The sequence below is a fragment of the Dendropsophus ebraccatus genome, chromosome 7 (genome assembly GCF_027789765.1).
Source record: "Dendropsophus ebraccatus isolate aDenEbr1 chromosome 7, aDenEbr1.pat, whole genome shotgun sequence".
NCBI classification, from domain to species: domain Eukaryota; kingdom Metazoa; phylum Chordata; class Amphibia; order Anura; family Hylidae; genus Dendropsophus; species Dendropsophus ebraccatus.
Window position 1 is genome coordinate 10,419,439 of NC_091460.1, and position 72,089 is coordinate 10,491,527.

Here is a 72,089-nt window from a genome sequence, read left to right on the forward strand (position 1 = left end):
CTGGGTTGCTGGATTACACAGTCACTCGTCTGCTGGTGTCCTCTCCTGTACCAGCACGTAAAGAGTCTTATCACCTGTGCAGGATGTTCCCAACTTCCAGCCCTCCAGCAAAACTACGATTCCCATCATGCCTGGAGAGCTCAAGCTTCCGAAGCTTCAGCTCTAGAGGCTTGATGGGAATTGTAGTTGTGCAGCAGCTGGAGGGCTGGCAGTGACACCTGGGCTCTATAGCTTGGCTGTGAACACTATCGTTAATCCTACAGATGGCGGGGGCTCAGATGGCGGGGGCTCAGATGGCGGGGGCTCAGATGGCGGGGGCTCAGATGGCGGGCTGTCAGGCTTCATGCTCAGGAACACAGGTGTCATATTCCGGCCCCTCCGGCTGCTGCAACACTACAATTCCCATAATTCCCTGGACAAGCGAAGCCAGATCTCGAGCCATCCAGGCATGATGGGAATTGTAGTTTTGCCTGTGAACTGTGACACCAGAAGCATTTACTCCATGTATGACCTAGAATACACAAGAAGCCCCCAGACCATCTATACACTTACAAGGTGCAAATAGAGAACCATATACCAAAAGCAACCGTAAACTCCGTACTCTTATCATGGGCAGAAACCAGAGCCCCGATCATCATGTCCCCCTCCTGGTAATAGTCGTACTCAAACGCCGTCCTCACTCCAGAAAGTTTACATTGTGAGGAGAAATCCTGCACTAGACCACCATAGGATAGAGCGGGGATCAGGAGAGGAAGGAGGAAGGAGGTCAGGTGGTCAGGAGACCCATCCATGGCCCCGGCGGAGGCTCGTCCAGCTGTGCGGGCAGTGACAGCTCCGCAGATCCTCAGCACAGGCGATGGGGGGGGGGGGGGTGACAGGCAGACGCAGCTTATATGTCTTACCTGGAAGTGTCAGGAGAATACAGGAGAAGAAACCATAATAATAACCTTATCTATATTCAGTATCGGAGAAGAAGCCGTAATAATAACCTCATAATAACATCTATATCCAGTAGCGGAGAAGAAGCCGTAATAATAACATCTATATCCAGTACTGGAGAATACGGGAGAAGAAGCCGTAATAATAACATCTATATCCAACTCATACACAGAATTACCTCTCATCTTTATTCCTTCCTGCGGAGACTTTTAAAGGAACGTCTCAGGAGAAGAGACTGACCTGATGCCTGATAAGATGACCTGTTACAGCTCAGCGATCAGCGCCATAGAGGCCATAGCCCAGTCTGTAATATCTATATAATAAGGCCGCCACTGTCTACAACTACAGGGTCTGAGAGCAGGGCCGCCGTCAGCACCCGGCTAACTAGGGCAAATGCCGGGGCCCACAGCTCTAGGGGCCCAGTCCCGTTTGTGACTATATTTATTTGTTAGTAAAAAAGAAAAAAAAGTGTAGTAACAGAGGGGACTGGGCCCCTAGAGGCCGCATGTGACAGTTAGGGGCCCGCCGATACATACTGTGGCCCCCGGGCACCTGTCTTCCTTCACAAATCTTCCCTACATCCCTACAGCCGAGTAGAAAAGGACCGTTCAGTGTGAAGGACCTTTGATGATGTCACGGGTCATGTGATCGGACACATGACCTAATAGAGGGCTGCAGGTAGGCTCTGTAAACTAAGTGTTCTGTATGTGCTGGTTCTTCTAGTTGTTTTGTGTATAGAGGTCCTGCTGTAATATATCTATATCTATTACAGCAGGATATAGATATATATATATATATATATATATATATATATATATATCTATATCCTGCTGTAATAGATATAGATATATTACAGCAGGACCTCTATACACAAAACAACTAGATATCTGTATCTATCTATCTATCTCCTATCTATCTATCTCCTATCTATCTCCTATCTATCTATCTATCTCCTATCTATCTATCTATCTATCTATCTATCTATCTCCTATCTATCTATCTCCTATCTATCTATCTCCTATCTATCTATCTCCTATCTATCTATCTCCTATCTATCTATCTATCTATCTATCTATCTCCTATCTATCTATCTATCTCCTATCTATCTCTTATCTATCTATCCATCTCCTATCTATCTATCTATCTATCTATCTATCTATCTATCTATCTATCTATCTCCTATCTATCTATCTCCTATCTATCTATCTCCTATCTATCTATCTCCTATCTATCTATCTCCTATCTATCTATCTCCTATCTATCTATCTATCTATCTATCTATCTATCTATATATCATATGAACATGGTGAGACCTCTAGTTCTCCTATATACAGGCCCTGCAGTGATATTCAGTGTGTGTGTGTGTGTGTACTGTATATCACTGCAGGGCCTGTATATAGGAGAACTAAAGGTCTCACCATGTTCATATGATATATATATATATATATATATCATGCTGGTGCTGCTAGTTCTCCTGTATACAGCTCCTGCTCTGTGTGTGTGTGTGTATGTATGTATGTGTATATATATATATATATATATATATATATATATATGTATACACACACACACACACACACACACACACAGCAGGAGCTGTATACAGGAGAACTACCATATATAATCCTGTGACTGGGTCTGACTCCTCCAGAGTCCTGACTACCACAGAGATCAGGAGATGCAGGAGGAGAAAGGAAGGGCACGGAGCGGGGGCGCAGACTTAGCGGAGGCCCAGCATGACTAGGTTAGCTGGGAATGTAGTTCAAGGGGTTAAGTGGGGCAGTAGGGGGTTAAGTGGGGCAGTAGGGGGTTAAGTGGGGCAGTAGGGGGTTAAGTGGGGCAGTAAGGGGTTAAGTGTGAGCCAGTTGGGAGGGGGTGAGGGGTTTGAGGAGAAAATGCGGGAGTTGCTAGGTGAGTCACTTACCAACGGACGCGGTGTTATAAGAAGAGGAGGAAGAGGTGGAGCTACAGTTCTTGCCAGACCCGATTCAGCCCGCCCGCCCGCCCTATTACAGGCTCCCCGCTTGTTTGGTGGATTGTGGAGAGAAAGTGGTGCAGTGCCAGGTGACAGATTTGTCAGCCCCTGAGTCGGCGCGGTGCGGCTGGGGGGATAGCCAGGAATACTGGTGCTGCTGCAGGGTGCTCTGCCAGACCTCCCTAGTCATAATGGGTTAACTAATGTTATTGTTATTATTGTTATTTATTTTATGTTTGTTAATTATTGGAAGCACTTTTAACCCCTTAAGGACAGAGCCTGAAATGGCCTTAATGACAGAGACAAATTTTATGAATATGACCAGTGTCACTTTAGTCATTAATAACTTCGGGATGCTTTTACCTATCCGGCTGATTCTGAGATTGTTTTCTCGTGACATATTGTACTTTACATTTCTGGTAAATTGGAGTCGATAATCATAACAAATCTTTATGAAAAAAACCCAAATAATGTGAAAAAATGCATTTTTCCAACTTTGAAACTTCTTTGCGTATACAGAAAGTGGTTATACCACATAAATTATATATTAAATAGCATTAGCAACATGTCTACTTTATGTTGGCGGCATTTATTAAACGATCTTTAATTTTTTTTAGACGATAGGAAGCTTAAAACATTAGCAGCAAATTTCCAAATTTTCAGTAAAATTTCAAAATCAGATATTTTTAGGGACCTGTTCAGATTTAAAGTGTATTTGAGGGGCCTGTATGTTAGAAAGCCCCACAAAGCACCCCATTTCAGAAACTGCACCCCCCAAACTCTGCAAAAGCACATCCAGAAAGTGTTTTAACCCTTTAGGGGAGTCACAGAAATAAAAGCTAAGTGTGTAAGGAATTTGAAAATTTTAATTTTCTGTGCAGAGATTTTATTGTAATCCAATATTTTTCATAATTATAAACCTATTACCAGAGAAATGCACCCCAATAATTATTGCCCCGTTTCTGCAGTTTATAGAAATACCCCATATGTGGCCCTATTGCGCTATTTGACGCAACCACAAGCCTCAGATATAAGGGAGCGCCTAGTGAATTTCAACGCCTCCGTTATATTTGGTCATTTTTGACTGTACCACTTCAGGTTGGCAGAGGCTCTGGGGTGCCAAAACCTAAAAAACACCCCTAAAGGGACACCATTTAGAAAACTACACCCCTCAAGGAATGTAACAAGGGGTGCGGTGAGCATCTGGACCCCACAGGTGCTTCACAGATTTTCCGAACAATATGGCGTGAAAAAAGAAAAATATATTTTTTACACTAAAACGTTGTTCTAGCCTTCAATTTTTCATTTTCTTAAAGGGATAAGAGGCAAAAAAAGACAAAAAATGTGTAGCGCAGTTTCTCCCGAGTACGGAAATACCCCACATGTGGCGATAAAATGCCAAGGGGGCGCAGGACGAGCCTCCAAAGGGAAGGAGCGCCAATTGGCTTTTGGAAGCTGAATTTCACTGAAAAGGATTTCAAGGGCCATGTCGCATTTACAGAGCCCTCGTGCTGCCAAGACACTGGAAACCCCCCACAAGTGATTCCATTCTGGAAACTACACCCCTCAAGGAATCTAACAAGGGGTGCAGTGAGCATATGGACCCCACTGGTGACGGGCACAAATGTGGAACAATGTGACGTGAAAGGGAAAAATTTCATTTTTTCACTTTCATGGCACAAATGTGCCCGTCATCAAGGGGTCCATATCCTCACTGCACCCCTTGTTAGATTCCTTGAGGGGTGCAGTTTCCAGAATGGGGTCACTTGTGGGGGGTTTCCAGTGTTTTGGCAGCACGAGGGCTCTGTAAATGCGACATGGCGCTAATCATCCATTCAAGCCAAATCCAACCTCCAAAATCCAAATGGCGCTCCTTCCCTTCGGAGGCTTGCCCTGCGCCCACATGGCGCTTTATGTCCACATGTGGGGTATTTACGGACTCGGGGGAAATTGCTCTACACATATTGTGTGTTTTTTTCTCTTTTAACCCCTTGTGAAAATGATAAATTCAAGGCTAAACCAACATTATAGTGTAAAAAATGTAATATTTCATTTTCACGCCACATTGTTCCACATTTGTGCCCGTCACCAGTGGGGTCCATATGCTCACTACACCCCTTGTTACATTCCCTGAGGGGTGTAGTTTCCATAATGGGGTCACTTGTGGGGGGTTTCAACTGTCTTGGCAACACAGGGGCCTTTTGAATGCAACATGGCCCCTCGAAATCCATTCCATCCAAATCCAGCCTTCAAAAACGAAATGGTGCTCCTTCCCTTCGGAGGCTTACCCTGCACCCGCATGGTGCTTTATGTCCACATGTGGGGTATTTACGGACTCGGGGGAAATTGCGCTACACATTTTGTTTTTTTTCTCCTCTTTTAACCCCTTGTGAAAATGATATATTCAAGGCTAAACCAACATTATAGTGTAAAAAATGTAATATTTCATTTTCACGCCACATTGTTCCACATTTGTGTCCGTCACCAGTGGGGTCCATATGCTCACTACACCCCTTGTTACATTCCTTGAGGGGTGCAGTTTCCATAATGGGGTCACTTGTGGGGGGTTTCAACTGTCTTGGCAACACAGGGGCCTTTTGAATGCAACATGGCCCCTCGAAATCCATTCCATCCAAATCCAGCCTTCAAAAACCAAATGGCGCTCCTTCCCTTCGGAGGCTTACCCTGCACCCGCATGGCGCTTTATGTCCACATGTGGGGTATTTCCGTACTCAGGGGAAATTGCTCTACACATTTATTGTTTTTTTTTATCTTTTAACCCCTTGTGAAAATGAAAAAACATGACAAGATTAATGATTTAGAGTAAAAATTTTACAAAAATTACACTAAATGTTGGTCTAGCCTTGATTTTTTTCCATTTCCACAAGGGGTTAAAAAAGAAAATGAACACAAAACGTGTAGGGTAGTGTCCCCTGAGTACGAAGATACCCCACATGTTGGCATAATGTGCCATATGGGCACAGGGCAAGTCACCAAAGGGACAGAGCGCCATTTAGAGGCTGGAATGGAGGATGGAGGCCATGTCGCAATTACAAAGCTCCTGTGCTGCCAGGACAGTAGAAACCCCCGACAAGTGACCCAATTCTGGAAACTACACCCCATAAGGAATCTAACAAGGGGTGCAGTGAGCATATGGACCCCACTGGTGATGGGCACTTACGTAGAACATGTGCCAAGAAAATAAAAAATACAATTTTTTTCATTTTCACGTCCCAAATGTGGCCGTCACCAGGGGGCCATATCCCCGCTGCCCCCCTTCTTAGATTCCTTTTGGGGTGTAGTTTCCAGAATGGGGTCACTTGTGGGGGGTTTCTACTGTCCTGGCCGCACAGAGGCTTTGTAATTGCATCATGGCATCCTCTAATGGGAATGGCGGCCATACCTACTTAGCTGGGGAAAAGGGACAATTCTAATTTATTTGGGGGTATTAGGTGAATTATTAGTTTATAAGGTTGGAAATGACAGGTGTCCATCAAATTCAACCTGTGTTGATCCAGAGGAAGGCAAAAAACCCTCGTAAGGCAGACGACAGTAGCCTCATCACAGGGAAAAAATTCCTTCCCGACTCCATAATGGCGATCAGAATAATCCCTGGATCAACGTGACCCCTGAAATAGGAATAAGGGACAGAATTTAGATAATGTAGAACCCCAGTGACGTGTGGTGCGCCTTGGAGCGATCCAGTATGCAGAGGCCGGGGTGATCAGGACAGGTGTCACACGGGAAAATGGTGTCCTTCCTGATCCCCCTGTTACCCCACACTCTGCACTTCTTCTGGGGTCTCCCTTTCTCCAGTGTGGGGGACGTCACCTGGAAAATGTTGCCCTGGTGCGATACGGGGTCCTACATATCCAGAAGCGCTGGGTCCGCTCCATGGCTGCTAAATATTAGGGCGCTATTACTGCTTCTGATATTTACGGATCGTGCCGCAAGCTACAGTAGCTCAGGCAGCGAGGGACCAGAAGAGGGGGTGCTGGTATAAAAGTTATCCCCGTACAGGTGGTGACCTTTATCCAGCAGTGGGAAGATCAGTTCCCAAACGATCTCCCCACTAACTCCGAGGATGGGGGGGGGAATGGGCATCTGGGGGCTGCATTCGGGTGTCCCTTCCTACATACACTCTAAGGGTAGGTGCACACTGCGGAATCGCGACAGATAACCCTTCGTGCATTCCACAGTTGGCACCCTCCGGCGGACTGATGCAGGCGCGCGTCTCCACACGTGTCATAGACTCCATTCTATGCACGGGCGGATTCCGCTCTCCGTCCAACGTATTCATTCTTTGGATGGACGATGGAATCCGCCCGTGCATAGAATGGAGTCTATGACACGGGTGGAGACACGCGCCTCCATCAGTCCGCCGGTGGGTGCCAGCTGCGGAATGCACAAAGGGTTATCCTTCTCCATTCCGCAGTGTGCACGTACCCTAAATCTGTAAGTGTACCCTGAGGTACTCTCACAGAGTGTGTAGAATTTCACACCATACCGTCATCTCTTATTGGGACGGTACTGGCGGAAAAGACGTGTCTGGGGGGCAGCGTACGCTACGCTACCCCCAGACACGTCACTGCATGATGAGGATGAATGGAGGAAAGAAGGATCCCCCCATTCATCCTCACTGGCTGTTTCGGTGTCTGAGGCAATAATAACGTATGCGTCCGATACTGAAAACACCCTGGGGGCCATCTTTATATGGGGATTGGTATATGGGGTATATAGTGGTGTAGTGTCAAACTTTATTCAATGTAGTGTGGTGTAATGTAGTGTTTTTTACGTGTTTTTTTACAGTAAGTATAAAAAAAAAAACCTACGCCAACAAAGGAGTTGCTGATAAATGCCGCACTTATGTTCGGCACTTATTAGCAGACTGTGGCAGTAGAATATAGAAAAAAAACACCCTACGCCAAAAAGGAGGAGTTGCTGATTAGCAGCGCACTTTCGTGCGATGCTGATCAACACTCAGCGGCGATAGGGTGCGGAAAATAGAAAAAAAAATTTTGAAAAAAAAAAAATAAATAAATTTCTACATTCTGAACATCCCTGTAGCTGCTGATAAGTGTATTACACATATCAGCCGCTAGAGGGCAGCAGAGCGCAAAATACGGAAAGAGCCGACGCTGGAGCCGAAAATAGCCGAGAGAAGCCGAACGTGACGTCACGGAAGAAGCCGAAGACCCGAACGAAGATGAGGATGCCGCGAACCCGGAAGACGCCGATCAGGAGCCCGGGACAGGTGAGTAATGTACAAATACCTGCTCTGGACCCCTCGGCTACCTAGCTGAGGGGTCCAGGGCAGGTATTTACTATATTGTGGGACTCTGATCGCCGTGCCACCGGCCCGATCGCCGTGAACGGCCGGCCAGCCGTTCACGGCGATCAGGCCGGTGGCACGGCGATCACCATTACTTTTTACAGTAATGGCGGTCGGTGCCGTCCTCGGACAGCACCGACCGCCATTTTTTTCCGGGTCATCGGGTCGCCGATGACCCGGAAAGGTTCCGATCGCCGCTATTGGCTGATCTGAATTGATCAGCCTATAGCGGCGATCGTAAGCACGGGGGGTGTTAACCACCCCCCGTGCCGTGAAGCTAAGATGGCCTGCTATGATTTATAGCAGGCCATCTTCCCCGACCGCTGTGTGTGAACACGCAGCGATCGGGGAAACATCGGGCGTAAATTTACGCCCTGATGCGCCAAGTACCAGGGCGCGAGGGCGTAAGTTTACGCCCGATGTCGTTAAGGGGTTAATAAAGAGGCTGTTATGGCCAATTTTTTCCAACGTTAAAGGAGGTGTCCTCAGTTTAATGGGTCAAAGGGGGGAGGGGGCGTGTGGAATAAGGGGTTGTAGTGGGGGGGTAGTGGTCGGTAGGGGATAGACGAAGGGACTCAGCAATACCTTAAGTCAAGATATGCAGCAGCCGCATGTTTCTTTTGCTGCAAATCTTTCCTCGCCTCTCTCTCCATAATTTGTTCCTCAAAGGGGCCCGCCGAGGCTCTGTCGCCCAAGGGCCCACAAAAAGCTGGAGCCGGCCCTGTCTGAGAGGGTCCATCCCTAAAGCTCTGGAATCATCTTCTGCAAAACAAGAGAAAGCACTTAAAGGGGAACTCCAAACATTTCCCCTCTTTGACATAGTGCTAAGAGTCCACAAAGCTTAATACCATCCTATTCTCACCTACGGGAGTCCTTCTCTCATGACTTTGGGTGCCTTGCTGAACGTTCCAGATGCTAGTACCAGCAGTAGTACACATAGTGCTCCCAGCTATAATACTGATAGTACCAGCAGTAGTACACATAGTGCCCCCAGCTATAATACTGATAGTACCAGCAGTAGTACACATAGTGCTCCCAGCTATAATACTGATAGTACCAGCAGTAGTACACATAGTGCCCCCCAGCTATAATACTGATAGTACCAGCAGTAGTAGTACACATAGTGCCCCCAGCTATAATACTGATAGTACCAGCAGCAGTACACATAGTGCCCCCAGCTATAATACTGATAGTACCAGCAGTAGTAGTACACATAGTACACCAGCTATAATACTGATAGTACCACCAGTAGTACACATAGTGCCCCCAGCTATAATACTGATAGTACCAGCAGTAGTATACATAGTGCCCCCAGCTATAATACTGATAGTACCAGCAGTAGTAGTACACATAATGCCCCCAGCTATAATACTGATAGTACCAGCAGTAGTACACATAGTGCTCCCCGCTATAATACTGATAGTACCAGCAGTAGTATACATAGTGCCCCCAGCTATAATACTGATAGTACCAGCAGTAGTAGTACACATAGTGCCCCCAGCTATAATACTGATAGTACCAGCAGTAGTAGTACACATAGTACACCAGCTATAATACTGATAGTACCAGCAGTAGTACACATAGTGCCCCAGCTATAATACTGATAGTACCAGCAGTAGTACACATAGTGCTCCCAGCTATAATACTGATAGTACCAGCAGTAGTAGTACACATAGTGCCCCCAGCTATAATACTGATAGTACCAGCAGTAGTAGTACACATAGTGCCCCCAGCTATAATACTGATAGTACCAGCAGTAGTACACATAGTGCCCCCAGCTATAATACTGATAGTACCAGCAGTAGTACACATAGTGCTCCCCGCAATAATACTGATAGTACCAGCAGTAGTATTACACATAGTGCTCCCAGCTATAATACTGATAGTACCAGCAGTAGTACACATAGTGCCCCCAGCTATAATACTGATAGTACCAGTAGTAGTAGTATACATAGTGCCCCCAGCTATAATACTGATAGTACCAGCAGTAGTAGTACACATAGTGCTCCCAGCTATAATACTGATAGTACCAGCAGTAGTATACATAGTGCCCCCAGCTATAATACTGATAGTACCAGCAGTAGTAGTACACATAGTGCTCCCAGCTATAATACTGATAGTACCAGCAGTAGTATACATAGTGCCCCCAGCTATAATACTGATAGTACCAGCAGTAGTACACATAGTGCCCCCAGCTATAATACTGATAGTACCAGCAGTAGTACACATAGTGCCCCCAGCTATAATACTGATAGTACCAGCAGTAGTAGTACACATAGTGCTCCCAGCTATAATACTGATAGTACCAGCAGTAGTATTACACATAGTGCTCCCAGCTATAATACTGATAGTACCAGCAGTAGTATTACACATAGTGCTCCCAGCTATAATACTGATAGTACCAGCAGTAGTATTACACATAGTGCTCCCAGCTATAATACTGATAGTACCAGCAGTAGTAGTATACATAGTGCCCCCAGCTATAATACTGATAGTACCAGCAGTAGTACACATAGTGCTCCCAGCTATAATACTGATAGTACCAGCAGTAGTACACATAGTGCTCCCAGCTATAATACTGATAGTACCAGCAGTAGTATTACACATAGTGCCCCCCCAGCTATAATACTGATAGTACCAGCAGTAGTATACATAGTGCCCCCAGCTATAATACTGATAGTACCAGCAGTAGTAGTATACATAGTGCCCCCAGCTATAATACTGATAGTACCAGCAGTAGTAGTATACATAGTGCCCGCAGCTATAATACTGATAGTACCAGCAGTAGTAGTATACATAGTGCCCCCAGCTATAATACTGATAGTACCAGCAGTAGTACACATAGTGCTCCCAGCTATAATACTGATAGTACCAGCAGTAGTAGTACACATAGTGCTCCCAGCTATAATACTGATAGTACCAGCAGTAGTAGTACACATAGTGCCCCCAGCTATAATACTGATAGTACCAGCAGTAGTAGTACACATAGTGCTCCCAGCTATAATACTGATAGTACCAGCAGTAGTACACATAGTGCTCCCAGCTATAATACTGATAGTACCAGTAGTAGTACACATAGTGCCCCCAGCTATAATACTGATAGTACCAGCAGTAGTAGTACACATAGTGCCCCCAGCTATAATACTGATAGTACCAGCAGTAGTAGTACACATAGTGCCCCCAGCTATAATACTGATAGTACCAGCAGTAGTAGTATACATAGTACCCCCAGCTATAATACTGATAGTATCAGCAGTAGTACACATAGTGCTCCCAGCTATAATACTGATAGTACCAGCAGTAGTACACATAGTGCCCCCAGCTATAATACTGATAGTACCAGCAGTAGTAGTACACATAGTGCTCCCAGCTATAATACTGATAGTACCAGCAGTAGTACACATAGTGCTCCCAGCTATAATACTGATAGTACCAGCAGTAGTACACATAGTGCTCCCAGCTATAATACTGATAGTACCAGCAGTAGTAGTACACATAGTGCTCCCAGCTATAATACTGATAGTACCAGCAGTAGTACACATAGTGCTCCCAGCTATAATACTGATAGTACCAGCAGTAGTACACATAATGCCCCCAGCTCTAATACTGATAGTACCAGCAGTAGTAGTACACATAGTGCTCCCAGCTATAATACTGATAGTACCAGCAGTAGTACACATAGTGCTCCCAGCTATAATACTGATAGTACCAGCAGTAGTACACATAATGCCCCCAGCTCTAATACTGATAGTACCAGCCGCAGGGCCGTCCTTAGGGTAAATGGCGCCCTGTGCGAAACCTTTCTTTCGGCGCCCCCCCCCCCCCCCCCCCCCCCGACACCTTTAAAGTAACATAAAGCTTCCTGCCCTCCAGACAACACCCATCACCCGACCCCCCTGCCATGCACACAACTACCCACGCCGAACACACAACTACCTTACCCCTCAGCCATACACACAACTACTCTGCCCCCCAGCCATAAATGCAACTACCTCTCCGCCATTCACACATCTACCCCCTCCAGCCATATACACAACAACTAACCCCTCCAGCCATACACACAATCACCACCCCCAGCCCCCAAACAACTACCACCCTCAGCTCCCCAAACTACCACCCCAGCCCCCCACCCAGCTACCCACAAATACACACAGACACACACACAGTACATGCAGACACACACATAAGCCTCCACGCCAAGGGTCTATTCATACAAGGGCAGGTACACTAAGGATTTTCTGCAGCAGGTTTGAGTGCAGAAAATCTGCAGTCTATCAGCAAAGTGGAAATGAAACTTAAAGGGAAACAATCAGCCCAATTGGGCTGATATGGTTCCCAGGAGCGCTGTATAAAGCTCCTGCAGCAGCCGCGGCACTTACTGGCCGCGGCTGCTGCAAAAGCTTTATACCAGAGAAAAACACGTTTTATTCTCTTGGTGCGTGACAGGCAGAGGCAGGGGGGTAGTCATCTGGGTGGCTCACCGTCTGTGTCTAGTCACCACTCTCTGCCTGTCAGCACGCTCGGAGGGATGATTGACAGGAAGAGAGGTATGTTACTGGCCTCTATGGCCTCCGCCCAGATGACTACCTTCCCGCTTCTGCCTGTTGTGCGCCTGGGGAATAGAACTCATTTTTCTCCAGTATAAATATATTGCAGCAACTGCGGCCGGTATGTCCTGCGGCTGCTGCAGGAGCTTCATACAGCGCTCCTGGGAACCATATCAGCTCAATGGGCTGATTGGTTCCCTTTAAATGTCTTCTTCTATGTACACACAGACACATGACAGAGAAATGTACACACAGACACACACGCCAGAGCTATGTACACACACACACACACACACACACACACACACAGACACATGACAGAGAAATGTGTACACACAGACACATGACAGAGCTATGTACACACACACACACACGCCAGAGCTATGTACACACACACACACACACACACACACACACACACATGACACAGAAATGTGTACACACAGACACATGACAGAGCTATGTACACACACACACACGCCAGAGCTATGTACACACACACAGACACATGACAGAGCTATGTACACACACACACACACACACACGCCAGAGCTATGTACACACACACAGACACATGACAGAGAAATGTACACACACACACACACACACACGCCAGAGCTATGTACACACACACAGACACATGACAGAGAAATGTACACACACACACACGCCAGAGCTATGTACACACACACACATATGACAGAGCTATGTACACACACACATATGACAGAGCTATGTACACACACACATACACGCCAGAGCTATGTACACACACACATGACAGAGCTATGTATACACACACACACACATGACAGAGCTATGTATACACACACACACACACACACACACACACCAGAGCTATGTACACACACACACACACGCCAGAGCTATGTACACACAGAGACACACACGACAGAGCTATGTATACACACACACACACGACAGAGCTATGTATACACACACACAGACACGCCGGAGCTATGTACACACACACAGACACGACAGAGCTATGTATACACACACACATGACAGAGCTATATACACACAGAGACACACACGACAGAGCTATGTACACACACACACACACACACACACACGACAGAGCTATGTATACAGACACGCCGGAGCTATGTACACACACACAGACACATGACAGAGCTATGTATACACACACACAGACACGCCGGAGCTATGTACACACACAGACACGACAGAGCTATGTATACACACACACACACACACACATGACAGAGCTATGTACACACACACATGACAGAGCTATGTACACACACACATGACAGAGCTATATACACACAGAGACACACATGACAGAGCTATGTACACACACACACAGACACATGACAGAGCTATGTACACACACACACACACACACAGACACATGACAGAGCTATGTACACACACACACACACACAGACACATGACAAAGAAATGTACACACACACACACGCCAGAGCTATGTACACACACACACATATGACAGAGCTATGTACACACACACACACATGACAGAGCTATGTACACACAGAGACACACACGACAGAGCTATGTACACACACACACACGACAGAGCTATGTATACACACACACAGACACGACAGAGCTATGTATACACACACACACACGCCAGAGCTATGTACACACACACAGACACATGACAGAGAAATGTACACACACACATACACGCCAGAGCTATGTACACACACACACATGACAGAGCTATGTATACACACACACACACACGACAGAGCTATGTACACACACACACATGACAGAGCTATGTATACACACACACACACACACACACGCCAGAGCTATGTACACACACACACACACACGCCAGAGCTATGTACACACACACACACATGACAGAGCTATGTACACACAGAGACACACACGACAGAGCTATGTACACACACACACACGACAGAGCTATGTATACACACACACAGACACGCCGGAGCTATGTACACACACACACAGACACGACAGAGCTATGTATACACACACACACACATGACAGAGCTATATACACACAGAGACACACACGACAGAGCTATGTACACACACACACACACACACACGACAGAGCTATGTATACACACACACAGACACGCCGGAGCTATGTACACACACACAGACACGACAGAGCTATGTATACACACACACATGACAGAGCTATATACACACAGAGACACACACGACAGAGCTATGTACACACACACACACACACACACGACAGAGCTATGTATACAGACACGCCGGAGCTATGTACACACACACAGACACATGACAGAGCTATGTATACACACACACAGACACGCCGGAGCTATGTACACACACAGACACGACAGAGCTATGTATACACACACACACACACACATGACAGAGCTATGTACACACACACACATGACAGAGCTATGTACACACACACACAGACACGACAGAGCTATGTATACACACACACACACACACATGACAGAGCTATGTACACACACACATGACAGAGCTATGTACACACACACATGACAGAGCTATGTACACACACACATGACAGAGCTATGTACACACACACATGACAGAGCTATATACACACAGAGACACACACGACAGAGCTATGTACACACACAGACACATGACAGAGCTATGTACACACAGAGACACGACAGAGCTATGTATACACACACACACACACACATGACAGAGCTATGTACACACACACATGACAGAGCTATGTACACACACACATGACAGAGCTATGTACACACACACATGACAGAGCTATATACACACACACATGACAGAGCTATATACACACAGAGACACACACGACAGAGCTATGTACACACACAGACACATGACAGAGCTATGTACACACAGAGACACACACGACAGAGCTATGTACACACACAGACACATGACAGAGCTATATACACACAGAGACACACACGACAGAGCTATGTACACACACACACACACACACAGACACATGACAGAGCTATGTATACACACACACACACACACACACACGCCAGAGCTATGTACACACACACACAGACACACAGACACATGACAGAGCTATGTATACACACACACACACACACACACGCCAGAGCTATGTACACACACACACAGACACATGACATAGCTATGTACACACACACACAGACACATGACAGAGCTATGTACACACACACACACACACAGACACATGACAGAGCTATGTACACACACACACACACACACACAGACACATGACAGAGCTATGTATACACACACACACACACACACAGACACATGACAGAGCTATGTACACACACACACACACACACACAGACACATGACAGAGCTATGTACACACACACACACACACATGACAGAGCTATGTACACACACACACACAGACACATGACAGAGCTATGTACACACACACACACACACACACACAGACACATGACAGAGCTATGTATACACACACACACACACACACACAGACACATGACAGAGCTATGTACACACACACACACACACACACACACAGACACATGACAGAGCTATGTACACACACACACAGACACATGACAGAGCTATGTACACACACACACACAGACACATGACAGAGCTATGTACACACACACAGACAGGCCCATCACACAGACATTCACAGACACTTACTTTTCATGCTGGCCTCGGCTCCAGGCCTGCACTTATCTCCATCTTCCTCTCCTCATGACTCTGCAGGCCTCCCCCTTACCTTCTGCACCGACTGCAGAGCTGTATAAAGGAGGGGGCAGACATCACTGCAGGGGGAGGGGGACCAGGACAGAGAAGAGGGGGCCACAGCTCTTCACTGTATCTTCTGTGGTATGTCCAGCCTGGGAGCTGCTGAGAGGGAGGGGGGGCATCCACGGAGAGTGCAGGAGGGGGAGGGGGGATGGAGCCGGTCTCTTCCCTATGTCTGGCAGCTGCTGGAGCCTCCTCAATCCAGCAGGGGCCCTCAGCAAGCCCACCAGGCATGAAAGAGGGCGGGCGGCCAGCTGGAAGGGCGCTCCAGCAGACAGGCAGCACATCTAACGTCCATAGATGTGCAGTGCAGCTCTCTGTCTGCCAGAGCGCCCCCTAGCTGGCCGGGAGTGAGGCGCCCTGTGCAAGTGCACAGGTCGCACACCCCAAAGGCCGGCCCTGACCAGCCGTAGTATACATAGTGCCCCCAGCTATAATACTGATAGTACCAGCAGTAGTAGTACACATAGTGCTCCCAGCTATAATACTGATAGTACCAGCAGTAGTAGTACACATAGTGCCCCCAGCTATAATACTGATAGTACCAGCAGTAGTATACATAGTGCCCCCAGCTCTAATACTGATAGTACCAGCAGTAGTACACATAGTGCTCCCAGCTATAATACTGATAGTACCAGCAGTAGTATACATAGTGCCCCCAGCTATAATACTGATAGTACCAGCAGTAGTATACATAGTGCCCCCAGCTATAATACTGATAGTACCAGCAGTAGTAGTACACATAGTGCTCCCAGCTATAATACTGATAGTACCAGCAGTAGTAGTACACATAGTGCCCCCAGCTATAATACTGATAGTACCAGCAGTAGTAGTACACATAGTGCTCCCAGCTATAATACTGATAGTACCAGCAGTAGTACACATAGTGCCCCCAGCTATAATACTGATAGTACCAGCAGTAGTAGTACACATAGTATCCCCAGCTATAATACTGATAGTACCAGCAGTAGTAGTACACATAGTGCCCCCAGCTATAATACTGATAGTACCAGCAGTAGTAGTATACATAGTGCCCCCAGCTATAATACTGATAGTACCAGCAGTAGTAGTACACATAGTACCCCCAGCTATAATACTGATAGTACCAGCAGTAGTAGTACACATAGTGCTCCCAGCTATAATACTGATAGTACCTGCAGTAGTAGTACAAATAGTGCCCCCAGCTATAATACTGATAGTACCAGCAGTAGTAGTACACATAGTGCTCCCAGCTATAATACTGATAGTACCAGCAGTAGTAGTACACATAGTACCCCCAGCTATAATACTGATAGTACCAGCAGTTGTATACATAGTGCCCCCAGCTATAATACTGATAGTACCAGCAGTAGTATACATAGTGCCCCCAGCTATAATACTGATAGTACCAGCAGTAGTACACATAGTGCCCCCAGCTATAATACTGATAGTACCAGTAGTAGTAGTACACATAGTGCACCAGCTATAATACTGATAGTACCAGCAGTAGTAGTACACATAGTGCTCCCAGCTATAATACTGATAGTACCAGCAGTAGTAGTACACATAGTGCTCCCAGCTATAATACTGATAGTACCAGCAGTAGTACACATAGTGCTCCCAGCTATAATACTGATAGTACCAGCAGTAGTAGTACACATAGTGCCCCCAGCTATAATACTGATAGTACCAGCAGTAGTAGTACACATAGTGCTCCCAGCTATAATACTGATAGTACCAGCAGTAGTATACATAGTGCCCCCAGCTATAATACTGATAGTACCAGCAGTAGTACACATAGTGCCCCCAGCTATAATACTGATAGTACCAGCAGTAGTAGTACACATAGTGCCCCCAGCTATAATACTGATAGTACCAGCAGTAGTAGTACACATAGTGCTCCCAGCTATAATACTGATAGTACCAGCAGTAGTACACATAGTGCCCCCAGCTATAATACTGATAGTACCAGCAGTAGTACACATAGTGCCCCCCCAGCTATAATACTGATAGTACCAGCAGTAGTAGTATACATAGTACCCCCCAGCTATAATACTGATAGTACCAGCAGCAGTAGTACACATAGTGCTCCCAGCTATAATACTGATAGTACCAGCAGTAGTATACATAGTGCCCCCAGCTATAATACTGATAGTACCAGCAGTAGTATACATAGTGCTCCCAGCTATAATACTGATAGTACCGGCAGTAGTAGTATACATAGTGCCCCAGCTATAATACTGATAGTACCAGCAGTAGTAGTACACATAGTGCCCCCAGCTATAATACTGATAGTACCAGCAGTAGTCGTACACATAGTGCTCCCAGCTATAATACTGATAGTACCAGCAGTAGTACACATAGTGCTCCCAGCTATAATACTGATAGTACCAGCAGTAGTATACATAGTGCCCCCAGCTATAATACTGATAGTACCAGCAGTAGTATACATAGTGCTCCCAGCTATAATACTGATAGTACCAGCAGTAGTATACATAGTGCCCCCAGCTATAATACTGATAGTACCAGCAGTAGTATACATAGTGCTCCCAGCTATAATACTGATAGTACCAGCAGTAGTACACATAGTGCCCCCAGCTATAATACTGATAGTACCAGCAGTAGTAGTACACATAGTGCCCCAGCTATAATACTGATAGTACCAGCAGTAGTAGTACACATAGTGCCCCCAGCTATAATACTGATAGTACCAGTAGTAGTACACATAGTGCCCCCAGCTATAATACTGATAGTACCAGCAGTAGTATACATAGTGCCCCCAGCTATAATACTGATAGTACCAGCAGTAGTACACATAGTGCCCCCAGCTATAATACTGATAGTACCAGTAGTAGTACACATAGTGCCCCCAGCTATAATACTGATAGTACCAGCAGTAGTAGTACACATAGTGCCCCCAGCTATAATACTGATAGTACCAGCAGTAGTAGTACACATAGTGCCCCAGCTATAATACTGATAGTACCAGCAGTAGTAGTATACATAGTGCTCCCAGCTATAATACTGATAGTACCAGCAGTAGTATTACACATAGTGCTCCCAGCTATAATACTGATAGTACCAGCAGTATTACACATAGTGCCCCCAGCTATAATACTGATAGTACCAGCAGTAGTAGTACACATAGTGCTCCCCGCTATAATACTGATAGTACCAGCAGTAGTAGTACACATAGTGCCCCAGCTATAATACTGATAGTACCAGCAGTAGTAGTACACATAGTGCTCCCAGCTATAATACTGATAGTACCAGCAGTAGTAGTACACATAGTGCCCCCAGCTATAATACTGATAGTACCAGTAGTAGTACACATAGTGCCCCCAGCTATAATACTGATAGTACCAGTAGTAGTACACATAGTGCCCCCAGCTATAATACTGATAGTACCAGCAGTAGTACACATAGTGCTCCCAGCTATAATACTGATAGTACCAGCAGTAGTAGTACACATAGTGCCCCCAGCTATAATACTGATAGTACCAGCAGTAGTAGTACACATAGTGCTCCCAGCTATAATACTGATAGTACCAGCAGTAGTACACATAGTGCCCCCAGCTATAATACTGATAGTACCAGCAGTAGTAGTACACATAGTGCTCCCAGCTATAATACTGATAGTACCAGCAGTAGTAGTACACATAGTGCCCCCAGCTATAATACTGATAGTACCAGCAGTAGTACACATAGTGCCCCCAGCTATAATACTGATAGTACCAGCAGTAGTACACATAGTGCCCCCAGCTATAATACTGATAGTACCAGCAGTAGTAGTACACATAGTGCCCCCAGCTATAATACTGATAGTACCAGCAGTAGTACACATAGTGCCCCCAGCTATAATACTGATAGTACCAGCAGTAGTAGTACACATAGTGCCCCAGCTATAATACTGATAGTACCAGCAGTAGTAGTACACATAGTGCCCCCAGCTGTAATACTGATAGTACCAGCAGTAGTATACATAGTGCTCCCAGCTATAATACTGATAGTACCACCAGTAGTACACATAGTGCTCCCAGCTATAATACTGATAGTACCAGCAGTAGTACACATAGTGCCCCCAGCTATAATACTGATAGTACCAGCAGTAGTACTATACATAGTGCCCCCAGCTATAATACTGATAGTACCAGCAGTAGTACACATAGTGCCCCCAGCTATAATACTGATAGTACCAGCAGTAGTATTACACATAGTGCCCCCAGCTATAATACTGATAGTACCAGCAGTAGTATTACACATAGTGCTCCCAGCTATAATACTGATAGTACCAGCAGCAGTAGTACACATAGTGCCCCCAGCTATAATACTGATAGTACCAGCAGTAGTATACATAGTGCCCCCAGCTATAATACTGATAGTACCAGCAGTAGTACACATAGTGCCCCCAGCTATAATACTGATAGTACCAGCAGTAGTAGTACACATAGTGCTCCCAGCTATAATACTGATAGTACCAGCAGTAGTACACATAGTGCCCCCAGCTATAATACTGATAGTACCAGCAGTAGTACACATAGTGCTCCCAGCTATAATACTGATAGTACCAGCAGTAGTACACATAGTGCCCCCTAGCTATAATACTGATAGTACCAGCAGTAGTAGTACACATAGTGCCCCCAGCTATAATACTGATAGTACCAGCAGTAGTAGTACACATAGTGCTCCCAGCTATAATACTGATAGTACCAGCAGTAGTAATATACATAGTGCCCCCAGCTATAATACTGATAGTACCAGCAGTAGTACACATAGTGCCCCCAGCTATAATACTGATAGTACCAGCAGTAGTAGTATACATAGTACCCCAGCTATAATACTGATAGTACCAGCAGTAGTACACATAGTGCCCCCAGCTATAATACTGATAGTACCAGCAGTAGTAGTACACATAGTGCCCCCAGCTATAATACTGATAGTACCAGCAGTAGAAGACATAGTGCCCCCAGCTATAATACTGATAGTACCAGCAGTAGTACACATAGTGCCCCCAGCTATAATACTGATAGTACCAGCAGTAGTAGTACACATAGTGCCCCCAGCTATAATACTGATAGTACCAGTAGTAGTACACATAGTGCTCCCAGCTATAATACTGATAGTACCAGTAGTAGTACACATAGTGCCCCCAGCTATAATACTGATAGTACCAGCAGTAGTAGTACACATAGTGCCCCCAGCTATAATACTGATAGTACCAGCAGTAGTATTACACATAGTGCTCCCAGCTATAATACTGATAGTACCAGCAGTAGTAGTACACATAGTGCTCCCAGCTATAATACTGATAGTACCAGCAGTAGTAGTACACATAGTGCCCCCAGCTATAATACTGATAGTACCAGCAGTAGTATACATAGTGCCCCCAGCTATAATACTGATAGTACCAGCAGTAGTAGTACACATAGTACCCCCAGCTATAATACTGATAGTACCAGCAGTAGTACACATAGTGCCCCCAGCTATAATACTGATAGTACCAGCAGTAGTACACATAGTGCCCCCAGCTATAATACTGATAGTACCAGCAGTAGTACACATAGTGCCCCCAGCTATAATACTGATAGTACCAGCAGTAGTAGTATACATAGTACCCCCAGCTATAATACTGATAGTACCAGCAGTAGTAGTATACATAGTGCCCCCAGCTATAATACTGATAGTACCAGCAGTAGTAGTACACATAGTGCCCCCAGCTATAATACTGATAGTACCAGTAGTAGTACACATAGTGCTCCCAGCTATAATACTGATAGTACCAGCAGTAGTACACATAGTGCTCCCCGCTATAATACTGATAGTACCAGCAGTAGTAGTACACATAGTACCCCCAGCTATAATACTGATAGTACCAGCAGTAGAAGACATAGTGCCCCCAGCTATAATACTGATAGTACCAGCAGTAGTACACATAGTGCCCCCAGCTATAATACTGATAGTACCAGCAGTAGTACACATAGTGCTCCCAGCTATAATACTGATAGTACCAGCAGTAGTAGTACACATAGTGCCCCCAGCTATAATACTGATAGTACCAGCAGTAGTACACATAGTGCCCCCCCAGCTATAATACTGATAGTACCAGCAGTAGTAGTATACATAGTGCCCCCAGCTATAATACTGATAGTACCAGCAGTAGTAGTATACATAGTGCCCCCAGCTATAATACTGATAGTACCAGCAGTAGTAGTACACATAGTGCTCCCAGCTATAATACTGATAGTACCAGCAGTAGTATTACACATAGTGCTCCCAGCTATAATACTGATAGTACCAGCAGTAGTAGTACACATAGTGCTCCCAGCTATAATACTGATAGTACCAGCAGTATTACACATAGTGCCCCCAGCTATAATACTGATAGTACCAGCAGTAGTAGTACACATAGTGCTCCCAGCTATAATACTGATAGTACCAGCAGTAGTATACATAGTACCCCAGCTATAATACTGATAGTACCAGCAGTAGTAGTACACATAGTGCCCCCAGCTATAATACTGATAGTACCAGCAGTAGTAGTACACATAGTGCTCCCAGCTATAATACTGATAGTACCAGTAGTAGTAGTACACATAGTGCCCCCAGCTATAATACTGATAGTACCAGCAGTAGTAGTATACATAGTGCCCCCAGCTATAATACTGATAGTACCAGCAGTAGTAGTATACATAGTGCTCCCAGCTATAATACTGATAGTACAAGCAGTAGTACACATAGTGCCCCCAGCTATAATACTGATAGTACCAGCAGTAGTAGTACACATAGTGCTCCCAGCTATAATACTGATAGTACCAGCAGTAGTACACATAGTGCCCCCAGCTATAATACTGATAGTACCAGCAGTAGTATACATAGTACCCCCAGCTATAATACTGATAGTACCAGCAGTAGTAGTACACATAGTGCTCCCAGCTATAATACTGATAGTACCAGTAGTAGTAGTACACATAGTGCCCCCAGCTATAATACTGATAGTACCAGCAGTAGTAGTATACATAGTGCCCCCAGCTATAATACTGATAGTACCAGCAGTAGTAGTATACATAGTGCTCCCAGCTATAATACTGATAGTACAAGCAGTAGTACACATAGTGCCCCCAGCTATAATACTGATAGTACCAGCAGTAGTAGTACACATAGTGCTCCCAGCTATAATACTGATAGTACCAGTAGTAGTAGTACACATAGTGCTCCCAGCTATAATACTGATAGTACCAGCAGTAGTAGTACACATAGTGCCCCCAGCTATAATACTGATAGTACCAGCAGTAGTACACATAGTGCCCCCAGCTATAATACTGATAGTACCAGTAGTAGTAGTACACATAGTGCCCCCAGCTATAATACTGATAGTACCAGCAGTAGTAGTACACATAGTGCCCCCAGCTATAATAGTGATAGTACCAGCAGTAGTAGTACACATAGTGCCCCCAGCTATAATACTGATAGTACCAGCAGTAGTATACATAGTGCCCCCAGCTATAATACTGATAGTACCAGCAGTAGTACACATAGTGCCCCCAGCTATAATACTGATAGTACCTGCAGTAGTAGTACAATAGTGCCCCCAGCTATAATACTGATAGTACCAGCAGTAGTAGTACATAGTGCCCCCAGCTATAATACTGATAGTACCAGCAGTAGTAGTACACATAGTACCCCCAGCTATAATACTGATAGTAACCATGCAGTAGTATATACATAGTGCCCCAGCTATAATACTGATAGTACCAGCAGTAGCATAGTATACATAGTGGCCCCCAGCTATAATACTGATAGTACCAGCAGTAGTACACATAGTGCTCCCAGCTATAATACTGATAGTACCAGCAGTAGTAGTACACATAGTAGCCCCCAGCTATAATACTGATAGTACCAGCAGTAGTAGACACATAGTGCCCCCAGCTATATACTGATAGTACCAGCAGTAGTATTACACATAGTGCCCCCAGCTATAATTACTGATAGTACCAGCAGTAGTACACATAGTGCCCCAGCTATAATACTGATAGTACCAGCAGTAGTATACACATAGTGCCCCCAGCTATATACTGATAGTACCAGCAGTAGTAGTACACATAGTGCCACCAGCTAATAATACTGATAGTACCAGCAGTAAGAGAACATAGTGCCCCAAGCTATAATACTGATAGTACCAGCAGTAGTAGTACACAATAGTGCTCCCAGCTATAACATACTGAATAGTACCAGCAGTAGTACACATAGTGCCCCCAGCTATAATACTGATAGTACCAGCAGGTAGTACACATAGTGCCCCCAGCTATAATACTGATAGTACCAAGCAGTAGTAGTAAACATAGTGCCCCCAGCTATAATACTGATAGTACCAAGCAGTAGTATACATAGTGCTCCCAGCTATAATACTGATAGTACAGCAGTAGTATTACACATAGTGCCCCCAGCTATAATACTGATAGTACCCAGCAGTAGTAGTACACATAGTGCCCCCAGCTATAATACTGATAGTAACCAGCAGTAGTAGTACACAAGTGCTCCCAGCTATAAATACTGATAGTACCAGCAGTAGTAACACATAGTGCCCCCAGCGATAATACTGATAGTACCAGCAGTAAGGAGTACCACATAGTGCCCCCAGCTATAATACTGATAGTACCAGCAGTAGTAGTATACATAGTACACCAGCTATAATACTGATAGCACCAGCAGTAGTATACATAGTGCCCCCAGCTATAATACTGATAGTACCTGCAGTAGTACACATAGTACCCCAGCTATAATACTGATAGTACCAGCAGTAGTATACATAGTGCCCCCAGCTATAATACTGATAGTACCAGCAGTAGTACACATAGTGCCCCCAGCTATAATACTGATAGCACCAGCAGTAGTACACATAGTGCCCCCAGCTATAATACTGATAGTACCAGCAGTAGTAGTACACATAGTACCCCAGCTATAATACTGTATAGTACAGCAGTAATATTACACATAGTGCTCCCAGCTATAATAACTGTAGTACAGCAGTAGTATTACACATAGTGCTCCAGCTATAATACTGATAGTACCAGCAGTAGTACACATAGTGCCCCCAGCTATAATACTGATAGTACCAGCAGTAGTATACATAGTGCCCCCAGCTATAATACTGATAGTACCAGCAGTAGTACACATAGTGCTCCCAGCTATAATACTGATAGTACCAGCAGTAGTAGTACACATAGTGCTCCCAGCTATAATACTGATAGTACCAGCAGTAGTAGTACACATAGTGCCCCAGCTATAATACTGATAGTACCAGCAGTAGTATACATAGTGCCCCCAGCTATAATACTGATAGTACCAGCAGTAGTACACATAGTGCTCCCAGCTATAATACTGATAGTACCAGCAGTAGTACACATAGTGCCCCCAGCTATAATACTGATAGTACCAGCAGTAGTAGTACACATAGTGCTCCCAGCTATAATACTGATAGTACCAGCAGTAGTATACATAGTGCTCCCAGCTATAATACTGATAGTACCAGCAGTAGAAGACATAGTGCCCCCAGCTATAATACTGATAGTACCAGCAGTAGTATACATAGTGCTCCCAGCTATAATACTGATAGTACCAGCAGTAGTAGTATACATAGTGCCCCCAGCTATAATACTGATAGTACCAGCAGTAGTAGTACACATAGTGCCCCCAGCTATAATACTGATAGTACCAGCAGTAGTAGTATACATAGTACACCAGCTATAATACTGATAGCACCAGCAGTAGTATACATAGTGCCCCCAGCTATAATACTGATAGTACCTGCAGTAGTACACATAGTGCCCCCAGCTATAATACTGATAGTACCAGCAGTAGTACACATAGTGCCCCCAGCTATAATACTGATAGTACCAGCAGTAGTAGTACACATAGTGCCCCCAGCTATAATACTGATAGTACCAGCAGTAGTAGTACACATAGTGCTCCCAGCTATAATACTGATAGTACCAGCAGTAGTAGTACACATAGTGCCCCCAGCTATAATACTGATAGTACCAGCAGTAGTATACATAGTGCCCCCAGCTATAATACTGATAGTACCAGCAGTAGTACACATAGTACCCCCAGCTATAATACTGATAGTACCAGCAGTAGTACACATAGTGCCCCCAGCTATAATACTGATAGTACCAGCAGTAGTACACATAGTACCCCCAGCTATAATACTGATAGTACCAGCAGTAGTACACATAGTACCCCCAGCTATAATACTGATAGTACCAGCAGTAGTAGTACACATAGTGCTCCCAGCTATAATACTGATAGTACCAGCAGTAGTAGTACACATAGTGCCCCCAGCTATAATACTGATAGTACCAGCAGTAGTATACATAGTATCCCCAGCTATAATACTGATAGTACCAGCAGTAGTACACATAGTGCTCCCAGCTATAATACTGATAGTACCAGCAGTAGTAGTACACATAGTGCCCCCAGCTATAATACTGATAGTACCAGCAGTAGTAGTACACATAGTACCCCCAGCTATAATACTGATAGTACCAGCAGTAGTAGTACACATAGTGCTCCCAGCTATAATACTGATAGTACCAGCAGTAGTACACATAGTGCCCCCAGCTATAATACTGATAGTACCAGCAGTAGTAGTACACATAGTACCCCCAGCTATAATACTGATAGTACCAGCAGTAGTATACATAGTGCTCCCAGCTATAATACTGATAGTACCAGCAGTAGTAGTATACATAGTGCTCCCAGCTATAATACTGATAGTACCAGCAGTAGTATACATAGTACCCCAAGCTATAATACTGATAGTACCAGCAGTAGTAGTATACATAGTGCCCCCAGCTATAATACTGATAGTACCAGCAGTATTACACATAGTGCCCCCAGCTATAATACTGATAGTACCAGCAGTAGTACACATAGTGCCCCCAGCTATAATACTGATAGTACCAGCAGTAGTAGTACACATAGTGCTCCCCGCTATAATACTGATAGTACCAGCAGTAGTACACATAGTGCTCCCCAGCTATAATACTGAATAGTGAACCGCAGTAGTAGTACACATAGTGCCCCCCAGCTATAATACTGATAGGTACCAGCAGTAGTATACATAGTGCCCCAGCTTATAATACTGATAGTACGCAGCAGTAGTATACATAGTACCGCCAGCGATAATACTTGAGAGTACCATCAAGTATACACAGTAGTTGCCGTGGGTACCCAGACTGGGATATGAGATATCTGATAGTACCAGCAGTAGTAATGAACGAACATAGAGTGCGACCCGAGCTAATAATACTGATAGTACTAGCAGTATTATACATAGTGCCCCCCCAAGCTATAATACTGATAGTACCGAGCAGTAAGTCGTACACATAGTGGCTCCCATCTATAATAACTGATAGTACCAGCAGTAGTAGTAACACATAGTGCTCCCAGCTATAATACTGATAGTAACCAGCAGTAGTATACATAGTGCCCCCAGCTATAATACTGATAGTACCGAGGCAGATAGTACACATAGTAACCACCCCGCTATAAATAACGGATTAGGTAACCTAGCAGTAGTAGTACACATAGTGCTCCCAGCTATAATACTGATAGTACCAGCAGTAGTACACACAGTGCCCCCAGCTATAATACTGATAGTACCAGCAGTAGTACACATAGTGCCCCCAGCTATAATACTGATAGTACCAGCAGTAGTAGTACACATAGTGCTCCCAGCTATAATACTGATAGTACCAGCAGTAGTACACATAGTGCTCCCAGCTATAATACTGATAGTACCAGCAGTAGTACACATAGTGCTCCCAGCTATAATACTGATAGTACCAGCAGTAGTAGTACACATAGTGCTCCCAGCTATAATACTGACAGTACCAGCAGTAGTAGTATACATAGTGCCCCCCAGCTATAATACTGATAGTACCAGCAGTAGTAGTACACATAGTGCTCCCAGCTATAATACTGATAGTACCAGCAGTAGTAGTACACATAGTACCCCCAGCTATAATACTGATAGTACCAGCAGTAGTAGTACACATAGTGCTCCCAGCTATAATACTGACAGTACCAGCAGTAGTAGTACACATAGTGCTCCCAGCTATAATACTGATAGTACCAGCAGTAGTACACATAGTGCTCCCAGCTATAATACTGATAGTACCAGCAGTAGTAGTACACATAGTGCTCCCAGCTATAATACTGATAGTACCAGCAGTAGTACACATAGTGCCCCCAGCTATAATACTGATAGTACCAGCAGTAGTATACATAGTGCCCCCAGCTATAATACTGATAGTACCAGCAGTAGTAGTACACATAGTGCCCCCAGCTATAATACTGATAGTACCAGCAGTAGTAGTACACATAGTGCCCCCAGCTATAATACTGATAGTACCAGCAGTAGTATACATAGTGCCCCCAGCTATAATACTGATAGTACCAGCAGTAGTAGTATACATAGTGCCCCCAGCTATAATACTGATAGTACCAGCAGTAGTACACACAGTGCCCCCAGCTATAATACTGATAGTACCAGCAGTAGTAGTACACATAGTGCTCCCAGCTATAATACTGATAGTACCAGCAGTAGAATACATAGTGCTCCCAGCTATAATACTGATAGTACCAGCAGTAGTAGTACACATAGTGCTCCCAGCTATAATACTGATAGTACCAGCAGTAGTACACATAGTGCTCCCAGCTATAATACTGATAGTACCAGCAGTAGTATACATAGTGCTCCCAGCTATAATACTGACAGTACCAGCAGTAGTAGTACACATAGTGCTCCCAGCTATAATACTGATAGTACCAGCAGTAGTACACATAGTGCTCCCAGCTATAATACTGATAGTACCAGCAGTAGTATACATAGTGCCCCCAGCTATAATACTGATAGTACCAGCAGTAGTATACATAGTGCCCCCAGCTATAATACTGATAGTACCAGCAGTAGTAGTACACATAGTGCCCCCAGCTATAATACTGATAGTACCAGCAGTAGTAGTATACATAGTGCTCCCAGCTATAATACTGATAGTACCAGCAGTAGTAGTACACATAGTGCCCCCAGCTATAATACTGATAGTACCAGCAGTAGTACACATAGTGCCCCCAGCTATAATACTGATAGTACCAGCAGTAGTAATATACATAGTGCCCCCAGCTATAATACTGATAGTACCAGCAGTAGTATACATAGTGCCCCCAGCTATAATACTGATAGTACCAGCAGTAGTATACATAGTGCCCCCAGCTATAATACTGATAGTACCAGCAGTAGTACACACAGTCCCGGGTTCCTCAATACAGAAAGAGGAAGTTATAGAGGAAAAGAGGAAGTGGTAAAATACAGAACAAATCTAGTGATAAATAACTTTTGGTCCTTACCACATACAGTACATGGAGGGAGTGATACAAGTGACTGGGACGCCGACAAGTGCAGGTCACAGCGGGGAGAGAAGATGTCACGCCACAGTACTGTAAAACACCATGTCAGCCGCATGGTCACCAGTACTGGAGAACTTACAGAATTACCCAGAATACAGAAGTTACAGTCCTACTCCAGTGCTTCTTTTTTAACATGTAAAGGTAACATAACGGTTACAAGGTAGAAAAACAACTTCTAAAATTAGCGCCACACTTGTGCTCAGGTTGTGTGTGGTATTACAACTTCTTTCAATCCAATTAATTGAACCTGCTATACTACACACAGACTGAGGACAAGAGTGGCGCTCTTTCTGATTATTATTGATGTTTTCTTCATCCCCCAAAAATCTCTTTAAAGGGGTATTCCAGCAAAAACATTTTTCTTTCAAATCAACTGTGAAGAAGAGATAATGATTTCTAATTTACTTCTAGCCTTCCAGTACTTATCAAGTGCTGTATGTCCTGTAGTAAGTGTGGTGTTTTTTCCCAGTCTGACACAGTGCTCTCTGCTGCCACCTCTGTCTATGTCAGGAACTGTGCAGAGCAGGGGAGGGACAGCTGACCTGGGCGCAAGCCTCCCCTGACACAGAACGTCTCTGGCAGCAGCTTTATCCAGACAGAGGCCAGGTGTATTTGGTGCTCTGTTGCTTTAAAAGCTGCTGTACTGTGCGGGGGAGGGGTGTAAGGAGCCTCCAGATCAGTGGGGGGACATATCAGCAGTGCAGCTCTCCGGCTGTACAGGGGCCCTGGGCAGAGGGGGACCCGTGAGGCTCGGACTCCAGTGGGCCCCGAACTAGAGAAGAAAGAGGAGAGCAGAGCAATAGGAACCTCCAGCCGCTCTGAGAATCCTCTTCAGCTCTGCGCACGGCCAGCAGCATGTGGGAACATAGCCTTAGGGTACAAACACACACACACCGTATACGCAGCAAATACGCAGCATGTGGGAACATAGCCTTAGGGTACACACACACACACACACACCGTATACGCAGAATGTGGGAACATAGCCTTAGGGTACAAACACACACACACCGTATACGCAGCATGTGGGAACATAGCCTTAGGGTACAAACACACACACACCGTATACGCAGCATGTGGGAACATAGCCTTAGGGTACAAACACACACACACCGTATACGCAGCATGTGGGAACATAGCCTTAGGGTACAAACACACACCGTATACGCAGCATGTGGGAACATAGCCTTAGGGTACAAACACACACACACCGTATACGCAGCAAATACGCAGCATGTGGGAACATAGCCTTAGGGTACAAACACACACACACCGTATACGCAGCAAATACGCAGCATGTGGGAACATACACCGTATACGCAGCATGTGGGAACATAGCCTTAGGGTACAAACACACACACACCGTATACGCAGCATGTGGGAACATAGCCTTAGGGTACAAACACACACACACAGTGTACACAGCATGTGGGAACATAGCCTTAGGGTACAAACACACACACACAGTGTACACAGCATGTGGGAACATAGCCTTAGGGTACACACATACACACACCGTATATGCAGCATGTGGGAACATAGCCTTAGGGTACACACACACACACACACCGTATACGCAGCATGTGGGAACATAGCCTTAGGGTACAAACACACACCGTATACGCAGCATGTGGGAACATAGCCTTAGGGTACAAACACACACACACCGTATACGCAGCATGTGGGAACATAGCCTTAGGGTACAAACACACACACACACCGTATACGCAGCATGTGGGAACATAGCCTTAGGGTACAAACACACACCGTATACGCAGCATGTGGGAACATAGCCTTAGGGTACAAACACACACCGTATACGCAGCATGTGGGAACATAGCCTTAGGGTACAAACACACACACACCGTATACGCAGCATGTGGGAACATAGCCTTAGGGTACAAACACACACACACACACACCGTATACGCAGCATGTGGGAACATAGCCTTAGGGTACAAACACACACCGTATACGCAGCATGTGGGAACATAGCCTTAGGGTACAAACACACACACACCGTATACGCAGCATGTGGGAACATAGCCTTAGGGTACAAACACACACACACACACCGTATACGCAGCATGTGGGAACATAGCCTTAGGGTACAAACACACACCGTATACGCAGCATGTGGGAACATAGCCTTAGGGTACAAACACACACCGTATACGCAGCATGTGGGAACATAGCCTTAGGGTACAAACACACACACACCGTATACGCAGCAAATACGCAGCATGTGGGAACATAGCCTTAGGGTACAAACACACACACACCGTATACGCAGCAAATACGCAGCATGTGGGAACATACACCGTATACGCAGCATGTGGGAACATAGCCTTAGGGTACAAACACACACACACACCGTATACGCAGCATGTGGGAACATAGCCTTAGGGTACAAACACACACACACCGTATACGCAGCATGTGGGAACATAGCCTTAGGGTACAAACACACACACACAGTGTACACAGCATGTGGGAACATAGCCTTAGGGTACAAACACACACACACAGTGTACACAGCATGTGGGAACATAGCCTTAGGGTACACACACACACACACCGTATATGCAGCATGTGGGAACATAGCCTTAGGGTACACACACACACACACACACCGTGTACGCAGCATGTGGGAACATAGCCTTAGGGTACAAACACACACCGTATACGCAGCATGTGGGAACATAGCCTTAGGGTACAAACACACACACACACCGTATACGCAGCATGTGGGAACATAGCCTTTAGCTGCCATAACAGAAAAAAAAATTGCTACAATTTTAAAAGGGGCAAAATTGACAGTTTTGTACATCCTGAGGGCATGTGCACATGGAATAATTCTCAGTGCAGAATCTGCCACTCGCAAACCCTCCCACCCACTACCCTCGTGCTTCCACTTCAAGTTCCGTCCGTCACATAAGCTCCATTAGGTGCTCAGGCGGATTCCGTCATCCGCCCAAAGAAGTGATGTCAATTCTTTGGGCGGACAGCGGAATCCACCCGACCATAGAAATGAGTCTATGGAGTCGTCAAGAAAAAAATCGGGAGCGTACAGGGATGAACAGCAGATTCCACGAGTTTCCGCGAGAATTAGTCCATGTGCATATAGAGAGAGAGAGAGAAAGAAAGCACCAGTAAACTCCTCACTGCAAAAAGACCTGGACGCCCACGGAAGCCAACAATGGTGGATGATCTACTGACTAAAGTAAAGATTGTAGAAACACTAAGCACAGGGATAGGTGAGATCCAGCTGCTGGGAAGCCAGTTCCGAGCCTGCCTGTGGGATCTCCAATCTCCGACACCTGACAACCAAACACACCGACCGGCAGGAAGAGCTGCCAGTCACAGAAAGAACCAAAGCAAAGGTTAACCGTGAAGTGGCCAGACAGAAGTTAGCAGGTGAACTCGGCTGTGTCCAAGAAACAATTATGTGAGTGGAGAGAATGAGCAAATGTTCAGACTAAGGGCCTGTTCACACTGCAAAAAACAGTCAATTCTTTCAGTAAAGAGCAGAGGTGCCCTATACTTAACATTGAGGCAGATGGAAATTCCGCTCAGAATTTTTTCCTGTTTTCCGCAGTGTGAACAGGTCCTCTGCAATCCCAGGACCCAACAGGACAGTCCTTACACTTATGACTGACCTTCTGCTTCTCAGCACTATATACTACTAACATCAGGAGTTTGTTACAGTTTGATCAAAGTGCATAAGCCCACACACCACATCAAGGTTCCTGAATAGAGATGAGCGAACCGGGTTCGGGTTCAAGTCCATCCGAACCCAAGCGTTCGGTATTTGATTAGCGGGGCTGCTGAACTTGGATAAAGCTCTAAGGTTGTCTGGAAAACATGGATACAGCCAATGACTATATCCATGATTTCCACATAGCCTTAGGGCTTTATCCAACGTCAGCAGCCACCGCTAATCAAATGCCAAAAGTTTGCCAGATTCCGCCGTCTGCCCAAAGAATGAACCCGGCGGAATCTGGCAAACCATAGAATGAAGCCTATGGTAGCAGCGGAGATGTGCGCTCCCGCCGGAGACCGCGAGCTGCAGAATCCACGACGGGATTCCGTAGTGTGTATATACCCTTAGACACAGTTGTAGAGAGAAGACTGGTCGGCTGAACAAGGATCTGAGGTAGGTGGTCAAGAAAGAAGGAGAATCTCATGGACAGTCATAAGTAGAGATACAATATGGAGCCAGATATTTGGATGTGCCCAAGTGATCAGTAAACAGATCAGATACATTATGTAACTTCTGGATTCCCAGTAAATTCTCTAGTATTGGTGATGATGCGTTGAGCACTTCTGTGGGGTTGAACTTTTTTTTCTCCCCAGCTCTGACCTGGACTTGTCTGGGTCATCGTGACTTTGCTATAACGACCTGTATCTGATCCATAGTCTGGCATGTAATAACTTGCTCTTTTACCTAATATACTAAGTCCTATCCAACCTATGACCTGGCTGCTGGACCACAAACGGTGACAAAAACACCAGGAAAAAAAAGCAATATGCACAGCAATAGCGTTTTTGAGACAACCAGAACAATCCCATTGATGTCTATGGGAGAAGAAATGCCACACTTTGCCAGAAAAAAAAGAAAGAAAGAAAACGCCACCCGCTCAGGCCAGTGAGAGGCCAGTGAGAACGAAGCCATCACATAAAAACATCCAATATTCACAATCACAATTAATATTAACCAGTTCCAGCTCAAGGACATGAATGTATGTTCCATTAGGACCAAAGTTATCATTCCGGAGATATATTTATGTCCTAGATGATCTGTGGGTTCAAAAACTGAACCCATCAAATTGGCTGTAGGAATCGGCTGTCATACGGCAGAGCTTGGACTGGTCTCAGTAATTTAACCTGATAGAGGTAACGGTCAGTAGTTGATTATAATAGGTTTGTTTCGGGCGGTAGCCCGGGCCCTGAGCTCCTGGGGGGCCCATGGCCACCCAAAAAGACTTAGGGTAATATTAGACAGGCTGATGGGGGCCCGATAACAACTGTAAACTCGTTTACTGGGCCTATTACACGGTCTGATAATCGTTTAACAAGGGCTGCAGGGACATTGTTACCGATGTCCTCGCAGCCCTTGCTTAAACTGTATACTTTACCTATCCACACTCCAGGGCTTCTCCTGTGGTCCACTTCTCCCTGGGTCCCGCGCGCTCCAGATTCAGAGCAGCCTGTTTGAGCTGACAGGCTGCTCAGCCAATCACAGGCCGTGGCAGTCCCGGCCTGTGATTGGCTGAGAAGCCTGTCAGGTAAGACAGACCGCTCTGAAGCCGGACCGCGCGGGACCTGGGGAGAAGCGGACCGCAGGAGAAGCCCTGGAGCGTGGATAGGTATAGTATATTGTCAGTGGACAGCCGCGCACCGCTATTACACGTAGCGACAATTATAAATTCTAACTAGTGATGAGCAAATAGTGAAATATTCGAATATTCGATATTTGTTCAAATATCTCCCCAATATTCGAATATTCGATCAAATATTTGATCCCATTATAGTCTATGGGAACAAGTATTCGTTTCCTGAAAAACATCTATTCGGCCACTTGGAGGTCACCAAGTCCACAATGACACTTCAGGAAATGATGCCAACACCACTGGAATGCAACTGTGACAGCAGGGGAAGCATCTAACACCCCAAAGTCACAGGTAATAAAGTCACAAGTTGATGTTATGCAGGTGAATTACCTGGTTATTAAAGGGTGTATGAATATTTTATAGGTAAAGCTGCTCGGCTGTATTATGTAGCATGTAGCACTTGGTAAACAGAGTGCCTTATTGTAGCACAGCAGCCTGCTTGTACCACCCTGTGTATTTATGTATGACGTAGCAGCACGTAGCACTGGATGAACACACGTACTACTCTTTTTTTTAGATCAAGCAGTCTAGGACGTATCAGCAGCACAAAGCACTTGGTGAGCAGAGTGCTTGCACTACCCTGTGTATTCATGTATGACGTAGCAGCACGTAGCACTGGATGAACACACGTATATATGTTATTGGGTCATGTGACTTTGCCATCCAATCATTGTTATTCTCGTTTCTCACTGCTACGTACACCAAGGGGCTGTGGCAGTCTCCCTGCATATTGATTGGCTAAAAAAACAGGGAAGAAGAGGGGTTTGAACGCTCATCGAATATTTGATAATATTCGATAATATTCAATGCGATCGAATACCTTACTATTCGATCGAATATTTATTCGATCGAACAGTGTTCGCTCATCGCTAATTCTAACCTATATCAATGATCAGCCGATTCGGACCCAGGAAGTCTCCCTCACCTTCCAAATCATAGCAGATCCACTTCAGGCTGGGGCTTACATCAGGGGACAGGACTGTGGGGGTAATCTCTCCATAGCTGTAACCCCTCTCTTCCCGGATAGAGAGCGCTGCATGTATGTGCCCACATCTGTCCTGCTCACTCCGTCATGCTCCCTGCAGTCTCTGTCCGCCCTGGTGTTTCCCATCCTCTCCATTACTGTACAGTAACTTATAATATCACAGATTCTGCTGTTTCTGAATGTTTGTTTCATCTGTTTTACATGTTATTCAGAATAATAAATCATTATTTTTGTGGTGTGGAACCAATTGTCTGCATTTTAAATAATTTCTTATGGGAAAACTTGCCTTGCTTTGAGTCAATTTGGATTACAAGCACGGTCCCGGAACGAATTAGGCTGGGTTCACACTACGTTTTTGCAATCCGTTTTTTTTCATCAGTTTTTTTTCAAAAAATGGATGGAAAAAACGGATGCATGTGTGTGCATCCGTTTTGATCCGTTTTTCCATTGAATTCCATTATAAAAAAAAAATCTGTTTTTTTTTTTTTACGGACACAAAAATTAGGTCGACTGCATTTTTGTGTACATAAAAAAAAACAAAAAAAAAAACCTCATCGGTTTTGATCCGGATGCACACACATCACATGTTTTTTTGCAAAAAAAAAAACAGATGAAGAAAACTGATTGCAAAAACGTAGTGTGAAACCAGCCTTATGCTCATAATCCAAGGCACTATATATATATATTATATTGTTGGAGGCCTTAAAAATAGGAGTAATATTATATGTACAGAGTAGGAACAAGATATAGTTAGAATATGAAGGAAATACAGCTAAATTATAGGGATATTGATAGAAGTGCATAGGGCTAGCAATAAATATACACTGCCAGCCCCAGCAAGCAGATATACATCAATGGAGAGTGTCCCAGTAGGTGTAATGCCATATACTGCTGTTCCCCAGTCTCTGTTGTAGATACTTGTATAGTATGCCCAATATACTTGTATAGTATGTATACTTGTATAGTATAGTATGTATACTTGTATAGTATGCCCAATGTAATTCCCAGCAGATTGTAGCAGTGCTGAAGGTTCCAGTGGCTGCACCATGTGCTCGGCTGGTGGCTCCTTGTTCTAGGAGAAAGAAGTTAGATATAATGTATTAGAGTGGCTGGTGCCTGTGGTGCTTTGAATTAAACACTGTTGCAGCCACCAGCCCAGCACGCGGTGCAGCCACCAGCCCAGCACGCGGTGCAGCCACCAGCCCAGCACGCGGTGCAGCCACCAGCCCAGCACGCGGTTCAGCCACCAGCCCATCACGCGGTGCAGCCACCAGCCCAGCACGCGGTGCAGCCACCAGCCCAGCCCACGGTGCAGCCACCAGCCCGGCACGCGGTGCAGCCACCAGCCCAGCACGCGGTGCAGCCACCAGCCCAGCACGCGGTGCAGCCACCAGCCCAGCACGCGGTGCAGCCACCAGCCCAGCACACGGTGCAGCCTCCAGCCCAGCACACGGTGCAGCCACCAGCCCAGCACACGGTGCAGCCTCCAGCCCAGCACACGGTGCAGCCACCAGCACACGGTGCAGCCACTGGAACCTTCAGCATGGCTACAATCTGCTGGGGATTACATTGGGCATACTGATACTAAACAAGTAGGGATCACAGAGTATATGTATGTCCTTCATATTCTAACTATATCTCGTTCTTATTCTATATCGGCCTTCTCATATAGTAACTGCTGCTCTAATATCCTTAGTTGTGTCTTTATATCTATCATGGTAGAAGCACTTTAAGCAATACACCAGTTACTACTCAGCCTGGGAGGTAGGTTACCACATGGAGGGGGGGGGGGGGTTCTAGAGAAGTGGGATGCTGCTGATGGTGTGGTTAACCCTTTAGCTGCACTTCCTCAGTAACCCTGCAGTAGACACGTTCTCCGCCCATTGTTGTGGTATTGTTACATGCCGAGGGCCGGGGACATCATGAAGCATTGTACACTTTCTTATACTAGGTGTTTGTTTGCTACTTCTTTTTATAGGTATTTTAGCTGTTGCTGCTGTATATAAGAGGGGGCGTGGACCTGTCTTCTGATTGGCTGTTGCTGTATACTGTGTGTTTGTTTTCTGCTGTGTATAAGAGGGGGCGTGGACCTGAGTTGTGATTGGCTGTTGCTGTATACTGTGCTGCTATATAAGGAGCTGCACTCCCTCAGTAACATCAGAGCCGATCCCTGTGCCTCCTGCTCTCCGGATACTACAGGTAATACTGTTATATCATATAAGATAGACGTCATACTGTCATAGGGGAAGGCGCAGAATAGTCTGACGTCATCCTCAGTTCTGTGTCACCTCACTTCCTGCCCCCTATTCCGATCAACCAGGAGACAGTGCTCCCGGATCTATATCCATAGCACCTATAGGCTGGCTGGGCCAGGGTGATACAGAACTGGGGGGGGGGGGGGGGGGTGATGCCGCTGTACAGCATCACTCAGCTATAGGGTTGTGGACTGATCCAGCATCACTGAGCTATAGGACTGCGGATTGACCCAGCATCAGACACCGGGGAGCTGCTGAAACAATCTCTTATACTTTGTGTGCTGCCTGATGATATCATTTTTATTTTTTTTATCCATAACTGTCAATGTATTGTAATGATTACATAGTATATACTGCTTGTAGTGTACAGACCATTATAACCACTTTTCCTTTTCCTCAATACAGTGGAAGATTTTAGTGCTACACTCCACAGCCCCCACATATTTTAAATAATGCCCTTCTGTACTCTCATACACTATCTCATAATAATGCTATGCCCTCCATATAGTAATAATGCCTCCTGCTGTGCCCTCCATATAGTAATAATGCCTCCTGCTGTGCCTCCATATAGTAATAATGTTTCCTACTGTGCCTCCATATAGTAATAATGTCCCCTGCTGTGCCCCATATAGTAATAATGTCCCCTGCTGTGCCCCATATAGTAATAATGTCCCCTGCTGTGCCTCCATATAGTAATAATGTGTCATGCTGTGCCTCTATATAATATCTCCTGCTGTGCCCCCATATAGTAATAATGCCTCCTGCTGTGCCCTCCATCTAGTAATAATGCCTCCTGCTGTGCCTCCATCTAGTAATAACGTCCCCTGCTGTGCCTCCATATAGTAATAATGTCTCATGCTGTGCCTCCATGTAGTAATAATGCCCCCTGCTGTGTCCACCATATAGTTATAGTGCACCTAAATGGTAATAATGTCTCCTGTTTTTTTAAATAGTAATAATCACTTGCTGTGCTTCTATACAATAATAATTTTCCCTTAGCCCCCACAAACAAATAATGCCCCCTGTGGCTCTACACAATAACAATGCCCCTTTAGCCCCCATAATAGTAATAGTGCCAAATGTGCAGCCATATAGGAATTGTTGCCCCCTGTCCTATCACAATTAGTAATATTACCCACTGTGCCCCTGTACTCATAATTCCCCACTGTGACAAGGAAAAAAGAAAACAACAACAACAAAAAATACCTTACTCAGGGCCCTACAATGAATTGGGCTTCCATGTCTCGTTCAGGCCTCCAGTTTATAAGCCGCAGACGTCATATCATTGCAACTGGTAGTGTGGAGATTGACCCCATGGCCGCTTTCTTCCAGAGACAGCACCACTCTTGTCTCCAGTTTGGGTGCAGGTTTTGCAATTCAGTTCCATTGAAGTGAATGGAGCCTAATTGCAAATCACACTTGAACTGGAGAAAAGAGTTGGGCTGTCTCTGAAGAAACATGGCCATATTTTCTAATGCAGCATAACCCCTTTAAAGTGCCTGCAGCCTGTGTCATTTTATTTGACTTTGGCTGTCATTATCCTGAAAGGCCAGTGCCAATGGAGTCTCTGACCACAAGTGGAGGGGTCGAAAACTTGCAGTGCTGGGTCCCTAATGTGGTGAGCCCAATGGTAATACATAATCCCTAAATAGCCAGTGTCAGGACAGAGATCCTCAGTCACTAACCAGAGAAATTACAGGACCTAGCTCCCTGAAGTAAAGCGACCCTTATAGGGTTGGGGGAGCCCAGTCACCAGGAGTCATTGAGATTTGGATGACTTAAAGGAGATTTCTGATGAAAATTTTTATTAAAGTATTGTATTGCCCCCCAAAAGTTGTACAAATCCACAATACAGTGGTACCTCGGTTCTCGAACATAATCGGTTCTGGAAGGCTGTTCCAGAACCGAGCAGTTCGAGAACCGAGCTGTAAGTTCCCATAGGGAACAATGTAAAGCTAATTAATTGGTTCTTACACTCCGTGGGTCAGGTGCAGAGCACCCGGCCTACAGGGTGTAAAAACGCTCCATGTTCCCTGCAACAGTGAGAGGCAGGAGCGGGCGGAACTTGCCGCCGTACTCCTGCTCCTCTAAGCTGCAGGGGACACCCTGTAAAGAAGCGGTGATTCTCCTAATTATGATGGGATTCTCCACTTCTTTACAGGGTGTCCCCCGCAGCTGAGAGGAACAGGAGCACGACGGCAAGTTTAAATAGCCGCCCGCTCCTGCCTCTCACTGCGGGGACCGCTCCTTCCTCACCTGCTCTCCACTTGCACCCCGCCGGCCCGGATCACCTCCCATATGTATCTCCGCCCGTGCTGTTGCACCCGCCGGCCCGGATCACCTGCTGTATGTATCGCCAGCCTGCCTCACGTCTATGCTGTTGCGCAGCGGCCCCACTCACAAACTCCCTAGCCGCTTGTTCCAGCTGCTCCCTGCTGCCTCTGCAGACTCTGCTTCACCCTGAAAACGTGGCAGGGAGCAAGCGGCTAGAGAGTTTATGAGCGGGGCCACTGCGCAACGGGCGTGCGGCAGGCTGGCGATACATACAGCAGGTGATCCGGGCCGGTGGGCGCAACAGCACGGGCGGAGATACGTATGGGAGATGATCCGGGCCGGCGGGGTGCGTGTGGAGAGCAGGTGAGGAAGGAGCGTTCCCTTAGTGAGAGGCAGGAGCGGGCGGCTATTTAAACTTGCCACCGTGTTCCTGCTCCCCTCAGCTGCGGGGGACACCCTGTAAAGAAGTGGGTGTCCCCCGTAGCTGAGAGGAGCTGGAGCAAGGCGGCAAGTTTAAAAGGGTTATCCAGCGCTACAAAAACATGGCCACTTTCCCCCTACTGTTGTCTCCAGTTTGGGTGGGGTTTTGAAACTCAGTTCCATTGAAGTAAATGGAGCTTAATTGCAAACCACACCTGAACTGGAGACAACAGTAGGGGGAAAAGTGGCCATGTTTTTGTAGCGCTGGATAACCCCTTTAAATAGCCGCCTGCTCCTGCCTCACTGTTCCCGAACACCTCCAACTGTGAGCTGAACATCAGTTTAGCCGACAGTTATCCCCCTGATTTTGTTCAGATACCAAGCAATGTTCGAGCACCGAACAAAACATCAGGGGGAAATTTAGTTCGAATACCGAATTGTTCGAACTCCGAGGGGTTCGGGGACCGAGGTTTTACTGTATACACTTATTACGGGAAATGCTTATGAAGTGCTTTTTTCCCTGTACTTACTACTGCATCACGGCTTCACTTCCTGGATAAGAATGGTGATGTCACTTCCTGGATAAGAATGGTGATGTCACTTCCTGGATAACATGGTGGTGTCACTTCCTGGATAAAATGGTGATGTCACTTCCTGGAAAACATGGTGATGTCACGACCCTACTCCCAGAGCTGTGCGGGCTGTGGCTGCTGGAGAGGATGATGGCAGAGGGATGCTTAGTGTCCCTCCAGTGCTCTGTGTCCCTCAGTGTCCCTCTGCCATCATCCTCTCCAGCAGCCACAGCCCGCACAGCTCTAGGAGTCGGGTCATGACATCACCATGTTATCCAGGAAGTGACATCACCATTTTATCCAGGAAGTGACATCACCATGTTATCCAGGAAGTGAAGCCTTGATGCAGTAGTAAGTGCAGGGAGAAAAGAACTTTATAAGCATTTCCGGTAATAAGTGTATATTGGGGATTTGTAAAACTTCTGGGGGGCAATACAATACTTTAATAAAAATTTTCATCTTCAGCGCGTACAGAGCAGCAGCGCGCGCCTCCCATAGACTCCCATTATGAGCGGGAGGCTAACGGCATTCCGCGGCGGACAATTCCGTCACGGAATTCCGCTAGCTTTGCTCAGTGGGAACGGGGCCTTAGAAGGACCGTTAGGTTCTTTGTGTTGGATTCCTGCCTAACCGCACACTAATTCCCTGACAGACAGCAGCTCTCTCCCTAATCTCTTCCAGCCTGTGTCTCACGCGAGCACCGCGGGACCTGATTCTTATATGCCCAGGTCATCTGATCTGGCCAGCCAATCGCTCCTATCGACATATAGGATTTCCACGTGATGCTACAAGCTTCCAAAGCCTCTCCTGCATGATGATTGGCTGAGAAAAAGCTGCCAAACATGCAGTAAGAGGGAGATGCCATTGTCTCAAGTATCGCAAGATGCTCTACCGAGTAACGAGTACCATCGAGCACCCTAATACTCAAACGAGAACCAAGCTCAGACGGGCATGCTCGCTTATCTCTATTTGCTATTCCCAAAGAAGCCCTGCTCTTCTTCACCAACTCACTGTGCCCACACCTCCTCACTAGTTACCCCTTCATCATCCTCCCTTCGTCCCTGTCATGCCTACCCTATTCTGATTTGCTATAGAACATTCAGTTATGGTTAGAATATGGTTTATACAGGATCATGTGTAAGTCTCCATGTCTTCTCAATATTCTCTTACAGACAAGTTACACCCTTCCAATCTGAGACCTTCAGAATAATCGCTTCTCAGTCTCCAGCTGTAATACGGGAGGCGAAGATCTCATATTCCAGAAAGCCAAGTGTTCTACTCTATAAGCCATAAGAAAACATGGTGCAGCCTAAAACAGCGGCTCCCCCTAAACAGGCTGGCTCTGGTGAGAACTTTCTCATTTTTAATCACACGCGACAAGCTAAACTGATTCGGAGCTCCCGGCATCATAATGATACACCATGCCGGGTGTATCCGAACTCTGTTCTGTTGCGTTATGTCCGTATATATGGACCAGGCACGAAGTCTTAGAAAACTAGATTGTGCTTGGGTACGACATGTGGCCCCCAGCTCTATTAATTCTCTATAGAGAATGGATAGAGCCGTGAGCCACATGTCGTACCCGTGGCTCTATTAAAAAAAACAAATCAGTCAAGGGCCAATATGGAGATTGCCAAGGGGTAGAGAGGTCGCCTCCCCTGCAATTCCTTACTCGTCTAGGGCAGAAGTTAGTTTTACACTACCGTTCAAAAGTTTGGAGTCACCCAAACAGTCAGGGGCCAAACAATTTTGTGTTTTCCATGAAAAGTCACACCTATTCACAACCATACATTGTGAAATGAATAGAAAATAGAGTCAAGACAGTCTTCCTCTGTCCAATGTCTGTGTTCTTTTGCCCATCTTAAAGCGTAACTGTCATTTCAGGGTCATTTTTTTTTAAAACATTAGATATCAACAGTACAAGCGATTTTAAGAAACTCTGTAATAGGTTTTATAAACCAAAAGAGTTTCCTTCTGGACTGAAAAAGCAATCTCCCAGCCTCCCCCCTCACTTCAGAAGAAGCAGGATTTCTGTCTCCATTATGTGGCTATGGAGAGGGGAGGGGCTGTTAGGAGTGACTGAGCACGGAGCAGTCCTGCACAGCACAACACCCTGCAATCTTATCTCAGTAAGTTCATAGATAAGCACTGACCTTTCTGACCCCAGAATCCTGCGGTTTAGGTGCCCAGAGAGTCTACAAACAGCTGACCTTCATGTCACCTCTTCCTGCTCCCTCATCTCCCTCGGCCCCTCCCCCCTCCATAAGGATAGAATAGAGAGAGCAGAGCCCGTCTTCACTGGCTTCTCTGTAATGAAGACGTGTTTGCCTGATAATGCACAGATAAGAAGTCAGGGGGGGAGGCTGGGAGATTGCTTCTTGAGTACAGAAGGAGGCTTTTTTTGGCTGATAAAACCTATTACAGAGTTTCTTAAAATCGCTTATACTACTGATTTCTGCAATAAAAAAAATATGACAGTTACGCTTTAATCTTTTTCTTTTATTGGCCAGTCTCAGATATGTTTTTTTCTTTGCCACTCTGCCCTGAAGCCCCAAATCCCGCAGCCGCCTCTTCACTGTAGATGTTGACACTGGTGTTTTGCAGGTACTATTTAATGAAGATGCCAGTTGGGGACCTGTGAGGCGTCTGTTTCTCAAACTAGAGACTCTAATGTGCTTTTTTTCTTGCTTAGTTGTGCAACGCGGCCTCCCACTTCTTTTTCTACTCTGGTTAGAGCCTGTTTGTGCTGTCCTCTGAAGGGAGTAGTACACACCGTTGTAGGAAATCTTCAATTTCTTAGCAATTTCTCTCATGGAATAGCCTTTATTTCTAAGAACAAGAATAGACTGTCGAGTTTCAGATGAAAGTTCTCTTTTTCTGACCATTTTGAGCGTTTAATTGACCCCACAAATGTGATGCTCCAGAAACACAATCTGCTCAAAGGAAGGTCAGTTTTGTAGCTTCTGTAACGAGCTAGACTGTTTTCAGATGTGTGAACATGATTGCACAAGGGTTTTCTAATTATCAATTAGCCTTCTGAGCCAATGAGCAAACACATTGTACCATTAGAACACTGGAGTGATAGTTGCTGGAAATGGGCCTCTATACACCAATGTAGATATTGCACCAAAAACCAGACATTTGCAGCTAGAATAGTCATTTACCACATTAGCAATGTATAGAGTGTATTTCTTTAAAGTTAGGACTAGTTTAAAGTTATCTTCATTGAAAAGTACAGTGCTTTTCCTTGAAAAATAAGGACATTTCGATGTGACCCCAAACTTTAACGGTAGTATAAGTTGGAATACCCCTTTAATGCAAAACTGTAAAATAGCTCTATGTGTTTGAACCATGTGTGCCATTGTTTGCGAGAGAATATTTCATATTCTGTCTTATATTGGGTAAATCTGATATTGTCTGTCTAGTTTTGGTAAGATGGTGGTGCATTGTCTATCGAATTACTCTGTAGAGAGTGATGTACAGTAAGCCATTGTGTCATGAAAGAGTCTATCATCCGGAATATTCTGCTATAAATCACTCTTTATCCATTTCCATTCTAGAGACCCTTATACTGACCATCTCTAAGACTGATGGTACCATAAAAATCGAACTGCCACCAGGTGCAGTTGCGAAACCAGATGGTAGTAAGGATCAGGACTTTGGAAAACTTCAAGATATCAGCCAAGTTAAGCATGTTCTCTGTAATCCACAAGGAGAAATGTTCTGTGTCCGCGATGGAGATCTCTACAGGGGGCCATTGCTATCACACACAAGAGCGGTCGATTGGTTTACTGTCGGCTATACAGTTGGAAAATGGGAATGGAGTCAGTTCAAGATTCTTTCCTTTCATCCTAATGGAGAATTATATGGTGTCACCACTGATGGAGAGCTCTACGAAGGTCCACCACCAAGAAATGAGAATGTACCCTGGATGTGCGGACAAGCCACGCAGATCGGGTCCTCGGGTTGGGAGCAGTGTGAAGCCTTATTCTTTGACCCATCTGGTAATCTGTTTACAGTAAACGACGAGGGCCAACTGGTGAAGGGAACGGTACCAAAAGCACCACAAGAATATAAGCAGTGGCTGGCGTCAAGTAAAGTGGTCGGAAAACATGGCTGGCGTGAGTTCAATCATTTCATGTCATTCTCTCCTGATGGAAAGTTGTGGTGTGTAGATAATGAAGGATATCTCTACAGAGGTTCCATCCCAGGTGACAGCGAATACAAAAAGCACGCTGCGCAAATGGGGTGCGGCTACGGAGCTTATAAATTCATCTCATTCAAGCAAGACAAGACAATAAAAGGGATCACAAGCTTCAAGTTCCTGCCCGAAAAAGCACAAACACTTCCCAGTAATGAACCTGAAGTGATCGAGAACAGGCTCTACGATAACAGGAAAAGCTCCTGCACCCTTAAGGACAACTTGTGAGTATTACAATGCGTCTAAAAAATAAAAAAAATCTGAGTGATGCCGATCCAGTGTCCATATATTGATGTGGTTGTGGTATAGAAACAAGTAATCTATAGGACTGTAGAATGACACCATTCCTTTACATATTCCGGAAACTCTAACTCAACAGGGTAGATCCAGTCCCCAAAAGATGTTTTTTTTTTTTTTTTTTTTTTTTTTATAATCCTCCTAATAACACAGGCTCAGAGTCCTATGTGAACAGTAAATGTAGAACAAGCAATAGACAGTAGACCTAAAGGATAAAACTTTTCACCAAAACACAGGTTGGTTACTTGGGGTACGACTGGAATCACACACAGCAGTTTTTTGGGAAAAGCCAGAAGTGGATTCAAATGGGAAGGAAAATATAAAGGGAGGACTTGTGCTTCGCTTTCCTGTTGGATCCACTTCTGGTTTCACAAACACAGCTGTGGAAGTTTAAAAAAAAAAAAAACTGCTGTGTGTCATTCCAGTCTAAGGGCCCGTTCACAATGCGGAATCCGCACAGATAACCTCCAGCGGATTCCGTGGTCCCCCCCCCCCCCCCCCAGACTGCCGCTTTAAGATCTGCCCATCTTATAGGCTTCATTCTATTCAGGCAGATTCCACCATCCACCCAAAAAAGAATGATGTCAAGTCTTTGGGCGGACGGCGGAATCTGCCTGAATAGAATGGAATGAAGCTCATGGGACGGACAGATGTTCAAGTGTGTCTGCTGGAGGTTATCTGTGTGGATCCCATAGTGTGAACAGGTCCTTAAAGGGTTTTCTAGGACTTTTTTTTTTTTTTTTTATTGAAAGCCTATCCTCTATATATTTTAGTCCATCAAAATCTAATCTGACACCCAGCACCCCCACCAATCACTGGAGCCATATCACTTTGAAAGTCCTGGAAACCCCCTTTAATGAGGCTAATTGTTCTTCCAACCCTTCAGATATGGAGACTTTGAGATATTCACAAAACTTGCAGATATTTCCATCTCCCCCATCCTCGGTCATGCATCTAAACATGTAAGCAGATGATGGTGCTGTTTCTGGAAGAAAGCTGCCATGACTGTATAACTCCTTTAAGCACTTATCCAAAAATATTCGGATGTAGCATCAAGTCAAAGTATGCAGCAGGCAGGGAGACTTGAAGGGGTTTTCTGGGCTAAACATACTGATGAGCTATCCACAGGGTGACGACACCTGACTACAAAGTGAACAAGACCAGAAGTAGTTTTCTCCGCACACACTGTAATGGCCGGACCGGGTTTGTGTAGATCATCCATAGATATTGGAGCCAACTGCTTCCAGACCCATTCACTGTGTAGTGCGAGCATTGATCAGCTGATATCAGGTGGCGGTCCTGTGGATAACTCATGAGTATGTTTTGCCCAGAAAACCCTATAAAGAATATCTGCACTGGCCTTTCATTTTGCCATCATTATTGTCACTTCTTAGACCAGGGCTGCTTGTGTGAAGTAACCAATGTTTTACTTTGGTGATGTCACTGTTTTCCTTTCTGCTCCCATGGCATCTAACATATGCCAGCACATGTGCCTTGCCTATGTTGGTCTGGGTCAGCAAAAGTTTATCAATGCACTGGCTATTTAAGATGCCATGGGAGCAGAAAGGAAAAGAGTGACAGCCACAAAACATTGGTTACTTCACACAAGCAGCCCTGGTCTAAGAAGTGACAATGATGACAAGATGAAAGAAGGCTGTACTGTATATAAAGTAAGAATACAAGTATTAACACAACAGAAAGTTCCTTATGTATGGAGAAAGATTAGAGGGAAGCCTTGATTTACCTTTCAGGCCTGAGGAGGCATTCAGGCTCATAGATTGCAAGTTCACAGCTCAGGCTATTTCCTGCACATAGCCCTGGTTATTTGTTCCTACTTCTGTGCTCCATCCTGGTTTATTTGTTACTAAAGGCAGACTGAGCCTAACAATAGTCAAAACAAGGACAATACATGGACAACTTGAATCCACTAGAACAATAGAGACTCTTCCAGTGTTCCCAGAGGGGTCACTAATAGGAAGACATCGCCTTTCACCTTCATTTTCACTACATCAAAGGCAATAAACAGATAAAACTCCTAGGGCTACATATGCAATCCTACCCATACTTACATAGTGCCGTCTCTACGCAGGTGGAGCAGACCTTATACAGCGCCAGGATTTAACTCTTCTATCACTTGCTCATTTGGAAATTTTTTTTTCTTTATCTTTTTCAGATTTGAGAAAACAGTGAAGTTGACCAGCTTCTTCTCCCCTGATTCCGGATTTGTGATAGAAGCCGGCCGCAGGATTATGTGTGAAGCTGGGATACCAACTGTTGATGACAATGGGAGAACTGTGAAGGTGGATCAGAGCAGAAACCACAACTGGAACTTCATAGACATGAATGAGACTGAGGTAAATGTCTGCAGGAGAAAAGTTTTTTGGTCATTTTCAGGGGTATAACTACTACTGCTGTATAGGCCATAGCAGCTGCCCGTAGCCCCGCTCCTGGAAAATACTGGGCCCCCTGTTGTCACTATTTGCAGCGCTTGGCGGCCTTCCTGGAAGTGTAAATGTCCCTTTAATTGCAGTTGCTCCTGTTGAGCACTTGCATGTAAATGCCATTGACTCCCCAACCTGGCCTCAACCTCTACCACCCTTTCTCAGTGCTCCGATCCAGTGACGTCCCTCGTGCACTCAAAGAGCTTGGGGGGGGGGGGGGGGTCTATTGCCACGGCAGATGCCTATCATTACTACCATGGTGTGATGGGACACTATTTACTGGGAGAGGGGAGGGATAGCAGGGTAGATGCCTACCATGCCTACAATGGGGGACACCATCTACTCACATTATTCATAAACATGTAACACAAGGTTATGACAGCTTTGTGGTCAGGCGGGGTAGGGTGTTGCTGGGGGCCAGTCATTTCTAGTTACACCCCTGGTCACATGTTAGTTTATAGGATTTATAAAAATCACATGATGCATAAAACCTGTGGTGTGTTAGTTAGGTCATGCCCACCTACCAGCACTCACTTTATAATACTGATGCTTTATAGAGTTATATGTACAGTAGCCTCATGGGTGCTGGGAGGTAGGAATATAGGGGACCTCTACAGTATTGAGTGGTGGTGGTGTGGGTGGGGGACACACTATACAGTGGAGAGGAAGTATCTATGGAGTTGGTGTAGGGGGACTCTCGGCAGTGCTGGCGGAGGCCAGGTCTCTACTACTTGGAAGGGGAGGTCTACAAATATTGGGGTAGGGGGACTCTCCGCAAAGCTGGCGGAGACCAGGTCTCTACTACTTGGAAAGGGAGGTCTACAATTATTGGGGTAGGGGTACTCTCTACAGAGCTGGGATTGAGGAGGGATGTGTACAATGCTTAGGAAGGGAAAGTCTATACAGTTCAGGGGGTGAGAGATCTCTATAAAGTTGGGATATGAGGGATCTCTATAGTACAGGAGGGAAGGGGGATGATATAGCTGACGATGGTGGGCTCTTATCTGTAGTATTATTACATCACGTTAGAAGACGTGATAAGTTGCCAACTATTTCCAGCCAAACGCATCCATCCCTGGTGCCCCATAACAATCTCTGACACTCATGCTTCCATAAGGGTAAATGGGGAACCACAGCAAAGCTGCACATAGAGCAATGACTTCCCTTACGTCCCACAGCGTCACAATAAGGGGGTATTCTTGCCCCTGTGTGCTAGGCAGGACTATGGAATTTTTACTAGTACAAATAAAGTTTTAATAATTCAAAGTAATTAGCCCCTCCTCCCTCTAGGATAAGAGGAGGTGGACCCCCCACAGCAGTGAGTTATTTTTTGTCCTTGTAATGGCAGGGCTGTTTTCCCTCCTCCCTCCCTACATTTCTATATTTCATTATTCTGTGTATGTTTTCGTTTCTTATCTCTGTGGGAGCTTCTTGTTCCTGTGGAGCGCTTTTGGTGTCTGCAGCTCTGTTTTTCGGAGCTCCGGTGCTGTGGAACGCATATTCCACAGGGCCGGAAGTGACGCATGTGACGTCATTTCCGCCTCTCGCGTGCGCTCCGAGACCGGAACTAGCCCGGCGTTCGTTTTCGGTCCGGGAGACAGGTGAGAGGTGCGGTTTTCTTCCCCTCCAGGTACATTCTCTTTCAGGTACCTGTGTTTCATGTGGGGAATCTAATCTTTGTACACTGCCAGTGGGCGGAGCCTAAGTGGCGCCTTCTCTGTGTATTTAAACACTCACCAGGCTCTCACATCTTGCTGTCTCTTCCTGGAGCCAGCTGATGATTGCACTGCTGTGACTGTGTTGATTGGCCTCAACCTGACTGCACTCTTTCAGTAAGTGTTATATGCTGTTAACCCTTTGTGTTATATCCAGATTCTTATATACATGTTTTTCAGTCATGTCTAGAGAATCGTCTACCCGCAAGTCCAGCTCTAAAAGGCACCATTTGGCATGTAGAGAATATGAGACCCCGCTGCCGGATGACAGCGAATTTACAACCTGTGAGTCTTGTCGCCCCAAGATTCAGGTAGGACAGACACTATATGTCTTTGTTGACGGAAATCCACCATCAGCAGGTACAAAAATTATTTTGTTCCTAGGGGAAAGATGAGCCCACTATTCAGCATGTGATTATTTGGGTCAGCGACCTGGTACACAATTCTGTCAACAACCTAAAATAATCCCTGACTCAATCCAGGTATTAAAAAAAAAAAAAAAAGAGTTTTTTTATAATTTTTTCCTCCTTGCTGGGCCAAGAGTAATGGTATTTTCTTGCCTTTAGGAAAAGGCCCAGAAGAGAATATGAATCTCCTTCAATATCTGTAGAAGGATATAGAGTTTTGGATGAAGTGTTTTCTTCTGGTTAAGAAGAGGAAGAGGAAGATAAGGATAAGGATAAGGAGAAGGAAAAATTCCTTTTCAATTCTGAAATTGAGATTAGTCAAGGCTGATACTCGGCCTGATAATGAAGAACCTTCCTCCTCCAAAAATACTAAGGTGTTTAGAATGGATGAATTCATTACGGATTTGATTAAATCCGAATGGAAGAGGCCTGATAAGGCCCCCTCCATCAGCAAGAGATTCTGGAATCTTTTTCCTGTGGATGAAGAACAATTTGAATCCTGGACTGAGCCTCCCAAGGTGGACATGGCTATTGCCAAATTGTCCAAAAAGATTATAGTCCCTTCTGATGACGGTTCAAGTCTCAGAGATCCCATGGATCGCAGGGTGGAAGCATCTCTAAAGAGAGCCTATTCTGCAGCAGTGGCCCAAGCTACCATAGCAGTTTCCAACCACGAAGTCACAAAAGCTATGAAGAAATGGTTGGACCAGATTCAGGACTATACAGATTCAGGAGTGAATAGGGACAGCATCCTATCATCTTTTAACAAAGTCCGTTTAGCTATGGATTACATCTCCGATTCTGCTTCACATCAAGCCAGACTTGCCTCAAGGTCTATGGCACTATCATCGGCGGCCAGGAGAGCATTGTGGTTGCGCCCCTAGCCTGGGGATAACCCATCTAAATTTAATATGTGCAATTTGCAGTTTTCTCTAGGCCGACTCTTCGGTTCTGAACTAGATTCCCTAATGATGGACCTTTCTGATAAGAAAGGAAAATCTCTCCCTCCTGTTAAAAAGCCCTTTCGTCGCAGACAGGAAAGGTCACCCGCTAGATATAGACAATATCGATTTCGAGGAAGAGGCAGAGGATATGGAGGATACAGGAAGGGAGGTTCCTCCACAGGAGGAAGGTTCTCCCCCAAAGGAAAGGATTTCTGACGTCAGGCTTCCGGTGGGGGTTCGTCTGTCGCATTTTTTGCCCAAATGGGAGAAACTAATAAAAGACACATGGGTAATAAATGTAGTCAGGAGAGGTTATTTTCTATCCTTAGAGCCTCTGCCACGAGAAGATTTCTCGTGTCCTCTCGTCTTTATCCCGGGAAACAAGAGGTGTTGGAACAATCGATACAGGATCTAATTCGGATGTCAGCCTTGGAACCTGTCCCACCAGAGGAGAAAGGGTTAGGGGTTTACTCCCCTGTCTTTTTAGTCCCAAAGCCATCGGGAAAGAACAGGTTAATCATAGATCTAAGATATTTAAACAAATTCATGAAAAAAGACAAGTTCCGAATGGAAACAATAAAATCGGTAAAGATGATCTTAAACAGAGGAGTTTATATGGCGTCCCTCGATTTGAAAGACGCATACTTTCATGTTCCAATCTTCAAAGAACACAGGAAATTTCTTCGCATTGCAGTACACATGGGACGTCACGTTGTACATCTTCAGTTCAAGGTCCTCCCATTTGGAATTACTTCAGCCCCATTCGTATTTACGAAGGTAGTGTCCTCTGTGGTGGCAGTCTTAAGGACTCAGAACATAACCATTGTACCCTACCTAGACGACTGGCTTATCATAGCCAGATCTCTAGGTCAGCTAAATCAAGACGTAGCTTCCACACTAAACCTGATCACCTCTCTGGGTTGGCTGGTCAATTGGGAAAAATCGGACCTTGTACCCTCAACAATCAAGAGATATTTGGGATTTGTCATAAATTCCCAAGACATGAAGCTTTACCTTACCAAAGAAAGGAAAATGAGGATTTCAGAGGGGTGTCGATTTCTGAAGGTGCCTCGCCCAGTTCCCATCTGGACTCTGATGAGGTACCTAGTTCTCCTCTCATCAGCTGCAGAAGCAGTTCCCTGGGCCCTTTGGCATCTAAGACCTCTTCAGTCAGAAGTTCTCCAGAAATGGAACAAAAGGACATCTTCCTTAGACAAAAAGATCAGGCTTTCCATCCAAGTAAGGAAGTCTTTACGCTGGTGGGCCCAGGTAAAGGACGGAGCCAGTATGGAAGAACCAAACTGGGTTATTCTGACCACAGATGCCTCAGGCTCGGGATGGGGAGCGCACCTAGGAGAGAGGGAAGTCCAAGGGAAATGGACTGGATTAGAAAGAACCCTCTCTTCAAACCAGCTAGAGTTGAGAGCCATTTACAAGGCCCTCACAGTCCTCTCCCCTCAATTACAAGGTCGAGCACTGAAAGTGAGGACAGACAACATCGCGGCTGTGTACTACCTAAACAAACAGGGGGGCACCAGATCCAGGGCCCTCCTGAGAGAAGTGGGCAAAATTCTGAACTGGGCAGAGCTGAACTTGACCAGACTGACTGCAGTTCACATAAGAGGAACGCTGAACATAATAACGGACAAACTCAGTCGGAATTTGTCAGTTCCAGTGGAATGGTCTCTGAACCCTGCAATATTCAGCCAAATCATCTCTATGTGGGGTCTCCCAGAGATAGACTTGATGGCAACTCGCTTGAATGCGAAGCTTCCCCAGTTTTGCTCACTGTACAAGGAAGACGACCCAATGGTGGTGGATGCCATGACGATAACGTGGGACTTCAATCTGGCATACATATTCCCACCAACAGCCATGATATCGAGAGTATTACTGAAGATCAGGCGAGACCAGGCCTCAGTAATAGCGACAATACCCTTTTGGCCAAAAAGGGCGTGGTTTACCCAGCTCCTAACTATGAGCCGAGGGACATATTGGAAGCTACCACTTCAGCAGAACCTGGTGACTCAGGGCACTCAGACCTGCCGCAACCTGGGGTCTCTTCACCTGACTGCATGGAGGCTGATCGGTCCTTATTATAGGCTTAAGGGTTTTCTAGCAGAGTGGTTGACACACTTTCACATTCTAGAAGTGATGCTACCAATAAATCATATGCTAGAGTCAGGAGAATCTTCCAATCTTGGTGTTCTCCCAGACAGATAGACCCCAGTAACCCTTCAGTCCCTCAAATCCTCGAGTTCCTACACGATGGATTCGATAAGGGATTATCACCCAGTATCCTGAGGGTTCAGTTGGCAGCGCTATCGGTTTTTCTACAAAAGAAACTTTTACAGATTCAAGAAGTGAAGAATTTTACCAGGGCAATTACCCGGTTACGTCCCAGGGTCTGTAGACCCGTGAATCCGTGGGACTTATCTCTAGTATTAAAAGCCTTAACCAAAGAACCTTTCGAGCCCCTACAATCTTCATCTCTTAAGATGCTTACCTTGAAAACCATTTTTCTCTTGGCCATAACATGGGCCAAGAGAGTAGGAGAACTGCAGGCGTTTGCCGCTACAGAACCCTATACTACCTTTTTTGAAGACAAGTTGCTTCTAAAATATTTGCCAAATTTTACTCCTAAGTATCCGTCCTTCTTCAATTTAAACCAGATGATTTCCATATCTAGATTTCCGACGGAGATGACTGCAGAGGATCCAGACCTAGAGACTTTAGATGTCGTCAGATGTCTGCGAATCTACCTTGACAAGACGAAGGACTTTAGACAATCGGAAAATATGTTTGTCGCATTTATGGGACGAAACAAGGGCAAGAACGCCTCTAAGCCGTCAATCTCGAGATGGATCTCGGAATGTATCAACATCGGCTACGCTTTAAGCGAAAGAGATCCTCCAGAATTTACCAAAGCTCATTCCACCAGGGCCATGGCGGCTTCATGGGCTGAAAGGGCTCTCATACCCTTAGAGCAAATTTGTTTGGCAGCAGCTTGGACTACGCCAAGAACCTTTTTCAAACATTATAGAATGGGAAGTGAAACTTCAGATTTTTCTACTACGGTAGTAAATGCAGCCTTTCAACAAGCCCGCCCTTAGGGGTTTAGGGGTACGTGCTAAATCCCCATTATTGTGACGCTGTGGGACGTAAGGGAAGCTTACATTTGAATGATAATGTGTTTTCCCTTAGTCCCCACAGCGTCACAACTTCCCGCCCTTTATATCTTCTGTTTTTCTGTACTTTATAAATAACTCACTGCTGTGGGAGGTCCACCTCCTCTTATCCTAGAGAGAGGAGGGGCTAATTACTTTGAATTATTAAAACTTTATTTGTACTAGTAAAAATTCCATAGTCCTGCCTAGCACACAGGGGCAAGAATACCCCATTATTGTGACACTGTGGGGACTAAGGGAAAACACATTATCACTCAAATGTAAGCTTATAGCATATTATAAGATGGAGAATTCATTGTCTATGACTATTGTCTCTTCTTACAGAAGAAATTATCACACAACCTTGAGCTGACGGTCCCTCCTGGTAAAGCCATACGATTGGTGGCATCGGTGATAAGGGCAGAACTGTCCGTGCCATATCAGGCCAAAGTCAAGACCACCCATGGCTTTGAGACAGACATTGAAGGCACGTGGAAGGGAATGGCACTGTATCAACTGAGTGTTAGACAGGAGGACCTTAAATAATTGTCGGAAACCCAGAGCCGACGAATGGCGGCACATTCTGCTCCGTACAGTGTGCACATGTACTAACATTAAAGACGGCTTAATGCAAAACATACCATACAGCTTCTGTGCTTCACTAATAATCAGCATACAATGTAATAACACAAAGCAAAAATAATAAAGAAAAAAACAAACAAAAAAAACATTAGGCCAGGGACATAGGCTGATGAGTTCTATGCCGAGCTCCAACATTGGAGGATAATAACTGCTAAGGTCATGTGATTTCCTAGTCATGTTTCATTGTTCCGCCATAATGATATATTATATACAATAAAGAAGCTAAATAATATAATAAAACCCCTGAAACCTCTCAGGCTTCTGGTGTTTACTGTCTATGCGATTTCGAGAATCACCACATTTACATCAACATTGAACCCACCGTACATGGCTGAAGCCACCACATTATATGGCAGTCCACAAAAGAGGTCCCTGGTATTACATCTCGGAACGTTTCGATATTACAACCTTTCTCAAGCAATAACACAAAGCCGAGTCATTTATACATGGCGATTGCATAAGTGAATCAAATCTCATCAATAGTGATATAACGGATGTTACCATTAGAACTAACATTACACTGGGGGAGCTGTCTGTGTCACCAGTGCTGCAGCCTCCCCTGATATCTATATTATACATGTTACCATTAGAATAGACATTACCCTGGAGGGGGGGGGAGCTGTCTGTGTCACCAGTGCTGCAGCCTCCATTGATGTCAATATAATACGTTACTATTAGAACAGACATTACACTGGGGGGAGCTGTATGTGTCACTAGTGCTACAGCCTCCCTTAATGTCTATATTATACAAGTTACCATTAGAATAGACATTACATTACACTGTCAGTGTCACTAGTGATATCATATGATATTTACTGTGCTGTGGCTGCAGCACTAGTGACACCGACAGCTTCCCCCAGTGTAATGTCTATTCTAAGGGTAAGTTGTATAATATAGACATCAGGGGAGGCTGCAGCTCTAGTGACACAGACAGCTCCTCCATTGTATTGTCTGTTCTAATAGGGATTAGAGATGAGCAAACCGAATATTCGCGAGATATTCGTACGAGTATCGAATATTTGAATATCTCACTATTCGATGGAATATCTATTCGATCCAACAGTATTCGCTCATCACTAGTAATTTACATGGGACTGTATGATCGATAGGGCTGGAGGCAGAGGAGTAATGTTGTCTATTGTATATTGTAGGGGTGAAAGGGTAAAGAGTATTGTTTTTATTTACATGGGGCTGCCAGGTTTGTGCAAGTCACTTGCCCAAATGCCCTGAGATCCCCAGACACTCTCATTTCTGCCACCCTTTCAGTGTTTTCAAATGAGATTCTAAAAAAGCATAAAAAAGGGGTTTTGTACTCGCCGGCCTTAAAGGACAACTCCGGCGGGACCCCCCCCCCCAAAAAAAAACACAGACACCATACTCACCATCCCTCCGGTGAAGAACGCCACTCCATTCGCACGCCGTCCGCCTCACCGTCACCTGCGTCCGCCGTCCAGCGATGTCTCTTGCTTCCGGGTCCATGAGAGAGAAAAGGCTGCCAGTGCGCTTGCGCACCGGCAGCCTTTTCATTGGCTGGAGCGCATCACATGGCTTCCAGCAAGCTCAGCCAATCAGGGCTGAGCAAGCTGGAAGCCATGTGATGCGCTCCAGCCAATGAAAAGGCTGCTGGTGCGCATGTGCACCAGCAGCCTTTTCTCTCCCATTCACTCTCAATGAAGACGCCGAAGAGGAAGAAGACCCGGACCGCCCCCCCAGCTCTGACGTCACCCGACACCAGAGAAGAGGACCGTGACGACCGTAATAGGTAATGTATACATTCTTTAACTTCCGGGGTCGGGGGTCGGAAAGTGGGGGAAGGGGGCCAGACCGGGTATTTAACCACATTACAAAGTTATATAACTTTGTAATGTGTGTTAAATAAGCAAAAAAAAAATTTGGCCGGAGTTGTCCTTTAATGTGTTGTAGTGTCTCCAACCAGATAAATATCCATTGTATATGATGGGATTCACCTGTCTTAGGGTGCATGTGTGGTATGCTGGGGTAGCTGCGCAGTGTTGTGGCAGCTCGGTGTTTGTGGGGCCACTTGGACACTTGTCACGATGGTCAGGAATGGTATTGGAACCCACCCCCGGACAAACGGGCACTGCGCTTGAGGTTTGGATAACCTAAGTGTAAACAGGTGTATTTGGGCAGGTGCAAGAAACAATCAACCAGACTCCAATGACTTAACCAGGCTAACTTGGTTTACTTGTAAGAACTGCAGTGTAATACAGGATAATACTCTTTTGGTAATTGCAGGTGCAGACAGGAGGTAGTAAGAGAAGTTTTAACAACAAGGTAGAGCAGAGGAACGTTTTGAGGGCCCAGTCCGATGTAGCAGTGTACTCTGCCGGGATATCGTTGGTAGAAGATAGCAGTGACTGAAGAAGAAGATAGTGGTACTCATGTATAGATAGCTTTGATCAGACCACCTTGTGCCCCATAGTGTCTGTGTACTTTCCAAGACTTCCTAGAATAGCTGTGTGTTACAGTAGGATACGTAGGCTTTAACTTCAGCTTTGTCTTACTGGGGGTCAGTACCTAACCTCAGGTATACTGCCCTGTGTAGTGTAGACAGTATTCCTGCCCGTGGACAAGGTTTGCCTCAGAGGACGTCCTCCTCCCCAGGCTGTTCACGAAGCTTCCCCCCCCCCCCCCCCCCAGCCCACTGTAACTATGGCGGCACTAACTTAAGTCTTTTTCCTCCATAATGCAGCCTGCAAAGGACCTGTGGTGACATCATTGTCACATGATAAGGTCCTTCAATATATTCTCTAATGTTACTGCATTGTCTCCTGGCTGTCATTTTGCCCTGATTTGTGCAAAATTGTGTTAAAAAGCAGCGATTTTTATGCAAATCATGACTGAACATAAATCTTTTTGAGATGCCATGGGCCCTTCAGGAGCTCAGGGCCCTGGGCTACCATCCGAAACTGACCTATTATAATCCGCTACTGGCTGTGCTTAATATAATACAAAGAATACAACCACGACACCTAATGGGTAAAAACAAACAGTACACTTCTCCTTCATCCCACTGTGAGAACCTGAGGAAGTTACTTTGCCCAGGTGCATAGGAACATAGTGGCACACCTATGCTGGGACTAAAAACGTACACATGCTGCATAGATTACGGATGCTACAGGGGGTTGAAGCCATTGGCCAGCATGAGGAACTAGAGATAAGCGAATAGTGAAATATTCGAAATTTGATTCAAATATCTCCCAATATTCGTATATTCGATCGAATATCGAATCCCATTAAAGTCTATGGGAGAAAAATACTCCGGACTTTGAAATCAATATTCGACCACTAGGAGGTCACCAAGGGCCCAATGAAACCTCAGGAAATGATGGCAACACCTCTGGATGCATATGGGACAGCAGGGGAAGCATGCCTGGGTACATCTAACTTTTGGGGGTCCCTTCCTACCCAAGGGCCCTATTACACGGGACGATTATCATTTGCTAAGTATTGTTCGCTAATCGTTCGCTGTAATTCCACATTCGTTTGCTCAAGTTTCACATTTGTTCACTACTCGTTCAGTGTGAGTGCACATTGTTCATTGCTTTGCTGGGATCAGATGGAGTAAACGATCGCAGTAATGTTCACAATAATGATCAAAACTAACGACTATAGTTCTGTGTAATATGGTGAACGATTTCAGGTTAACGATAAACAATCTTGTTTGCAATCGTTTATCGTTTGTCGGTAAACGTTAAAAATCGATTCGTCTGAAAGGACCCTGAACACACTGTCTCAAAACACCTTCTAAATCTCTGCTTTCTATACATTTAGCCCTAACAAGGGCTTTTGGGGGTCCCTTTCTACCTAACTTCACCTTAAAGCTTTCTCTCCCTGGTATACAGTCTCTTCCTCTCTAGCTCCAACCAGCAAGTGACACGAATCTCAAATGACTATTCTAAGATTCAGGAAGTCACATGGTTTAGCCAGCCAATCACAGTTAGAGGTTTTTTTTTTAGCTAATGCCTGTGCCTGTCCCCCCATACATACGAAAACAAATAGTTCGAATAGCGTAGTATTGGATCGAATAGCTATTTGCTCATCACTAGTGTCTACTAACATTAAGTAGGTGGGAGCGAAGATATGAAAGCAAAACTACGAGATAATGAGATTTGTAGGGAGGAAGAGAGTTCAATATTATCAAATGGGCAACCATCTCTGTCTATGAGGCTAGAAAGGAGCACCTCTGGTTTACAGGAGAGGTTGTCTATGGGGATTTACTACTTTTGTGGACAGTTCCTGACATGGACAGAGGTGGCAGCAGAGAGCAGTGTGTCAGACTGGAGATAATACACCACTTCCTGCAGGACATACAGCAGCTGCTAGGTACTGAAAGAATGGAGATTTTTTTAATAGAAGTAAATTACAAATCTATATAACTTTCTGAAGTCAGTTAATCTGTAAGAATCCCCCCCCCCCACACCGCTGAATGACGCCTATAAGGCAGTCATAGATTGAAACACTCTCTAAGGATATTGGACACCTCCCCAGTTTTTGTATGTATTTGATGCAACCTTATGGATGTATACCTAATGTTTCCATTCCACTTATGCAATATCTGGTCTCCTGATCACTGTGGTACCCATAAAGAGTGACCCCATTGTCGTGGCAGGGTATCCTTGCAGGGTCAGTTCGGTTTAAGATGGACTAGGAACAGGTACCTGGTCTGTTTTGGGGAGTTGGTTAGGCAGTAAGGGAAGGCCCTAGTGGACCTAACCAGTAAATACTCACCTTATGATAAGGGCATATAGGGCACAATAGGCCTAGGCTCCAGAGCGGGACAGTGAGATAGCAAAACAGCCTTACTGTCTTTAACCTGAGAAATACAACTGTGTATAGAAATACGTATGATTTATGGTTTCAAACTGACATTCTGCATTTGGCCACAAGATGTCGCTGTTTTGCAGTGCACTACCTGTGTTGTTGTTTTCATGGGGGAGGAACCTTACAGTTGGAAGATGTGACCTGAGGGAAGGAGAAGGATTTGCTGAAGGAAATCTGAAGCAGTCATCTATGCTACAGAACTTTGGTAAGAGGGACCCCCTTGTTCAGTAACCGTGACCGGCCATCTATCTACAGGAGACCTGATTCAGTAAGCGTGAATGCCACACCTTTTGGGACTTGGAGTTAGTATAGTCAGGGCCATTGAGGCCTCAGTATACTGTATAAGAAACATCCCAGCTGTGGGACATTGGAAGAAATCCTTTGCCTGTGATACCAGCTCACAGTATACTCCGCCATTTGTCTTGTTCGTCCATTTCACTGCGCATAAAAATTTTTTTCTCTGGTTTTGCAGCATATTTCATGCAAAAAAGAAGTCTGTCATTGCAAAGTACAATTATTGGCGCAAAAAAGAAGGGCTCATGTGAGTCTCTAGGTGAAAAAATACAAGCCATATGGCCTACTAAACACGAGGAGGAAAAAACAAAAGCACAAAAATGAAAATTGGCCCAGACCTTAAAGGGAACCAATCAGCCCAATTGGGCTGATATGGTTCCCAGGAGAGCTGTATAAAGCTACGGTACGTGTCGCGGCTGCTGCAGGAGCTATATCCCTGAGAAAAACGAGGTTTATTTCCCTGGCGCATGTCAGGCAGAGGCGGGGAGGTAGTCATCTGGGTGGCGCCCGTGTCTAGTCACCGCTCTCTGCCTGTCAGCACTCGGCGGGATGAGGCCAGTAACGGACCTCTCTACCTGTCAATCATCCCCTCCCAGTGTGCTGACAGGCAGAGCGCGGTGACTAGACACGGGCGGGGAGCCGCCCAGATGACTGTAGCTATATACAGCGCTCCAGGGAACCATATCAGCCCAATTGGGCTGATTGGTTCCCTTTAAGGGGTTAAAAAAACATGTGACATGTCATACTGACTTTTGCATCAGTTGGGGTCTGGGTGATGAGACCCCCGCTGGTTGCTAGAATGAATATAAAAGGCCTGATACCCCTTTAATCTTATATAACCACATTCTATATCATGATATAGGTTTATATAATCATATATTTGAACTTGTGACCGTTATGTTCTTTTTGTAAGGAGATATTATATTACTTCTGTATTCTGAGCCATTTAGTAATTTCTCTGGTATTGGTGACCCTGCGGCTGACATGACTTTATGTTATTCTTCTCTCCTCCGCTGTGACCTGGACTTGGCGGGGTCACCGTAACTCAGAGCATTATCTCCATGTATGTAGTGAGAACCAGGGGTCATTTTGCAGCTAGATTTGGTCTGTAGTTTACGTCTTCCTCTTTCTTCTAAAACTTCCTTTTTGTTTGTATACAGGATACTAAGATATAGCCAGCATTGTGGGGGATATTTATCAACACAAGCCCATTCATATGGCGGTCTTAAATAAAGCCCCATCCCCATTCACTCTACTGGATTATTAAAAGGCACGCACATAGTCAATCCAGTGGGACTTGCGTTTGCCCAACTCCCTAAAATGATGAATGTGAGTCATCAAGGAACACACCTGGTGTATCTCTAGGTCTGTACACTCGAGGTATCTCTAGGTCTGTACACTCAGTGTATCTCTAGGTCTGTACACTCGGTGTATCTCTAGGTCTGTGCCCTCAGTGTATCTCTAGGTCTGTGCTCTCAGTGTATCTCTAGGTCTGTACACTCAGTGTATCTCTAGGTCTGTGCTCTCAGTGTATCTCTAGGTCTGTGCTCTCAGTGTATCTCTAGGTCTGTACTCTCAGTGTATCTCTAGGTCTGTACACTCAGTGTATCTCTAGGTCTGTGCTCTCAGTGTATCTCTAGGTCTGTGCTCTCAGTGTATCTCTAGGTCTGTGCACACAGTGTATCTCTAGGTTTGTACACTAGGGGGGAGATTTATCAAAGGGTGTAAAATTTAGACTGGTGCAAACTTCCCACAGCAGCCAATCACAGCTCAGCTTTCCTTTCACCAGAGCTGGAGGCTGAGCTGTGATTGGTTGCTGTGGGCAGTTTGCACCTGTCTAAATTTTACACCTTTTGATAAATCTCCTCCTAGGTGTATCTCTAGGTCTGTACACTCGGGGTATCTCTAGGTCTGTACACTCAGTGTATCTCTAGGTCTGTGCTCTCAGTGTATCTCTAGGTCTGGGCGCTCAGTGTATCTCTAGGTCTGTACACTCGGCGTTACTCTAGGTCTGTACACTCTGTGTATCTCTACGTCTGTACTCTCAGTGTATCTCTAGTTCTGTACACTCGGTGTATCTCTAGGTCTGTGCGCTCAGTGTATGTCTAGGTCTGTGCTCTCAGTGTATCTCTAGGTCTGTACTCTCAGTGTATCTCTAGGTCTGTATGCTCAGTGTATCTCTAGGTCTGTACACTCGGTGTATCTCTAGGTCTGGGCGCTCGGTGTATCTCTAGGTCTGTACACTCGGTGTATCTCTAGGTCTGTACACTCGGGGTATCTCTAGGTCTGTACACTCGGGTATCTCTAGGTCTGTACACTTAGTGTATCTCTAGGTCTGTGCTCTCAGTGCATCTCTAGGTCTGTACTCTCAGTGTATCCCTAGGTCTGTATGCTCAGTGTATCTCTAGGTCTGTACACTCGATGTATCTCTAGGTCTGTACACTCAGTGTATCTCTAAGTCTGTACACTCAGTGTATCTCTAGGTCTGGGTGCTCAGTGTATCTCTAGGTCTAGGCGCTCAGTGTATCTCTAGGTCTGTACACTCGGTGTATCTCTACGTCTGTACTCTCAGTGTATCTCTAGGTCTGTACACTCAGTGTATCTCTAGGTCTGTATGCTCAGTGTATCTCTAGGTCTGTACACTCGGTGTATCTCTAGGTCTGTGCTCTCAGTGTATCTCTAGGTCTGTGCTCTCAGTGTATCTCTAGGTCTGTGCTCTCAGTGTATCTCTAGGTCTGTACTCTCAGTGTATCTCTAGGTCTGTGCTCTCAGTGTATCTCTAGGTCTGTACATTAGGTGTATCTCTAGGTCTGTACACTCGGTGTATCTCTAGGTCTGTACACTCGGTGTATCTCTAGGTCTGGGCGCTCAGTGTATCTCTAGGTCTGGGCGCTCAGTGTATCTCTAGGTCTGGGCGCTCAGTGTATCTCTAGGTCTGGGCGCTCAGTGTATCTCTAGGTCTGGGCGCTCAGTGTATCTCTAGGTCTGTACACTCGGTGTATCTCTAGGTCTGTACACTCGGGGTATCTCTAGGTCTGTACACTCAGTGTATCTCTAGGTCTGTGCTCTCAGTGTATCTCTAGGTCTGTGCTCTCAGTGTATCTCTAGGTATGTATGCTCAGTGTATCTCTAGGTCTGTACACTAGGTGTATCTCTAGGTCTGTGCTCTCAGTGTATCTCTAGGTCTGTACACTCGGGGTATCTCTAGGTCTGTACACTAGGTGTATCTCTAGGTCTGTACACTCAGTGTATCTCTAGGTCTGTACACTCGGGGTATCTCTAGGTCTGTACACTAGGTGTATCTCTAGGTCTTTACACTCAGTGTATCTCTAGGTCTATATGCTCAGTGTATCTCTAGGTCTGTACACTAGGTGTATCTCTAGGTCTGTACACTAGGTGTATCTCTAGGTCTGTACACTAGGTGTATCTCTAGGTCTGTACTCTCAGTGTATCTCTAGGTCTATATGCTCAGTGTATCTCTAGGTCTGTACACTAGGTTTATCTCTAGGTCTGTACACTGGGTGTATCTCTAGGTCTGAACTCTCAGTGTATCTCTAGGTCTGTACACTAGGTTTATCTCTAGGTCTGTATACTCAGTGTATCTCTAGGTCTGTACACTCAGTGTATCTCTAGGTCTGTACACTAGGTGTATCTCTAGGTCTGTACACTAGGTGTATCTCTAGGTCTGTATACTCAGTGTATCTCTAGGTCTGTATACTCAGTGTATCTCTAGGTCTGTACACTCAGTGTATCTCTAGGTCTGTACTCTCAGTGTATCTCTAGTTTTGTACACTCTGTATCTCTAGTTCTGTGCGCTCAGTGTATGTCTAGGTCTTTACACTCTGTGTATTTCTAGGTCTGTGCTCTCAATGTATCTCTAGGTCTGTACATTCGGGGTATCTATAGGTCTGTACACTCAATGTATCTCTAGGTCTGTGCTCTCAGTGTATCTCTAGGTCTGTATGCTCAGTGTATCTCTAGGTCTGTACACTAGGTGTATATCTAGGCCTGTATGCTCAGTGTATCTCTAGGTCTGTACACTCGGTGTATCTCTAGGTCTGTACACTCGGTGTATCTCTAGGTCTGGGCGCTTAGTGTATCTCTAGGTCTGTACACTCGGTGTATCTCTAGGTCTATACACTCGGTGTATCTCTACGTCTGTACTCTCAGTGTATCTCTAGGTCTGTACACTCTGTATCTCTAGTTCTGTACACTCGGTGTATCTCTAGGTCTGTGCTCTTAATGTATCTCTAGGTCTGTACACTCGGTGTATCTCTAGGTCTGTGCTCTCAGTGTATCTCTAGGTCTGTGCTCTCAGTGTATCTCTAGGTCTGTACACTCGGTGTATCTCTAGGTCTGTGCTCTCAGTGTATCTCTAGGTCTGTGCTCTCAGTGTATCTCTAGGTCTGTACACTCGGTGTATCTCTAGGTCTGTGCTCTCAGTGTATCTCTAGTTCTTTGCTTTCAGTGTATCTCTAGGTCTGTACACTCAGTGTAACTTTAGGTCTGTACACTCGGTGTATCTCTAGGTCTGTGCGCTCAGTGTATTTCTAGGTCTGTACACTCGGTGTATCTCTAGGTCTGTACACTCAGTGTATCTCTAGGTCTGTGCTCTCAGTGTATCTCTAGGTCTGTGCTCTCAGTGTATCTCTAGGTCTGTACACTCGGTGTATCTCTAGGTCTGTGCTCTCAGTGTATCTCTAGTTCTTTGCTTTCAGTGTATCTCTAGGTCTGTACACTCAGTGTAACTTTAGGTCTGTACACTCGGTGTATCTCTAGGTCTGTGCGCTCAGTGTATTTCTAGGTCTGTGCACTCACTGTAGCGATATCAGCACTTAGACTCCATCTGAGATACCTGATGCAATCGCCATGTCAGGGGAGTGCAAAAGTGCCCAAACATGTAATTGCACTGATCTTGTCAGGACAAGAGCGAGTACAGAAATGACAAAATGCTTGTTACTTGAGTTGAGTATTTTCCGACGCTCGAGTAACAAACCTTGTTAAAGACAATGGGAGATTCAAGCATTTTTTCAGGGGCCTCCTATTTGGCAGACGGAAGGGCGAATGTGAAAACCTCCGAAAGTGATGGAAACACCAAGGTAATAAAACTGGTACAGTAAGGGGAACAGGCCTGGATGCATTAAAAATCCCAGCTCCCTGAATTACACCACTTTTACAGACTGACAATATTGCGTACTGAAGTCCAATGGATAAATAAAGTTAGGAAACACTCTTTCGTATACATTTACTTTTAGAGAAACCAAAAAGAAAAAGAAAAAAAAAATCCTTCTATATCCCTTTAAAGCTAGCCAATCTCTCATAGGCAAGAGCCTATTGTGTCCCTCTAAAAAATGTTGTTGGTGTCGGCAAGAGCCTATTGTGTCCATCTAAAAAATGTTGTTGGCAAGAGCCTATTGTAGAGCCTATTGTGTCCGTCAAAACAAAATCTGTGGGGGCAATAATTAACATGAAAGAGAAAAGTGTATGTCATAAATCACTAGACACACTGCCATAAATTAAAAATACATGTACAATCTTTATTAGAATAATAACAAGCACAAAAAGCAAACCCCAGATTAAAAACACTTAAAAACCACTTAGTCAAACTATGAGCACCCATGGGTTGGCTGTGAATTTTCCCCTCCCTTTGGTTGTGAAAAACTGTGGGGGCATGAGCCTGTTGTGACCCTCTTAAAAATTATGGGCAAAGGGAGTGGGTGCAAAGTGAGAGACAGTGTTGTGACCCGCATGTGCTCCTTGAAGAACATGGCCTTCATCCCAGCTATTTGGATGCTTTGCTGGCATGTGCGGGTGCATTCTGGCAGCGGTCAGCCTAATTGTGATGGTCACCTGCTGATCTTCACACTTTGCAAAAGACAAATCAAAAAGACTCTGCAGAAGACCTCGCCCTCTGTGAGACGATGTTCTGGGGAACACTTGTGTCAACACTTGGTATGGCCCGCCTTCTCCCTCTGGCCACACCACTGCCCCTTACAGCCATTGCTGCCAATCCCTTCCTCTTTGACGTGCTGGGTCCAGTCAGCTCACCAGTCGGACCAGTTGCCTCCTCGTCTACCTCGTCCTAACTACCCTGAGACATCTGAAGGGAAACGCTTGTTGGATTGGTGGACACGATCTCCCCTGGTGCCTCCTGAACCATAATTTCAGAGTGTGTGGTGGCAAACTAACTGGCCGTGTTATCCAACATCCACGTCATCACCTGCTCTGTACTCAGTAGTGGCGTACTACATATCCCTGCTTACCATGTTTTCAGTTATTAGCAGATTACAAGCAATATACAACGGCGTATACTCAGTAACCGCCACTAGACTGTCGCACTGTGACACTGGTTAGACTGTAAAATACTGTATGACAGTCCTATAAAGGACTTTTGGACGGTTGTGGATAACTGATCGTTATGAGTATGAGTGTTCACTCTCTCTCATCTACTTGTCTACCCCAGCAAAGTACACTGCTACCTGGACAAGGCCCCAAGACGGTCCCGATTTTTCCTACTGCAACTCCTACTTACTCTTCACCCTCTGGCTTAACTGCACCTGTGAAAGTGTCCTGCTTTAGGGTAAGTTCACACAACATAAATGTTTCTATTAATCATGGCCGTTTTTGCCAATTTGCAACAACGGACGGGATTAATAGAAAATTAATGTTGCACTACAGTCAATGGAATCCCAGCCAGAGTGTATACATATAGTATATATAGATACACATAGTTTACACTCTGGCCGGGATTTCTAGTAGCCGCAGAAAAAACTGACATGTCTATTCATTGAATAACAGCCACACAGAACTGTTAGTTCACACAATGGAGAGTGCTGCTCCGGCTGTACTCTCCATTGTGTGCTATGGTGAATTGGAATGCAGGCGCACACGGATGTGTGATATCCCACCAAGGGTGTTTTGTGCTTTACACCCGTCGCAAAAGCTTTTTACTCAAAGTGAAGTGGTAATGAAGGAAGTTTGTTGTTTTACTACTAGATGTCAGTATTGTACCTATCCTTGTTACACAGCTGTAGTGAACCAAGGGTTACTGTTTCCTTGTATTATGTTTTGTGCTGAGATGCTTTTTGCTCTAGCCTATCCTTTCTCTTCTTTCTTATACATTTTCTTCTCCACCACTCACAGGGTTCCTTACACATCCCTGTAGGAAGTAGTCACTTGGTGGGAGAAAGTGATAGGGGAGTTCTAGTCTAATTAACGGAGGAGGAGGATGCACAGATCAGGCATTCCTGCTGTAGTTTAGCCAGGACCTGGCACTGCCAGGACCCTTGTCCGGGACAGTCCAGCTGTGTAGTCTAGTGTGGTGAGAAGACAAGATACACGTGTATGAAGCAGCCAGACACACTCAGTTTCTTCTACAGCTAATATGAAGTGCTAGACCCCGGAAGGATGACAATTCGGGGATAAACTTAACCCACGCCGAGAACCACTCTACAAAGTGCAAGGCAGTCTCCTGTTATCGAGGAACTACCTCTTAGTAAATCCGTCCGAACCTATGCCTGAAGTACCAAATCTACACTTGCTTCCAGGCGTAAATCATGATAAATGAGTTGCAGGAGGAGGCCTTCTCACGCTGGTTGTATAGAGTGGATGTATAGGCTGTCTGGTTGTATACACTGTATGTATAGGCTGTCTGGTTGTATACACTGTATGTATAGGGTGTCTGGTTGTATACAGTAGATGTATAGGGTGTCTGGTTGTATACAGTGGATGTATAGGGTGTCTGGTTGTATACAGTGGATGTATAGGGTGTCTGGTTGTATAGAGTGGATGTATAAGGTGTCTGGTTGTATACAGTGTATGTATAGGGTGTCTGGTTGTATACAGTGAATGTATAGGGTGTCTGCTTGTATAGAGTGTATGTATAGGGTGTCTGGTTGTATACACTGTATGTATAGGGTGTCTTGTTGTATATAGTGGATGTGTAGGGTGTCTGGTTGTATAGAGTGGATGTATAGGGTGTCTAGTTGTATACAGTGTATAGGGTGTCTGGTTGTATACAGTGGATGCATAGGGTGTCTGGTTGTATAGAGTGGATGTGTAGGGTGTCTGGTTGTATACAGTGTATGTATAGGGTGTCTGGTTGTATACAGTTGATGTATAGGCTCTCTGTATAGAGTGGATGTGTATGGTATCTGGTTGTATACAGTGGATGCATAGGGTGTCTGGTTGTATAGAGTGGATGTATAGGGTGTCTGCTTCAGTGGCTTGCTAGGGTCGAAAAACATCCGGGACACGGGCCCTCGAGTGCCGTCGTAAGCGGTTAGCGAAGGAGCCCAGTGCAGAAGCTATTAACCCCAATGACCGCTCTATTGCCGCCACGCATAATAACTGCAGCTAAACAGACACAGGCAGCCACCCGCCCTTGGCTTCTGTCAGGGTCATTGTCATCGGTAATGGGGCACACCACAGCCCAGGCAGCTCCTTCACAGCTCCCCCTGTACACACAGCCTCTGGGTGGTCTGCCCTAGCTCCTATCCTCTAGGCCAGTGTTTCCCAACCCTTTCTACCTCGGGGAACTCCTACCAGATAGCGTTCTACAAAATGCAAAAACCTCATTCAGTGACTCACAGGTGACGTCTTCTTTGATCTGAGTTGTTCTCTTTCCCTTTCCTCCATTCGGCCCAGACCACCATGATGATTTCTTCTAGCTACAATTCATCTCTTCAGAACCTGCCAGACAAACATCTTCTGCTCCGCAATTTTCCTTCAACTTCCTTCCCTTTTCCCACCTATAGGCTCCTATACAGTAGTAATGCCACTGCTTCGTGTCAGTGAATAGGTAGGTAAGTGTGTTGCCCCCTGTATGTAGGATCCTCCGCTGTGCCCCAATATAGTAATAATGTCCCCTGCTGTGCCCCCCATAAAGCAATAATGTCCAGAGTTGTGCCCCATAGTAATAAAGCCTCCTGCTGTCTTACCAAATATTGTAAAATGCCCCCTGCTGTGCACCCTTATATAGTAATAATGCTCCTGCTGTGCCCCATATAGTAATAATGCCCCTCTGCTGTGTCCCTATATAGTAATATCTCCTGCTGTGCCCCTATATAGTAATAATGCCCCTGCTGTACCCTCACCCGACCCCCCCACACATTACCCCACCTGACCCCCCTCACACACACACTACCCCCCAAGCCCTCCCAAACACACAAACACTACCCCACCTGACCCTCATCCCCCACAAACTACCCCACAAACACACACACACAACCTCACCAGACCCCCTCCATACAAGCATACTATACCACCTGACAACCCTCCCACACACAAACACACACACACACGCACACATGCACACACTACCTCACCTGATCCCCCCCTTCACAGAAACATATATTACCCCATATATTACCCATCTTAACTCCCCCCAAACACACACACACTACCTCTCCTGACCCCCTCCATACACACATACTACACCAATTGACCCCCCCCCCCCCTCCACAAAACCCCACCTGGGCCCCATCTTTGCACACTCACCCCCTAAACACACACACGTTACCTCACTTGAGCAGGCACGGCGGGGCTTGAGCTTGCCGCGTGACTTCCTGGAGCACCTGGAGAGAGAGGCTGGGCTGGGCACGAGAGGCTGGGAAGGAGTGTGGCGCACGCATCCAATGCAGGAATGACCGGTGACGTCACTGAAGCTGCGCCCTCATGTACCGTTTACTGAGGGCAGCCAATTCGAGGTGTGGGTAAGGCCAGGGGTCAGAGGCCGTGGCTGCTGCTAATCCGACACTGGCAGGTGGCGGCAGCAAATATCTTTCGGAGCTAGGCAGAATTCATTCGGGGCTTAGGCCCCGAATGATTATGCCCTGTGACGCCACTGGTCTGGTTGTATAGAGTGGATGTATAAGGTGTCTGGTTGTATAGAGTGGATGTATAGGCTGTCTGGTTGTATACAGTGGATGTATAGGGTGTCTGGTTGTATAGAGTGGATGTATAGGGTGTCTGGTTGTATACAGTGGATGTATAGGGTGTCTGGTTGTATACACTGTATGTATAGGGTGTCTGGTTGTATAGAGTGGATGTATAGGGTGTCTGGTTGTATACAGTGTATGTATAGGGTGTCCGGTTGTAGACAGTGGATGTATAGGGTGTCTGGTTGTATAGAGTGGATGTATAGGCTGTCTGGTTGTATACAGTGTATGTATAGGGTGTCTGGTTGTATAGAGTGGATGTATAGGCTGTCTGGTTGTATACAGTGGATGTATAGGGTGTCTGGTTGTATACAGTGGATGTATAGGGTGTCTGGTTGTATACAGTGGATGTATAGGGTGTCTGGTTGTATACACTGTATGTATAGGGTGTCTGGTTGTATACAGTGTATGTATAGGGTGTCTGGTTGTATACAGTGTATGTATATGGTGTCTGGTTGTATACAGTGGATGTATAGGGTGTCTGGTTGTATATACTGTATGTATAGGGTGTCTGGTTGTATAGAGTGGATGTATAGGGTGTCTGGTTGTATACAGTGTATGTATAGGGTGTCTGGTTGTATACAGTGTATGTATAGGGTGTCTGGTTGTATAGAGTTGATGTATAGGGTGTCTGGTTGTATACACTGTATGTATAGGGTGTCTGGTTGTATACAGTGTATGTATAGGGTGTCTGGTTGTATAGAGTGGATGTATAGGGTGTCTGGTTGTATAGAGTTGATGTATAGGGTGTCTGGTTGTATACAGTGTATGTATAGGGTGTCTGGTTATATGCAGTGTATGTATAGGGTGTCTGGTTGTATAGAGTGGATGTATAGGGTGTCTGGTTGTATACAGTGTATGTATAGGGTGTCTGGTTATATGCAGTGTATGTATAGGGTGTCTGGTTGTATAGAGTGGATGTATAGGGTGTCTGGTTGTATACAGTGTATGTATAGGGTGTCTGGTTGTATACAGTGTATGTATAGGGTGTCTGGTTGTATAGAGTGGATGTATAGGGTGTCTGGTTGTATACAGTAGATGTATAGGGTGTCTGGTTGTATATACTGTATGTATAGGGTGTCTGGTTGTATAGAGTGGATGTATAGGGTGTCTGGTTGTATACAGTGGATGTATAGGGTGTCTGGTTGTATATACTGTATGTATAGGGTGTCTGGTTGTATACAGTGTATGTATAGGGTGTCTGTTTGTATACACTGTATGTATAAGGTGTCTGGTTATATACAGTGTATGTATAG

The 72,089-nt window shown here is 45.4% G+C and overlaps 1 protein-coding gene across 1 annotated transcript; it reads left to right on the forward strand.

Moving 5' to 3' along the window:
* Positions 1 to 38,589: 38,589 nt before the first annotated feature.
* LOC138796650 (uncharacterized) lies at positions 38,590 to 55,776 on the forward strand. Its single transcript, XM_069976273.1, has 5 exons — positions 38,590 to 38,620; positions 43,115 to 43,287; positions 45,503 to 46,367; positions 48,614 to 48,794; positions 55,460 to 55,776. Exons 2-5 carry the CDS (start codon positions 43,242 to 43,244, stop codon positions 55,658 to 55,660), a joined length of 1,293 nt encoding a protein of 430 aa, XP_069832374.1. The 5' UTR covers positions 38,590 to 38,620; positions 43,115 to 43,241; the 3' UTR covers positions 55,661 to 55,776.
* Positions 55,777 to 72,089: the final 16,313 nt, after the last annotated feature.

Coding starts and splice junctions, on each gene's coding strand:
- LOC138796650 (XM_069976273.1), top strand. CDS start 43,242: ATGGTGCAGCCTAAAACAGCGGCTCCCCCTAAACAGGCTGGCTCTG. Junction 43,288..45,502: donor CCCTAAACAGGCTGGCTCTG/GTGAGAACTTTC, acceptor TTTCCATTCTAG/AGACCCTTATACTGACCATC. Junction 48,795..55,459: donor TAGACATGAATGAGACTGAG/GTAAATGTCTGC, acceptor CTCTTCTTACAG/AAGAAATTATCACACAACCT.